We start from the raw sequence: 72,089 nt of genomic DNA on the forward strand, positions 1-72,089 counted from the left end.
AGAAATCCCGCAAGTTTACACACTGCAGGAAACTCTCGAAACAGATTACGGATATAGCAGTTCACACAGAGTTAGATTACGAGATGACAACTCGTAGTCTTCCTTCTACACCCATACAAAATGCCATCGGCAGCAACACTCCTGATAACCGCTACATAAAAACTAGACCGTAAAGGTCTCGCTGGAAAACTAGTCATAAAAACCCTAACTCCAAGACGAACTACGAAAGGCTTGATCCCTTCAACAAGGGTACGTAGGCAGCCGTCATAAGGCGCAGCCCCAATCTTATCGCGTTCTACTTTTAGAAAAGCGAGAAGGCCATTTACCACTGACCTTGTCAACCATTAATTCCGCCAAACTCACCTTACTTGCCTAACTTGCCAGCCCCACTCGCTATTTTTATTGTATAAAAAAATACTTCGAATTTGAATCTGATTTTTTGCATGCTTCATAAGAATGGTTAAAGCTATTTTCTGGTAAATTTTCATGATTTTCTATTGATTCTAACCATGTCTTTTGCATGCTACAAAGTTTAGGGTTTCGTGGTCTAAAGGGATGTCTACATCAACTTTTGATCAACACTTGACATCCTAAACTCTTTGTTGACATAATTTTGATGTTTCCTTTCAGAAAACTTTCTTCAAAAATATTAATTTTTGAATTTTTGGCTTCTCGGGTGATTTTGGCTGTCCGTGGGTGATTTTGGCCCACGTGGGCTGTCTGTTCTGTACACACATGACGTCCGTGTGTATCCGTCAGCACACACAAGACGTCTGTGGTGTCTGTGTGTGTCCGTGTGTGTCCGTCAGCACTCACAGAATGTCCGTGGCTGTCCATCAGTACACATATCAGGACGCTGGCCCTTCCCGCGGACTGTTTGGGTGATTTTGGCCCACGTGGGCTGTCTGTTCAGTACACACAGGAAGTCCGTGGGTGTCCGCCAGCACACACAGGACGTCCGTGGCCGTCTGTCAGCACACACAGGACGTCTGTGTCTGTCCGTCAGCACACACAGGACGTCTGTGGCTGTTCGTGTGTGTCCGTGTGTGTCTGTGGGTGTCCGTCAGCACACACAGAACGTCCGTGGCAGTCCGTGTGTGTCTATCAGCACACACAGGACGTCCGTGGCTGTCTATCAGTACACATATCAGCACGTTGGTCCTTGGACTCAGCACGCTGACCCTTCGTGTGGACTGTTCGGGTGATTTTGGCCCACATGGGCTGTCTGTTCAGTACACACAGGACGTCCGTGCGTGTCCGCCAGCACACATAGGATGTCCGTGTGTGTCCGTCAGCACACACAAGACGTTCGTGGCTGTCCATCAGTACACCTATCAGTACGCTGGTCCTTGGACTCAGCACGCTGGCACATCCCGTGGACTGTTCGGGTGATTTTGGCCCACGTGGGCAGTCTATTCAGTACACAAAGGACGTCTGTGGGTGTCCGTCAGCACACACAGGACGTCCTTGGGTGTCTGTGTGTGTCTGTGTGTGTATGTGGGTGTCCGTAAGCACACACAGGACGTCCGTGGCTGTCCATGTGTGTCCGTGTGTGTCCGTCAGCACACACATGACGTCTGTGGCTGTTCATCAGTACACATATCAGCACGTTGGTCCTTGGACTCAGCACGCTGACCCTTCCCGTGGACTGTTTGGGTGATTTTGGCCCACGTGGGCTGTCTATTGAGTACACACTGGACGTCCGTGCTTGTCCGCCAGCACACACAGGACGTCCGTGTGTGTCCATGTCTGTCCGTCAGCACACACAAGACGTCTGTGGGTGTCCATCAGTACACATATCAGTACACTGGTCATTGGACTCAGCACGCTGGCCAATCCCGTGGACTGTTCGGGTGATTTTAGCCCACGTGGGCTGTCTGTTCAGTACACACAGGACGTCCGTGGTTGTCCATCAGCACACACAGGACGTCTGTGGCTGTCCGTGGCTGTCTGTGTGTCCATCAGCACACACAGGACATCCGTGGCTGTCCATCTGTACACATATCAGCACGTTGGTCCATGGACCCAGCATGCTGACCCTTCCCTAGGACTGTTCGGGAGATTTGTGCCCACGTGGGCTGTCTGTTCAGTAAACACAGGACGTTCGTGGGTGTCCGCCTGCACACACAGGACGTCCGTGGCTGTCCGTGTGTGTCTGTGTGTGTCCGTGTGTGTCCGTAAGCACACACAGGAGGTCCATGGCTGTCCATCAGTACACATATCAGCACGTTGGTCCTTGGACTCAGCACGCTACTGTTCGGGTGATTTTGGTCCACGTGGGCTGTCTGTTCAGTACACAAAGGACATTCGTGGGTGTCCGCCAGCACACACAGGACGTCCGTAGCTGTCCGTGTGTGTTCTTCAGCACACACAGGACGTCCGTGGCTGTCCATCATTACACATATCAGCACATTGGTCCTTGGACTCAGCAGGCTGGCCCTTCCCGGGGACTGTTCGGGTGATTTTGGCGCACGTGGGCTGTCTGTTCAGTACACACAGGACGTCCGTGGGTGTCCGCCAGCACACATAGAACGCCCGTGGTTGTCCGAGCTGTCCGTGTGTGTTCATGTGTGTCCGTCAGCACACACAGGACGTCAGTGACTGTCCATCAGTACACATATCAGCACGTTGGTCCTTGGACTCGGCACGCTGACCCTTCCCGTGGACTGTTTGGGTGATTTTGGCCCACGTGGGCCGTCTGTTCAGTACACACAGGACGTCTGTGGGTGTCCGTCAGCACACACAAGACATATGTGGGTGTCCGTCAGCACACACATGACTTCTGTGGCTGTCCGTGTGTGTCAGTTTGTGTCCGTGGGTGTCCGTCAGCACACACAGGACGTCCGTGGGTGTCTGTCTGCACATACAGGACGTCCGTGGCTGTCCGTGTGTGTCCGTGTGTATCCGTCAGCACACACAGGACGTCCGTGGCTGACCATCAGTACACATATCAGCACGTTGGTCCTTGGACTCAGCACGCTGACCCTTCCCGTGGACTCTTCGGGTGATTTTGGCCCACGTGGGCTGTATGTTCAGTACACTCAGGACGTCCGTGGGTCTCCGCCAGCACACACAGGAAGACCGTGGCTGTCCGTGTGTGTCCGTGTGTTTCTGTGTGTGTCTGTCAGAACACACAGGACGTCTGTGGCTGTCCATCAGTACACATATCAGCACGCTGGTCCCTGGCCTCAGCACGCTGGCCCTTCCCGTGGACTGTTCGGTTGATTTTGGCCCACGTGGGCTATCTGTTCAGTACACACAGGACGTCTGTGGTTGTCTGTCAGCACACAAAGAACGTCCGTGTGTATCCGTCAGCACACACAGGACGTCCGTGGCTGTCCGTGTGTGTCTGTGTGTGTCCGTCAGCACACACAGGACTTTTGTGGCTGTCCATCAGTACACATATCAGCACGTTGGTCCTGGGACTCAGCATGCTGACCCTTCTCGTGGACTGTTCCGATGATTTTCGCCCACGTGGGCTGTCTGTTCAGTACACACAGGACGTCCGTGGTTGTCCGTCAGCACACACAGGACGTCCGTGGGTGTCCGTCAGCACACACAGGATGTCCGTGGCTGTCAGTGTGTGTTCGTGTGTGTCCGTCAGAACACACAGGACGTCCGTGGCTGTCCATCAGTATACATATCAGCACGTTGGTCCTTGGACTCAGCATGCTGACCCTTCTCGTGGACTGTTCTGATGATTTTCGCCCACGTGGGCTGTCTGTTCAGTACACACAGGACGTCTGTGGGTGTCCGTCAGCACACACAGGACGTCCGTGGGTGTCCGTCAGCACACACAGAACGTCCGGGGCTGTCCATGTGTGTCCGTGTGTGTCCGTAAGCACACACAGGACGTCCGTGGCTGTCCATCAGGACACATATCAGCACGTTGGTCCTTGGACTCAGCACGCTGACCCATCCCGTGGACTGTTCGGGTGATTTTGCCCCACGTGGGCTGTATGTTCAGTAGACACAGGACGTCCGTGGGTGTCCGCCAGCACACACAGGACGACCGTGGCTGTCCGTGTGTGTCCGTGTGTGTCTGTGTGTGTCCGTCAGAACACACAGGACGTCTGTGGCTGTCCATCAGTACACATATCAGCACGCTGGCCCTTCCCGTGGACTGTTCGGGTGATTTTGGCCCACGTGGGCTGTCTGTTCAGTACACACATGAAGTCTGTGGTTGTCTGTCAGCACACACAGGACGTCTATGGGTATCCGTCAGCACACACAGGAAGTCTGTGGCTGTCTGTGTGTGTCCGTGTGTGTCTGTCAGCACACACAGGATGTCCGTGGCTGTCTATCAGTACACATATCAGCACGTTGGTCCTTGGACTCAGCACGCTGACCCTTCCCGTGGACTGTTCGGGTGATTTTGGCCCACATGGGCTGTCTGTTCAGTACACACAGGACGTCCGTGCGTGTCCGCCAGCACACATAGGACGTCCGTATGTGTCCGTCAGCACACACAAGACGTTCGTGGCTGTCCATCATTACACCTATCAGTACGCTGGTCCTTGGACTCAGCACGCTGGTCCTTGGACTCAGCACGCTGGTCCTTGGACTCAGCACGCTGGTCCTTGGACTCAGCACGCTGGTCCTTGGACTCAGCACGCTGGTCCTTGGACTCTTCACGCTGGCACATCCCGTGGACTGTTTGGGTGATTTGGCCCACGTGGGCAGTCTATTCAGTACACAAACGACGTCTGTGGGTGTCCGTCAGCACACACAGGACGTCTGTGGGTGTCCGTGGGTGTCTGTGGGTGTCCGTAAGCACACACAGGACATCCGTGGCTGTCCGCCAGCACACACAGGACGTCCGTAGCTGTCCGTGTGTGTTCTTCAGCACACACAGGACGTCCGTGGCTGTCCATCATTACACATATCAGCACATTGGTCCTTGGACTCAGCAGGCTGGCCCTTCCCGGGGACTGTTCGGGTGATTTTGGCGCACGTGGGCTGTCTGTTCAGTACACACAGGACGTCCGTGGGTGTCCGCCAGCACACATAGAACGCCCGTGGTTGTCCGAGCTGTCCGTGTGTGTTCATGTGTGTCCGTCAGCACACACAGGACGTCAGTGACTGTCCATCAGTACACATATCAGCACGTTGGTCCTTGGACTCAGCACGCTGACCCTTCCCGTGGACTGTTTGGGTGATTTTGGCCCACGTGGGCCGTCTGTTCAGTACACACAGGACGTCTGTGGGTGTCCGTCAGCACACACAAGACATATGTGGGTGTCCGTCAGCACACACATGACTTCTGTGGCTGTCCGTGTGTGTCAGTTTGTGTCCGTGGGTGTCCGTCAGCACACACAGGACGTCCGTGGGTGTCTGTCTGCACATACAGGACGTCCGTGGCTGTCCGTGTGTGTCCGTGTGTATCCGTCAGCACACACAGGACGTCCGTGGCTGACCATCAGTACACATATCAGCACGTTGGTCCTTGGACTCAGCACGCTGACCCTTCCCGTGGACTCTTCGGGTGATTTTGGCCCACGTGGGCTGTATGTTCAGTACACTCAGGACGTCCGTGGGTCTCCGCCAGCACACACAGGAAGACCGTGGCTGTCCGTGTGTGTCCGTGTGTTTCTGTGTGTGTCTGTCAGAACACACAGGACGTCTGTGGCTGTCCATCAGTACACATATCAGCACGCTGGTCCCTGGCCTCAGCACGCTGGCCCTTCCCGTGGACTGTTCGGTTGATTTTGGCCCACGTGGGCTATCTGTTCAGTACACACAGGACGTCTGTGGTTGTCTGTCAGCACACAAAGAACGTCCGTGTGTATCCGTCAGCACACACAGGACGTCCGTGGCTGTCCGTGTGTGTCTGTGTGTGTCCGTCAGCACACACAGGACTTTTGTGGCTGTCCATCAGTACACATATCAGCACGTTGGTCCTGGGACTCAGCATGCTGACCCTTCTCGTGGACTGTTCCGATGATTTTCGCCCACGTGGGCTGTCTGTTCAGTACACACAGGACGTCCGTGGTTGTCCGTCAGCACACACAGGACGTCCGTGGGTGTCCGTCAGCACACACAGGATGTCCGTGGCTGTCAGTGTGTGTTCGTGTGTGTCCGTCAGAACACACAGGACGTCCGTGGCTGTCCATCAGTATACATATCAGCACGTTGGTCCTTGGACTCAGCATGCTGACCCTTCTCGTGGACTGTTCTGATGATTTTCGCCCACGTGGGCTGTCTGTTCAGTACACACAGGACGTCTGTGGGTGTCCGTCAGCACACACAGGACGTCCGTGGGTGTCCGTCAGCACACACAGAACGTCCGGGGCTGTCCATGTGTGTCCGTGTGTGTCCGTAAGCACACACAGGACGTCCGTGGCTGTCCATCAGGACACATATCAGCACGTTGGTCCTTGGACTCAGCACGCTGACCCATCCCGTGGACTGTTCGGGTGATTTTGCCCCACGTGGGCTGTATGTTCAGTAGACACAGGACGTCCGTGGGTGTCCGCCAGCACACACAGGACGACCGTGGCTGTCCGTGTGTGTCCGTGTGTGTCTGTGTGTGTCCGTCAGAACACACAGGACGTCTGTGGCTGTCCATCAGTACACATATCAGCACGCTGGCCCTTCCCGTGGACTGTTCGGGTGATTTTGGCCCACGTGGGCTGTCTGTTCAGTACACACATGAAGTCTGTGGTTGTCTGTCAGCACACACAGGACGTCTATGGGTATCCGTCAGCACACACAGGAAGTCTGTGGCTGTCTGTGTGTGTCCGTGTGTGTCTGTCAGCACACACAGGATGTCCGTGGCTGTCTATCAGTACACATATCAGCACGTTGGTCCTTGGACTCAGCACGCTGACCCTTCCCGTGGACTGTTCGGGTGATTTTGGCCCACATGGGCTGTCTGTTCAGTACACACAGGACGTCCGTGCGTGTCCGCCAGCACACATAGGACGTCCGTATGTGTCCGTCAGCACACACAAGACGTTCGTGGCTGTCCATCATTACACCTATCAGTACGCTGGTCCTTGGACTCAGCACGCTGGTCCTTGGACTCAGCACGCTGGTCCTTGGACTCAGCACGCTGGTCCTTGGACTCTTCACGCTGGCACATCCCGTGGACTGTTTGGGTGATTTGGCCCACGTGGGCAGTCTATTCAGTACACAAACGACGTCTGTGGGTGTCCGTCAGCACACACAGGACGTCTGTGGGTGTCCGTGGGTGTCTGTGGGTGTCCGTAAGCACACACAGGACATCCGTGGCTGTCCATGTGTGTCCGTCAGCACACACAGGATGTCCGTGGCTGTCCATCAGTACACATATCAGCACTTTGGTCCGTGGACTCAGCACGCTGACCCTTCCCGTCGACTGTTCGGGTGATTTTGGCCCAAGTGGGCTGTCTGTTCAGTACAAACATGACGTCCGTGGGTGTCCGTCAGCACACACAAGACGTCCGTGGGTGTTCGACAGCACACAAAGGCCATCCGTGTTTATCCGTCAGCACACACAGAACGTCCGTGGCTGTCCGTGTGTGTCTGTGAGTGTCCGTCAGCACACACAGGACTTCTGTGGCTGTCCATTAGTACACATATCAGCACGTTGGTCCTTGGACTCAGCGTGCTGACCCTTCTCGTGGACTGTTCCGATGAGTTTTGCACACGTGGGCTGTCTGTTCAGTACACACAGGACGTCCGTGGGTGTCCGCCAGCACACACAGGACGTCCGTGGCTGTCCATCAGTACACATGTCAGCCCGCTGGTCCTTGGACTCAGCACGCTGGCCCTTACCGTGGACTGTTTGGGTTATTTTGGCCCACGTGGGCTGTCCTGTTCATTACACAAAATACGTCCGTGGGTGTCCGTCAGCACACACAGGACGTTCGTGGGTGTCCGTCAGCACACACAGAACGTCCGTGGCTGTATGTGTGTGTCCATGTGTTTCCGTCAGCACACACAGAACGTCCGTTGCTGTCCATCAGTACACATATCAGCACGTGGGCTGTCTGTTCAGTACACACTGGACGTCCGTGGGTGTCCGCCAGCACACACAGGACGACTGTGGCTGTCCGTGTGATTCCGTGTGTGTCTGTGTGTGTCCCTCAGAACACACAGGACGTCTGTGGCTGTCCATCAGTACACATATCAGCACGCTGGTCCCTGGCCTCAGCACGCTGGCCCTTCCCGTGGACTGTTCGGGTGATTTTGGCCCACGTGGGCTGTCTGTTCAGTACACACAGGACGTCTGTGGTTGTCTGTCAGCACACACAGGACGTCTGTGGGTGTCCGTCAGCACACACAGGAAGTCTGTGGCTGTCTGTGTGTGTTCGTGTGTGTCCGTCAGCACACACAGGAAGTCCGTGGCTGTCTATCAGTACACATATCAGCACGTTGGTCCTTGGACTCAGCACGCTGACCCTTCCCGTGGACTGTTCGGGTAATTTTGGCCCACATGGGCTGTCTGTTCAGTACACACAGGACGTCCGTGCGTGTCCGCCAGCACACATAGGACGTCCGTGTGTGTCCGTCAGCACACACAAGACGTTCGTGGCTGTCCATCAGTACACCTATCAGTACGCTGGTCGTTGGACTCAGCACGCTGGCACATCCCGTGGATGGTTCGGGTGATTTTGGCCCACGTGGGCAGTCTATTCAGTACACAAAGGACGTCTGTGGGTGTCCGTCAGCACACACAGGACGTCCGTGGGTGTCCGTGTGTGTCTGTGTGTGTCTGTGTGTGTCCGTCAGCACACACAGGACTTCTGTGGCTGTCCATCAGTACACATATCAGCACCTTGGTCCTGGGACTCAGCATGCTGACCCTTCTCGTGGACTGTTCCGATGATTTTCGCCCACGTGGGCTGTCTGTTCAGTACACACAGGACGTCCGTGGTTGTCCGTCAGCACACACAGGACGTCCGTGGGTGTCCGTCAGCACACACAGGATGTCCGTGTGTGTTCGTGTGTGTCCGTCAGAACACACAGGACGTCCGTGGCTGTCCATCAGTATACATATCAGCACGTTGGTCCTTGGACTCAGCATGCTGACCTTTCTCGTGGACTGTTCTGATGATTTTCGCCCACGTGGGCTGTCTGTTCAGTACACACAGGACTACTGTGGGTGTCCGTCAGCACACACAGGACGTCCGTGGATGTCCGTCAGCACACACAGAACGTCCGGGGCTGTCCGTGTGTGTCCGTGTGTGTCCGTCAGCACACACAGGATGTCCGTGGCTGTCCATCAGTTCACATATCAGCACGCTGCTCCCTCGCCTCAGCACGCTGGCCCTTCCCGTGGACTGTTCGGGTGATTTTGGCCCACGTGGGCTGTCTGTTCAGTACACACAGGACGTCTGTGGTTGTCTGTCAGCACACACAGGACGTCTGTGGGTGTTCGTCAGCACACACAGGAAGTCTGTGGCTGTCTGTGTGTGTCCGTGTGTGTCCGTCAGCACACACAGGACGTCCGTGGCTGTCTATCAGTACACATATCAGCACGTTGGTCCTTGGACTCAGCACGCTGACCCTTCCCGTGGACTGTTCGGGTGATTTTGGCCCACATGGGCTGTCTGTTCAGTACACACAGGACGTCCGTGCGTGTCCGCCAGCACACATAGGACGTCCGTGTGTGTCCGTCAGCACACACAAGACGTTCGTGGCTGTCAATCAGTACACCTATCAGTACGCTGGTTCTTGGACTCAGCACGCTGGCACATCCCGTGGACTGTTTGGGTGATTTTGGCCCATGTGGGCAGTCTATTCAGTACACAAAGGACGTCTGTGGGTGTCCGTCAGCACACACAGGACGTCCGTGGGTGTCTGTGTGTGTCTGTGTGTGTCTGTGGGTGTCCGTAAGCACACACAGGACGTCCGTGGCTGTCCATGTGTGTCCGTCAGCACACACAGGACGTCTGTGGCTGTCCATCAGTACACATATCAGCACTTTGGTCCGTGGACTCAGAACGCTGACCCTTCCCGTCGACTGTTCGGGTGATTTTGGCCCATGTGGGCTGTCTTTTCAGTACACACAGGACGTCCGTGGGTGTCCGCCAGCACACACAGGACGTCCGGGGCTGTCTGTGTGTGTCCATGTGTGTCAGTCAGCACACATAGGACATCCTTGGCTATCCATCAGTACACATATCAGCACGCTGGCCCTTCCCGTAGACTGTTCGGGTGATTTTGGCCCAAGTGGGCTGTCTGTTCAGTACACACATGACGTCCGTGGGTGTCCGTCAGAGCACACAGGACGTCTGTGGGTGTTCGACAGCACACAAAGGACGTCCGTGTTTATCCGTCAGCACACACATGACGTCCGTGGCTGACCGTGTGTGTCTGTGAGTGTCCGTCAGCACACACAGGACTTCTGTGGCTGTCCATCAGTACACATATCAGCACGTTGGTCCTTGGACTCAGCGTGCTGACCCTTCTCGTGGACTGTTCCGATGATTTTCGCACACGTGGGCTGTCTGTTCAGTACACACAGGACGTCCGTGGGTGTCCGCCAGCACACATAGGACGGCCGTGGCTGTCCGTGTCTGTCCCTGTGTGTCTGTCAGAACACACATGACGTCCGTGGCTGTCCATCAGTACACATGTCAGCCCGCTGGTCCTTGGACTCAGCACGCTGGCCCTTACCGTGGACTGTTAGGGTTACTTTGGCCCACGTGGGCTGTCTTGTTCAGTACACACAATACGTCCGTGGGTGTCCGTCAGCACACACAGGACGTTCGTGGGTGTCCGTCAGCACACACAGGACGTCCGTGGCTGTCTGTGTGTGTCCATGTGTTTCCGTTAGCACACACAGAACGTCCGTTGCTGTCCATCAGTACACATATCAGCACGTGGGCTGTCTGTTCAGTACACACTGGACGTCTGTGGGTGTCCGCCAGCACACACAGGATGACCGTGGCTGTCCGTGTGTGTCCGTGTGTGTCTCTGTGTGTCCGTGTGTGTCCGTGTGTGTCCGTCAGCACACACAGGACGTCCGTGGCTGTCCATCAGGACACATATCAGCACGTTGGTCCTTGGACTCAGCACGCTGACCCATCCCGTGGACTGTTCGGGTGATTTTGGCCCACGTGGGCTGTATGTTCAGTACACACAGGACGTCCGTGGGTGTCCGCCAGCACACACAGGACGACCGACACCCACGGACCACCGTGGCTGTCTGTGTGTGTCCGTGTGTGTCTGTGTGTGTCCGTCAGAACACACAGGACGTCTGTGGCTGTCCATCAGTACACATATCAGCACGCTGGTCCTTCCCGTGGACTGTTCGGGTGATTTTGGCCCACATGGGCTGTCTGTTCAGTACACACAAGACGTATGTGGTTGTCTGTCAGCACACACAGGACGTCTGTGGGTGTCCGTCAGCACACACAGGAAGTCTGTGGCTGTCTGTGTGTGTCCGTGTGTGTCCGTCAGCACACACAGGACGTCCGTGGCTGTCTATCAGTAAACATATCAGCACGTTGGTCCTTGGACTCAGCACGCTGACCCTTCCCGTGGACTGTTCGGGTGATTTTGGCCCCCATGGGCTGTCTGTTCAGTACACACAGGACGTCCGTGCGTGTCCGCCAGCACACATAGGACGTTCGTGTGTGTCCGTCAGCACACACAAGACGTTCGTGGCTGTCCATCAGTACACCTATCAGTACGCTGGTCCTTGGACTCAGCACGCTGGCACATCCCGTGGACTGTTCGGGTGATTTTGGCCCACGTGGGCAGTCTATTCAGTACACCAAGGACGTCTGTGGGTTTCCGTCAGCACACACAGGACGTCCGTGGGTGTCCGTGTGTGTCTGTGTGTGTCTGTGGGTGTCCGTAAGCACACACAGGACGTCCAAGGCTGTCCATGTGTGTCCGTCAGCACACACAGGACGTCCGTGGCTGTCCATCAGTACACATATCAGCACTTCGGTCCGTGGACTCAGCACGCTGACCCTTCCCGTCGACTGTTCGGGTGATTTTGGCCCATGTGGGCTGTCTTTTCAGTACACACAGGACGTCCGTGGGTGTCCGCCAGCACACACAGGACGTCCGTGGCTGTCTGTGTGTGTCCATGTGTGTCAGTCAGCACACATAGGACATCCTTGGCTATCCATCAGTACACATATCAGCACGCTGGCCCTTCCCGTAGACTGTTCGGGTGATTTTGGCCCAAGTGGGCTGTCTGTTCAGTACACACATGACGTCCGTGGGTGTCCGTCAGCACACACAGGACGTCCGTGGGTGTTCGACAGCACACAAAGGACGTCCGTGTTTATCCGTCAGCACACACATGACGTCCGTGGCTGTCCGTGTGTGTCTGTGAGTGTCCGTCAGTACACACAGGACTTCTGTGGCTGTCCATCAGTACACATATCAGCACGTTGGTCCTTGGACTCAGCGTGCTGACCCTTCTCGTGGACTGTTCCCATGATTTTCGGACACGTGGGCTGTCTGTTCAGTACATACAGGACGTCCGTGGGTGTCCGCCAGCACACACAGGATGGCCGTGGCTGTCCGTGTCTGTCCGTGTGTGTCCGTCAGAACACACATGACGTCCGTGGCTGTCCATCAGTACACATGTCAGCCCGCTGGTCCTTGGACTCAGCACGCTGGCCCTTACCGTGGACTGTTTGGGTTATTTTGGCCCACGTGGGCTGTCCTGTTCAGTACACATAATACGTCCGTGGGTGTCCGTCAGCACACACAGGACGTTCGTGGGTGTCCGTCAGCACACACAGGACATCCGTGGCTGTCTGTGTGTGTCCATGTGTTTCCGTCAGCACACACAGAACGTCCGTTGCTGTCCATCAGTACACATATCAGCACGTGGGCTGTCTGTTGAGTACACATTGGACGTCCGTGGGTGTCTGTGGGAACCGAAATTCACACTGTCGATTTCCGTTTAAATAAGGAAACTAGGAAAACCCTAATTTCTCAGAGGACCCGGATATCTGCTAATTACCACACGTCAAGCAATCAGAACACGAGAATAACAACGACAAAGTATAATAAATCGAGAAAGAGAGCAAAGAAGATCTTATTCCGAATTTGCGTATGAGCGTTTACAACAAGGTATAAGCCTGGGCTCGAGAGCTGTCGGCGAGATTCCTAGGTCTAGTAACCCTAAGACGGCTAAACCTAATTGAGTCGCAGCTCGAAATAACAAAAACGGAAAATTGCCTAAATTGCTCTAAGTGCTAAGTTTGCTCTGAAAAAGTTCTCTTCCTATGCTTCTCGCCTAGGACTCCTTATATACTAGCTCCAAGGTCGGTTTACGCTTTTACTCTTCTGCCCTTAAGCCGTCATAGCATAGAAATGGAGATATTCCATTTTTCCCGATCTTCACAATTATCTTCAAAACTTCCGTATTTATCCGCGGAAACTTGACTTTTATCCTTCCTTGTGGGCCAAGCGTGAACCATGCTGTGGTTTACGGGCCTTTGGTTAGGAAAATCGTAGGATGGGCCTCGAGTCGTGTTTTAGGTCCCTTTGGGCCGTCTTTCGACTCGACACGTTTACTACGAGTTTTCCGCGGTTTCTAATCCGCGAAGTTTGATCGATGAACTAGAATAGCGGGAAACATGGACTGAGCTTGCTACGGTCTTCGGGGGATAGCATTCGAAGGTTTGACGAGAATGCAAGGATTGGATTGCAATCGCTACACAGCGACCGAACTCTGGCTCGAGCCCGGTCGCTTCGTAGCGACCGAGCGGGACGAGCGCTCGGTCGCTACATAGCGACCGAGCGGGACGATCGCTCGGTCTCTACGTGGCGACCGAGCTTGGCTGAGCTCGGTCGCTCTGTAGCGACCGAGCTTTGGCTCGAGCTCGGTCGCTACGTAGCGACCAAGCGGGATGATCGCTCGGTCGCTACGTCGCGACCGAGCTTTGGCTCGAGCTCGGTCGTTACGTAGCGACCGAGCGGGATGATCGCTCGGTCACTACGTAGCGACCGAGCTTGGCTGAGCTCGTCGCTACGTAGCGACCGAGCGAGACGATCGCTCGGTCGCTACGTAGCGACCGAGCTTTGGCTCGAGCTCGGTCGCTACGTAGCGACCGAGCGGGACGATCACTCGGTCGCTACGTAGCGACCGAGCTTGGTCGAGCTCGGTCGCTACCTGTTTCGAGCTTTCGTCGGACATCTCGATTCTTTCTTCCCCAAAGCTTTTTCGTAAGGAAGAATCTATTTCGAAAAGTACTCTTCGGAGAAATTCTTATTTTCTTCCTCGGACGTTTTGAATGTTAAATTTGTCGTAACCGTTTTTTACCCCAACAGTTAGCCCCCCAGCCCGTTAGAGTTGTGACTCTAGCGGGCGGATAGATGACTTTGACAAGGTTAAGTGTATTGGACGAAATTTACATTTAAAATTCCGCGGAAAAAAGTTGTCGAGACGACATTCCGAACTCATACTTCTATAAGTAGTGAGCTCTTGTCATTCATTTTCTTCACACCTTCCTTTCTTCATTCCTTCAAAAACCTCTCTAGTTTCATAACTTTCCTTTCAACATGTTTTCCTCCCAAGGTGATAAGAAGGATTCCACGTCGAGATGGGTGAGGCTACTTCTCCGGCTCCGGTTCCAACTTCTCCGGCGGAAGCGCCGGCTTGTGTTGCCGGTCATCTTTCTTTCCGAGAGAAACTAGTTCATCGCCAAGCCGAGAAAGAACTAGCTCAAGCTGGCTCCGAGTTTCCGTCTTCTTCCACGCAGGTCATTACCCCGTGTCATGGGACCGAAGTCATGGCTCCTCTCCCGCTAGCCCTACCTGCGGGATCTTCCACGACTCCGATCCTCGTCGAGGACAAGGAGAAGGCCGCTGACTCTATGCTTCCTCTTCCAGCCAGAAAAGAAATCGTTCTGGCATTGCGTGCTCCTAGCACTGTCCTGGCTACTCAGCCTAAGAGTCGGAAGAGGAAACTTGCCAAGAGTGGTGAAGGGGAGACTTCGCAGCGAGGTGGATCGAGCCTAGCATCGGGACTTCGCGGAAAGGTTTGTCTTTTGAATTCTCGATCGTCTTTTGTGCATTCTTTCTCGGACTTAGTCTTAAGAATTTTCACCGTTCGCAGTTCATATCGTTGATCGATGGGATGATCAGTGAATGTGGTTCTGAGACCAGTCGCCTTTCCGGGGAGTTGGTGGAGCTTCAGGGAAGATGGTCTGAAACCGAGGCCATGTTGACGGCTGTCAAGGACTCTCACTCTGCGAAAGTGTCGAAGCTCGAGGTTGCGATAGGAGAGCTTGAGAGGGACCTTGGGAAGACGGCGAGTTCCTTGCTTAAGGAAAAGAAGGCCAGGAAGGCCAAATCCTCGGAGGTGCGTCGACTCCAGCGTCAGATCGAGAGTGACGCGGGACTAGCGCGCCGCGGGATCCAAGAGGCTACGGATGCCCTTCGCGCAGAGTTTCAAGCTCGCTTGGCGAAGATTTCTGCTTCCCTAGGTTCCCTCGAGTGTATCCGGAGCAGGGATCTAGCTTTGGCGACGATTGAGGGCGGGATGGCCGTGGTTCGGTCGCTCCAAAGTGAGACTCCCCCGACCTTGGAGGCCGAAGAGGCCCGACTGTCCGGCTGCAAAGGAGATATGGCGGCCGAGGATGGAGATTTCGGTCTCATCCTGGCCGACCTGAAATCCGCGTGCTTCCTTCCGACGTGTTCAGAAGACCCAGAGGGGAAAGACCCGATGGTCGGAGAAAACGGAGGTGGCGCGGCTCCAGGCTCGGACGAGGCAGCGGGTGAAGAGGGGGCGTAAGTTCTGAGGATGACTTGGGTTAGATCTCTTGCGAGAGATTTTTTTTTGTTTTTATGTTTCGGCCTTGAATGGCCTTGTTTGTATTTCGGGACTGGCCGTGTGTGGCTTTGAATCCCTGCCGCTCCGTGGCTTTCTTTTTATGGTACGATAATCGGATAACTCTTTTTATGAATTTGTGAATAGTGGGGAGGAAGGTGATGAGTTGTCGTCTCATATCCTTCTTCGATTGTGAAATGTTTAATTCGAGATCTGTTTCGAGAGTTCTTCCGCGAGATGAGAACTCTGCGGGGGTGCTGAAGGTGTCGAACATAAACATAGAGGCATGGTTTAAGAATCTTCTATCTTTCGATATCATGCCTTTCAGATGTTAGAGACCAGTGCGCTGGGTTTAGGGCAAGACCTAGGTTTACTTTCGGTTTAAGGATTGTGCGGTGACTAACCGGCTATCGTTTTTCCTGTCGCGATTTCTTCCTGATTCGTATCGATGTAAAGTCCGCGAAAAGTTCTCGGCTTATACGACTTGTTTGATACGAATCGAGCATCTCTCCGGAGACCGGAAGTGCTAGACCAAAATTTCGGATTTCTTTTATAGCGCTATTATCCTTATGTCGGATGTAAGAGAGTCATCTCCGTGAGATGACTATGTCTGTTTAGGACGTTTGTGAGTTCGATGTGATCAGCATCGGACTTGGTGGCGCGTGCCGTTGTTTTGATTATTTTGCGCAAAATAAGTGTTAGTGTGTGCATATATGTCTTTTTTTTGTGACGGAGGTTTCGTTTGCTCGGAAGAAATAAACTTTGAGGCATCATTTGCGACGTCTCGCGATGCTAAAGGTTGTTTCTCCTAAGCGGCCGACTAATTTTCGAAGACCTCGTTCTGATTTTACGGGTGAGGATGTTTTGATAAGTCGAAAACATCAAGAGCGTGGTAAGAAGTTTTTCCGATTTTTTGGGAGTATACGAGTATACGTACCCACTCCCCCCTCTTTTTAATGAGGGGGGACAGCTGAATTTGCCTTTCGACAAAATGCCTACGTACTCCTTCCGGAGATCAAGCCGTCTCGTAGTTCAGTGATTGCGAGTTGGTTTGTTTAGTGATAGTATTTTTTGAGATGCATCGCGTTCCAGGTTCTAGGAATTTTTATGCCTTGCATGTTGGCTATTTCGTAAGAACCTGGTCGGACGACTTTTTCGATTTTATAGGGGCCTTCCCAGTTTGCTAGTTTTCCCGCGTTTCGTTCAGCGGTGTTTTGGAAGACTTTGCGAAGGACCAGATCTCCCTGATTGAATCTACGATTCCGTATGTTGGAATTATAGTATTTTGCAGCGGCGTGCTGGTGGTTTTGAATTCGGATGAGCGCTCGATCTTGGCGCTCGTTAATGAGGTCGAGATCGTCCAAGAGCATAGCATTGTTAAGTTCCTCTCGTTCGGGTAATAACCTTTTTCGAACACCGGGAAATTCTATTTCCGCGGGAATCATGCATTCCGTGCCATATACCATAGCGAAGGGAATTTCTCCCGCTGCTCGCCTTGGGGTGGTACGGTGAGACCAGAGGACTCCCTCGAGTTCGTCGGCCCATCTGCCTTTTTTGGCCTCTAAACGTTTCTTCAGTCCGTCGAGAATGGTCTTGTTGATCGTTGCAGCCTGTCCGTTGCACTGCGGATATCTGGGAGTTGACTTGTTGAGTCGTATCTTCCATTTTTTGCAGAATGCCTCGAATCGGGTGGAGATGAACTGAGACCCGTTATCGGTTACGATCTCGTAAGGAACTCCATGCCTACAGATGATGTTTTTCCATACGAAATTCTCGACTTGGACGTCCTTTATACTTGCGTACGAGTCCGCCTCTACCCATTTTGAGAAAAAATCGGTAAGAACCAGAAGGAAACGCTTTTGCTTTGAATTATGCAGAGGTCCGACAATATCCATGGCCCAGCGCATAAAGGGGTAGGGCGATGTGATGGAGGAAAGAACTTCGGCCGGTTGTCAGATGGTTGGTGCATGGCTTTGGCATTTTTCGCATTTTCGTGCGAATTTCTCGCAATCTCCGATCATTGTTGGCCAATAGTATCCATGGCGTTTGATTTTCACGGCTAGTGATCTTCCGCCGGAATGGTTTCCGCAGGAGCCGGAATGTATTTCCTCCATTACTTTTCTCGCCTTTTCTCCTTCCAGGCACGTCATGAGTGGTCCGGAGAATCTCCATTTGTAGATTTCGCCGTCCATTGTTACGTAGCGTGCGGCCTGTGTTTGGACCTTGCGAGCTGCCCATTTTTCGGCGGGCAGTTGCCCGTCGACAATGTAGTCTCGAATCGTCTGAAGCCATGGGGTATCGCAGCCGTAATCAGATTGCTCCGATGGTGGCGGTATCGCGTTTTCTTCTTCCTCGTCATCTTGACCCTCTATGAGATTGATGACGATTGGTGGTCCGATGCTCGGATGTTCGATGAACTCGACCGGAATTACCCTTTTGAGTCCTGGATCGGAACTTGATGCTAGGGCCGCGAGGGCGTCTGCCTGGACATTCTCGGAACGGGGGATCCGCGTAAGGGCGAAACAGTCGAAGTCTTGAGCTAGACCTTGGACCAGTTTGAGGTACGCGTCCATCCTTTCGTCTCTGGCTTCATACTCTCCACTGAATTGACTGGCCACTAACTGGGAGTCGCAGTAAGCGTGGAGATTTCGTATTTTTAAGCCGTGAGCCAAACGTAGCCCTGCGATTAATGCTTCGTATTTGGCCTCGTTGTTTGAGGCATGGAATTCCAGCCTGAACGATTGTTCCAAGATCTCGCTCGTTGGAGATGTGAGACGGATTCCGATACCTGATCCTTGCTTGGATGAGGATCCGTCGACGTGGAGGAGCCAGGTGGAATTTGGTTCCTCATTGGTTATTGTTCCCGTTGGAAGTTCGACCAAGAAGTCTGCGAGCACTTGTGATTTTGCGCTCGTCCTCGGTCGGTATTCGATGTCGTACTCGCTCAACTCGACCGCCCACTTAGCCAGTCGGCCTGATTGACTTGGGCTATGCAAAATTGTCCGTAAGGGAAAAGTCGTGAGGATGACGATTGTGTGGGATTGGAAATATGGTCTTAGTTTTCGGGCCGATGTTACGACCGCGCATGCCAGTTTTTCCATCAATGGATACCTAGATTCGGCATCCAGCAAGGTTTTGCTTATGTAGAAAATAGGTTTCTGCTCCCCGCGTTCTTCCCTGATCAGGACTCCGCTTACGGTCGTTGCCGACACAGCGATGTACAAGAATAAAGGCTCCCCTTCCACGGGTTTTGCGAGGACTGGAGGAGTAGCTAAATAACTCTTCAGCTGTTGGAAGGCGTTTTCGCACTCTTCCGACCATTCGAATTTTTTATTTCCTCGCAGGACGTCGTAGAAGGGCAGGCACTTATCTGTTGATCGTGAAATAAATCGGTTAAGCGCTGCGTTTCTGCCGGTCAGTCTTTGGACTTCCCGCTTATTCTTTGGTGAAGCCATCTCGATTAGTGCGTTGATCTGTTTTGGATTTGCTTCGATGCCGCGGTATGTGACCAAGTAGCCGAGGAATTCCCCTGATGCCACGGCGAATCTACATTTCGTCGGGTTGAGCTTCATGTTATGGGAATTTAGTTGTGCAAAGCATTCTTCGAGATGTGACACGTGATCTCTTGCTTTGAGGGATTTGACGAGCATGTCGTCGATATAAACTTCCATCGTTTTTCCGAGTTGTTTGGAGAACATTCGGTTCACGAGTCGTTGGTAAGTTGCTCCAGCGTTTTTGAGGCCGAAGGGCATTACCTTATAGCAATAAGTTCCGCGATCGGTAATGAACGCAGTCTTCTCACGATCGTCGGGATTCATCCTAATTTGATTATAACCTGAGAAGGCATCCATGAAGGATAAGAGTTCGTTGCCCGCTGTTGCTTCTACCAATCGATCGATATGTGGTAGAGGGAAGCTATCCTTTGGACATGCCTTGTTTAGGTCGGTAAAATCTACGCAAACTCGCCACTTCCCGTTTTTCTTTTTGACTACTACGGGGTTGGCGAGCCAGTCCGGGTATCTTACTTCCGTTATCGACCCAACTTTAAGCAATTTTTCGACCTCATCGTTTACTGCGGCGGCACGTTCGGGTCCTAGCTTCCGTCTTTTCTGTTTGACGGGTTTGAATGTTGGGTCGATATTCAGTTCGTGACATGTTATGTTAATGTCGATTCCCGGCATATCTTCTGCAGCCCATGCGAAAGTATTAAGGTTCATTTTAAGACAGGTTATGAGTTCTGTCCTTAAAGGCTCGTGGAGATTAGCTCCAATCTCGATGCAGCGTTCTGGGAAGGCTTCGTCGAGATAGATCGCTACCACGGGTTCGCATGTTGGCTCGCGTTTTTCATCTAGAGCTGCGATGCTGCGAGACTGCCAGAAGAATTCCGCTGAATCCTGACTTCGCGTATCTTTGCTGGAGGTCTTTTTCTCCGCTTTCTTAGGAGTGATTTCGAGGATCGGTCTCTTCCGTTTTAGTTCCGCGGCGAAACAAACCTGTGAAACTCTCAGATTTCCCCAAATTACCTCGACTCCGTTAGGGGTCGGGAACTTGAGGCAAAGATGGTAGGTTGATGGGATTGCGCGCATGGTGTTCAGCCATGGCGTTCCCATGATAACGTTGTAAGATGCGGGGCGGTTAACGACTAGAAACTCTGTGACGTTTGTCACGGTTCTGGCTTTGACAGCGAGTCTAATCGATCCATAGGCCATGGTCGTTTTCCCCGAAAGTCCTAGCAGTGGGCTTGGGCATTTCGTGACTTCGGATTGATTGATCCCCATCTTTTCAAGAGTGTCTTTGAAGATGATATCGGCCGAGCTTCCGGTATCGATTAGCACTCTAGCGACGTCGATATCTCGAATCGTCAACTCGATAACAAGGAGATCGTTTCGAGGTTTGGCTCGATCGATCGTTTCTCCCCCCTTGAATGAGATGACGTTCGCACACATCGAGTCTTGCATGCCGTTCCTGATCGTTGAGTGGCTTTTGCGGGTTAGATTGATCCGTAAGTCCCCCTCCTTCTAGCGCCAAACTGTGGGAACCGAAATTCACACTGTCGATTTCCGTTTAAATAAGGAAACTAGGAAAACCCTAATTTCCCAGAGGACCCGGATATCTGCTAATTACCACACGTCAAGCAATCAGAACACGAGAATAACAACGACAAAGTATAATAAATCGAGAAAGAGAGCAAAGAAGATCTTATTCCGAATTTGCGTATGAGCGTTTACAACAAGGTATAAGCCTGGGCTCGAGAGCTGTCGGCGAGATTCCTAGTTCTAGTAACCCTAAGACGGCTAAACCTAATTGAGTCGCAGCTCGAAATAACAAAAACGGAAAATTGCCTAAATTGTTCTAAGTGCTAAGTTTGCTCTGAAAAAGTTCTCCTCCTATGCTTCTCGCCTAGGACTCCTTATATACTAGCTCCAAGGTCGGTTTACGCTTTTACTCTTCTGCCCTTAAGCCGTCATAGCATAGAAATGGAGATATTCCATTTTCCCGATCTTCACAATTATCTTCAAAACTTCCGTATTTATCCGCGGAAACTTGACATTTATCCTTCCTTGTGGGCCAAGCGTGAACCATGCTGTGGTTTACGGGCTTTTGGTTAGGAAAATCGTAGGATGGGCCTCGAGTCGTGTTTTAGGTCCCTTTGGGCCGTCTTCCGACTCGACACGTTTACTACGAGTTTTCCGCGGTTTCTAATCCGCGAAGTTTGATCGATGAATTAGAATAGCGGGAAACATGGACTGAGCTTGCTACGGTCTTCGGGAGATAGCATTCGAAGGTTTAACGAGAATGCAAGGATTGGTATCGTATCGATGTTCCGAAAGGTTCAATCGCTACACAGCGACCGAACTCTGGCTCGAGCCCGGTCGCTTCGTAGCGACCGAGCGGGACGATCGCTCAGTCGCTATGTAGCGACCAAGCTTGGCTGAGCTTCGTCGCTACGTAGCGACCGAGCTTTGGCTCGAGCTCGGTCGCTACGTAGCGACCGAGCTTGGCTGAGCTCGGTCGCTACATAGCGACCGAGCGAGACGATCACTCGGTCCGCCAGCACACACAGGACGACCGTGGCTGTCCGTGTGTGTCGGTGTGTGTTTGTGTGTGTCCGTCAGAACACACAGGACGTCTGTGGCTGTCCATCAGTACACATATCAGCACGCTGGTCCCTGGCCTCAGCACGCTGGCCCTTCCCGTGGACTGTTCGAGTGATTTTGGCCCACGTGGGCTGTCTGTTCAGTACACACAGGACGTCTATGGTTGTCTGTCAGCACACACAAGACGTCTGTGGGTGTCCGTCAGCACACACAGGAAGTCTGTGGCTGTCTGTGTGTGTCCGTGTGTGTCCGTGTGTGTCCGTCAGCACACATAGGACATCTGTGGCTGTCCATCAGAACACATATCAGCACGTTGGTCCGTGGACTCAGCACGCTGACTCTTCCCGTCGACTGTTCGGGTGATTTTGGCCCACGTGGGCTGTCTTTTCAGTACACACAGGACGTCCGTGGGTGTCCGCCAGCACACACAGGACGTCCGTGGCTATATGTGTTTGTCCGTCTGTGTCCGTGTGTGCCCGTCAGCACACACAGGACATCCTTGGCTTTCCATCAGTACACATATCAGCACGCTGGACCTTGGACTCAGCACGCTGGCACTTCCTGTAGACTGTTCGGGTGATTTTCGCCCAAGTGGGCTGTCTGTTCAGTACACACATGACGTCCGTGGGTGTCCGTCAGCACACACAGGACGTCTGTGGGTGTTCGACAGCACACAAAGTCCTGTGTGTGCTGACGGACAAACACGGACTCACACGGATAGCCACGGACGTCCTGTGTGTGCTGACGAACATACACAGACGTCCTGTGTGTGCTGATGGACAGCCACAGACTTCGTGGGTGTTCTGACGGACACACATGGACACAAACAGACAGCCATGGACGTAGTGTGTGTGCTGACGGACACACACGGGCGTCCTGTCGGTGCTGACGGACACCCATGGACGTCCTGTGTGTACTGAACAGACAGCCCACATGGGCCAAAATCACCCGAACAGTCCATGGGAAGGGCTAGCATGCTGAGTCCAAGGACCAGCGTGCTGATATGTGTACTAATGGACAACCACAGACGTCTTGTGTGTGTGCAAACGGACGAACACAGACACACACGGACAGCCACTGACGTCATGTGTGCTGACGGCCAGCCACGGACTGCCACGGACGTCTTGTGTGTGCTGGCGGACACCCACGGACGTCCTGTGTGTAATGAACAGACAGCCCACATGGGCCAAAATCACCCAAACAGTCCACGGGAAGCGCCAGCGTGATGAGTCCAAGGACCAAAGTGCTGATATGTGTACTGATGGACAGCCACGGACGTCCTGTGTTTGCTAACGGACACACACGGACAGCCACAGACGTCCTGTGTGTGCTGACGGACACACACAGATGTCCTGTATGTGCTGAAGAACACCCACGGACGTCCTGTGTGTGCTGATGGACACACATGAACACACACGGACAGCCATGGACGTCCTGTGTGTGCTGACGGACAGCCACAGACAGCCACAGACAGCCAAGGACTTCATGTGTGTGCTGGCGGACACCCACGGACGTCCTGTGTGTACTGAACAGACAGCCCACGTGGGCCAAAATCACCCAAACAGTCCACGGGAAGAGCCAGCATGCTGAGTCCAAGGACCAACGTGCTGATATGTGTACTGATGGACAGCCACGGACGTCCTGTGTGTGCTGACGGACACACACGGACAGCCACGGATGTCCTGTTTGTGCTGACGGACACCCACAGACGTCATGTGTGTACTGAACAGACATTCCACGTGGGCCAAAATCACCCGAACAGTCCACGGGAAGGGCCAGCATGCTGATATGTTTACTGATGGACAGCCACGGACGTCCTGTGTGTGGTGACGGACACACACGGACAGCCACAGACGTCCTGTGTGTGCTGACGGACAGCCACAGACAGCCACGAACATCCTGTGTGTGCTGGCGGTGTAAAACCCGATCCTGGATTCCTCAATCCAACCAGACCGCGGCCTCACCAAACAATGCAACCAATTCCATCTTTCATATTCAAGTTCAAGTGTTAAATAATTCTAAGTCTTTTTCAGAGTTTTGAGGTTCCAACATTCACACTTAAACAATCAAGCATCAACTAATGAAAATAGATACTTCATAGATATTAACCAAGGTTCATACATCATTCATCATCCTAAATAATAGAATACATACTAGAATCGCATAAGTTCACAAGTTGCACAATAGGCTACAATAATCACACAATTTTCAGAATCAACCCAATCACCACACATCTTCCCATGGCCGCGGTCCTCATGGTGCTTTTCCCTTACCACGGTCCATTTCTGGTCCTGAATCCAACACAAACAACCACACAATCACAAGGTTAGATTACAAAACAAGAATCAAATCACATTGCATGGTCGGATCCAATCTAGTCAAGAACAATCATCAAAAATGTCAAATCTGACCCCTTTAAAAACAGATCCAAATACCAAATAAAATTCATGATAATTCATGATAATTCAGAAGAAAAATATTCCCATAAACAGATTCAAAAGAATCGGCTCAGATCATAGTGATCTCGGCCATGAACAGCCCACACAAGAACAAGGGACTTTCATGGAAATTTGATCAGGCCAAGGCCTTAGGATCAATGAATCCTTTCCTGTAACAACATAAAACATTCCATAGCACAACATATAAGAAGAAACAGAGTAGAAGAAGTCAGAGTAAGGAGTAGCCAATCGATCCAAACCGGCCAGGCTCACACGGCCATCATCCGCGGCCTTGTCCGGTTACTCTTGGCCACACCTCTCACCTTAGGAGTTCGGTCTCCAGGGGCGACTTCCTTCTCTTTCTCCTTTGCCTTCTCCTTGTCTTTCTGTCTCAAATCCATCCTCTTGATCACACGCCCAAACACACCAGGAACACTCAAGAACAATCTCTTGGATCAAATCGGCCGATCCAAAGTTTCTGTCTCTCTTTCTCTCTTGAATTTTCTCTGTGTTTCTCTCTGTGTGGAATGAGTAAAAACCGACCAGAATGATCAGAAATGAGAGAGAGAAGACGATTTAAACTGTCCCCAACCGCCTGGGCGAACAGTTACCAAAATCCCTTCCTTTCTTCCCAAAACCGTCCCATAACCGTCCCATAACCGCCCCTTGGCGGTTTCTCCCCTTTTCTTCCTTTGGCAAATCGATCACTGAGCCTCAGCTCACACTCTGGGAGCTTGCCCGCTCCCTATCCCAAGCCTAAGACCCATTTGGTCGAACCGTCCTGCACCGGACCATCGGCTCGCCCAGTAACCGTCCCGGACTCGCCCACACTGATCCGAACCAGAACGCACCGTTCACTGGATTGAGCTGACCCCCAGCTGTTCCCAGCTGATTGAGCTAGCCCACCAGCTCCTGTGAGCTGAACAGATCATGGTGAACTGATTACCGGCTGAACCGAGCTGATTGAACTCAAACCAACACTCGTCCAGCTGCCTAAACACTCACCCAGCCCCTTTACCCTTATTTCCATCGTATCCTGGTTAAGTCTCAGCTGACTGATGCCCTTAACCTTCATTCAGGGCCATGATACGCTTGTCTCAAGGTCTAATGACCTGACTGGTGCGTCTCCCCGCACCATGGCCCGTCCGGCCGATCCTATCTAGGATCGGGGACATGACAAGTCTCCCCCACTAACTTGGGATTCGTCCTCGAATCCATGTTAAGTGTTTCATCAGGAAGAAATTGTCTGTACCACTCCGGATACATTGTTTTCATCTTTGCTTCTGTTTCCCAAGTGATGAGGTCTTTACCATTGTAATCCCACACCACTTTGATCATGGGAACTGTCTTCTTTCTCATAGCTTTCTCTGACCGATCCACAATCCGAACCGGCAAGGTTTCCAAAGTCAGGTCCTTACCAAGGTCAGCAGGAACCTCAGGCAAGACAATGTCTTGTTCAGACAAGCATTTCCGGAGTTGGGATACATGGAACACATTGTGGTATGCATCCATTGCCGATGGCAAGTCCAACTTGTATGCCACTGCACCCACTCTCTCTATGATCCTGAATGGACCCAAGTACCTAGGGTCCAGTTTCTTTCGTCCAGAAATCCTGGTCCTACCCTTAAAGGTAATCATCTTGAGATACACCAGGTCATTGACCTCAAACTCAAGATGTTTCCTACGCTTGTCTGCATAGCTCTTTTGGCGGTCCTGCGCCTCTTTCATCTTCTCTTTGACCATCCTGATCTTCTCAGTGGTCTGTTCTACAATCTCAGGTCCCAACATGCTACGCTCCCCCACTTGGGTCCAGCATAGGGGTGTCCTGCACGGCCTACCATACAAAGCCTCATATGGCGACATACCAATGCTTGTATGGAAGCTGTTATTATAAGCAAACTCCACTAAAGGTAAGTGTTTTTCCCAAGACTCTCCCCAGTCTAACACACATGCCCTTAGCATATCCTCTAAGGTTTGGATTGTCCTTTCAGACTGCCCATCCGTTTGAGGATGATAAGATGTGCTCATATTCACTCTGGTTCCCAAGGCCTTTTGGAAAGCCTGCCAGAAATAAGATGTAAATCTTGGATCCCTGTCCGAGACAATGCTTGCTGGAACACCATGCAACCTCACTATCTCGTCTAGGTACACTTGCACTATCCTGTCGACCCCATCCCCTTTCTTGATGGGTAGGAAATGAGCCGACTTGGTCAGCCGATCAACCACAACCCATACCGCATCTTTCTTATTCCTGGTCGTGGGAAATCCAGTCACAAAATCCATTGTGATGTGATCCCATTTCCATTCTGGTATGGGTAGGTTCTGAAGTAGACCACTGGGAACCTGATGTTCTGCCTTCACCAGTTGACAAGTGGGACACTTAGCCACCCACTCTGCAACATCAGATTTCATCCTCACCCAATGGTAGTACCTTTTCAGATCCCTATACATTTTGTTCAGTCCAGGATGAACTGAAAACTTGGACTTATGAGCCTGTCTCATAATCTCTTCTTTGAGTTCCTTATCATTAGGAACACTGACCCTACCATTGACCAAGATGGTACCATTGTCAGTTGTCTGGTACTCAGTCTTGTCATTGGCGGCTACCTTCTTTAGATTTTCATCCAGGCCCTGAGCTTGCCTGATCCTGGTCAGGAGATCGGCCTGGTTCACCGCCTCCAATCCCAGTGGCTCATCTGAACCAACCAAGGTATTGAGGTTCAAGGACCTGATCATCCCTTCCAGTTCATCCGCCTCCCTCTCAGATGACACTTCAGCCCTTCTGCGGCTCAAGGCATCAGCCACTAGGTTAGCTTTCCCAGGATGATAAGCTATGTCCAGATCATAATCTGCAACAAATTCCATCCATCTCCTCTGCCTTAAGTTTAACTCAGGCTGAGTGAATATGTACTTCAAACTCTTATGGTCTGTGAGTATTTGCACCCTGGCACCATAAAGATATGATCTCCATATCTTTAATGCAAATACTACTGCAGCCATCTCCAAATCATGGGTTGGATAGTTACCCTCATGCTTCCTTAACTGCCGGGAAGCATAGGCTATCACCTTCCCATGTTGTGTCAAAACACAACCAAGACCAGTTATGGATGCATCCGTATACACCACATAAGGCTGATCAGCCTCAGGCAACACCAGGACAGGTGCATTAGTCAACATGTTCTTGAGTGCTGCAAAACTTTTCGCACACTCCTCAGACCATGTGAACCTCACGTCCTTGCCTGTCAGCTTAGTCATAGGTTGAGCTATGCTCGAGAACCCCTTGACATATTTCCGGTAATAACCAGCCAACCCTAAGAAGCTCCTCACTTCCGTAGCATTCTTTGGCTGTGGCCATTCCTGGATACATTTGATCTTATCTTGATCCACTGAGACTCCTTTATCAGACACCACATGCCCAAGGAATCCAATGCTCTTCTGCCAGAAGCTACACTTGCTTAGCTTAGCAAAGAGCTTCTGTTCTCTCAGGCGGCCCAACACCGCCCTAAGGTGTCTTTCATGGTCCTCCTTTGTCTTGGAATACACGAGTATATCATCAATGAAGATGATCACAAACTCGTCCAAGTATTCCCTGAAGATGCCGTTCATCATCTTCATGAATGCAGCAGGTGCATTGGTCAGTCCGAACGGCATGACCACAAACTCATAGTGACCATACCTAGTTCGGAATGCTGTCTTCCTCACATCACCTGGTGCAATGGGGATCTGATGATACCCAGAGGCCAAGTCAATCTTGGAGAACCACTTGGCTCCACGGAGTTGGTCCAACAACTCATCAATCCTGGGTAAAGGGTACTTGTTCTTCACAGTCACCCTGTTCAAACCCCTATAATCAATGCACAACCTAAAGCTACCATCCTTTTTCTTAACGAATAGGACTGGTGCTCCCCAAGGTGATACACTAGGGCGTATGAACCCCTTCTCAAGCAACTCCTCAAGTTGCTTCTTCAGCTCTGCCATCTCAGCTGGTGCCATTCTATATGGACTTTTTGATAACGGGGCCGTTCCAGGTTCCAATTCAATGATGAATGGGTCAGCCCTATCAGGGGGAATGCCCTGTAGTGCCCCAAACACATCCTGAAATTCTCGAACCAACGGTATACCCTCTGGGTCACAGGCCCCTACAACCTCATCAGTGTAAATGGTAGCCAAAAAGGCCTCACAACCATTTCCAAGCATCCGTTCTACTTGGACTGCTGAAACCACCAAACTACAAGAGGTTGGCTTGATTCCTTGGTACTTGATCGGGGGTCCAAACTCATTCTCAAGTTGCACCCTTCCCCGGTGACAATCTAGAGTTGCCCGATACTTTCCCAACCAGTCCATGCCCAAGATCACTTCATGATGCTTGAGGGGGACAACAATCAGATCTATAGGCATCGGCCTATCCAAGATCACCACAGGGATGTCCTTAACCAGACCGAGTGAGTTCATAACTTGCCCTCCGGCCGCACTCACTCGTTCAGGACCATCCCATGTTCCATACTGGAACAAACCTTTTCCTATCATACTTGGACTCACAAAACTATGTGTAGCTCCAGTATCAAATAGTGTGTGTGTTTCCACACCACCAATACTTAAGGTCCCTACACAAGACCCATCAAAGTATATCTATCCATCCTAGATTCCATACCATGCAATTCTACTGGAATTGTAAAAGTAGTAGTCTAGAGTGTTACCATTGATCGCTTGGAAAGGCCGAGCCCCATCCACATCCTTGGATAGCTCATACACACGAGGTGTGGAGGTCTGGCCTCGTCCCTGAACTGGCCTGCTAGCCTCCCCACGTCCCTTACTTTGGTTGCCTTGCAACTTAGGGCAGTCCCTGCGGTAGTGGCCCTTCTGGCCGCAGTGGTGACAGGTCCTGGACTCACCCAACGGACTTGGACAATCCTTGGCTGAGTGATCCATCTTACCACATCGAGTGCAGGCACCCATGGCCTTCCAGCACTCTCCACCGTGGTATCGTCCACACTTAGGGCACTCTGACCTACCACTTGAGGTTTTACCCTCCTCGGTCGAGTCCCTCTTCCTCTTCTTGTCACCACTCTGACCCGAGGATACCACCACACTCTTCAGCTTCTGCTTACCCTCCTCGGTGAGGTTGGTCTCCAGCAAGGCCATCCTCTCAACCAACTCAGAAACCGTGTGGAACTTACAAACAGAACAGTAGGTTCGAAGTTCCACCCTTAGGCCTCGGATGAACCTTCGGACTTGAACCTTCTCATCCTCCAGTTCTCTTCCCACATACCTTCTGAGTCGGTTGAACTCTTCTTCATACTCACGAACAGTCCTCCGTCCCTGAGTCAAGTCCAGGAACTTGGACTCCAAACGATCCCACGCCTCAGCAGGAAAGTACTTATGGTTGAACTCAACCTCAAAGTCAGCAAAATGCTCAATGGTGCCATTGGTACGCTTGTCCAAAGCTAACCACCAGTTATGTGCATCTCCCTCCAGGAAGTGTACTGCTATGTCCTTCTGGTAGTCCTCAGGACAACGCGTGGACTTGAAGTTCCGAACCAACCGGGTTCTCCACTCGTCCGCCTCCATAGGATCAACACTTCCAGCAAAGTGTTTGGTTCCCAACTTGGAGATATGCTCCAGCACCTTCAGGTAGTCCATACCATGCACTGGCCTGACCGGTGGGTCTATCTCAATCACCTCGGCCACACGGCCAGCACCAACATCAGTCACTCCAGCAGCAACCCGAACCGGGGGATTAGCCTGTCCTACGGACGAGTTCACCAATGGTGTGAACGCCTGTGTCAAGGAGGCTATCTGAGCTCCCATGACCTGCATAGCTTCCACCAAGCCCCTTATGGTCGGCTCAATGACCTCCTCAGCACCAGTGACCCGAACATTGTTTGCATCAACATTCTGGCCACTCCCAGCACCAACGTTGGATGACCCAGTATCTTCTCCATGGACTTGCTCTTGTTGCTCGTCCACATTAGTTTCATTAACCTCAGTAGGAAGAGTTGGACCCACTGGGAGTCCGGTGGCATTATCCACCTGCTCCACCAGAGCCGGTAGCACTGTGGTTGGAATGGTTCCAGCTGGTAACACTCCGGTCTGTTCAGCACCATCCTGCCCCACTGCTCCAGACGCCCCAGTCGCCTCCTTTCCTTTCCGAGATTTATACCTTCTTGTTCCCTTAGGAGTTACAAACACAAACAAAAGGTTAGTCCACAACTGAACACACAAACCTCAATCACTCCTAAGTTAATCAGTAGAAAAGATTACTTAGAACCCAACTATCTCACCATGAGTCCAAACGGCCAAGTGTGTGGTGAACCAATAACCCAACAAATCCTAGAATCAAGAATGCTCTGATACCAACTTGTAAGACCCGATCCTGGATTCCTCAATCCAACCAGACCGCGGCCTCACCAAACAATGCAACCAATTCCATCTTTCATATTCAAGTTCAAGTGTTAAATAATTCTAAGTCTTTTTCAGAGTTTTGAGGTTCCAACATTCACACTTAAACAATCAAGCATCAACTAATGAAAATAGATACTTCATAGATATTAACCAAGGTTCATACATCATTCATCATCCTAAATAATAGAATACATACTAGAATCGCATAAGTTCACAAGTTGCACAATAGGCTACAATAATCACACAATTTTCAGAATCAACCCAATCACCACACATCTTCCCATGGCCGCGGTCCTCATGGTGCTTTTCCCTTACCACGGTCCATTTCTGGTCCTGGATCCAACACAAACAACCACACAATCACAAGGTTAGATTACAAAACAAGAATCAAATCACATTGCATGGTCGGATCCAATCTAGTCAAGAACAATCATCAAAAATGTCAAATCTGACCCCTTTAAAAAGAGATCCAAATACCAAATAAAATTCATGATAATTCATGATAATTCAGAAGAAAAATATTCCCATAAACAGATTCAAAAGAATCGGCTCAGATCATAGTGATCTCGGCCATGAACAGCCCACACAAGAACAAGGGACTTTCATGGGAATTTGATCAGGCCAAGGCCTTAGGATCAATGAATCCTTTCCTGTAACAACATAAAACATTCCATAGCACAACATATAAGAAGAAACAGAGTAAGGAGTAGCCAATCGATCCAAACCGGCCAGGCTCACATGGCCATCATCCGCGGCCTTGTCCGGTTACTCTTGGCCACACCTCTCACCTTAGGAGTTCGGTCTCCAGGGGCGACTTCCTTCTCTTTCTCCTTTGCCTTCTCCTTGTCTTTCTGTCTCAAATCCATCCTCTTGATCACACGCCCAAACACACCAGGAACACTCAAGAACAATCTCTTGGATCAAATCGGCCGATCCAAAGTTTCTGTCTCTCTTTCTCTCTTGAATTTTCTCTGTGTTTCTCTCTGTGTGGAATGAGTAAAAACCGACCAGAATGATCAGAAATGAGAGAGAGAAGACGATTTAAACTGTCCCCAACCGCCTGGGCGAACAGTTACCAAAATCCCTTCCTTTCTTCCCAAAAAGGGTCCCATAACCGTCCCATAACCGCCCCTTGGCGGTTTCTCCCCTTTTCTTCCTTTGGAAAATCGATCACTGAGCCTCAGCTCACACTCTGGGAGCTTGCCCGCTCCCTATCCCAAGCCTAAGACCCATTTGGTCGAACCGTCCTGCACCCGGACCATCGGCTCGCCCAGTAACCGTCCCGGACTCGCCCACACTGATCCGAACCAGAACGCACCGTTCACTGGATTGAGCTGACCCCCAGCTGTTCCCAGCTGATTTAGCTAGCCCACCAGCTCCTGTGAGCTGAACAGATCATGGTGAACTGATTACCAGCTGAACCGAGCTGATTGAACTCAAACCAACACTCGTCCAGCTGCCTAAACACTCACCCAGCCCCTTTACCCTTATTTCCATCGTATCCTGGTTAAGTCTCAGCTGACTGATGCCCTTAACCTTCATTCAGGGCCATGATACGCTTGTCTCAAGGTCTAATGACCTGACTGGTGCGTCTCCCTGCACCATGGCCCGTCCGGCCGATCCTATCTAGGATCAGGGACATGACAGGCGGAAACCCACAGACGTCCTGTGGGTACTGAACAGATAGCCCACGTGGGCCAAAATCACCTAAACAGTCCATGGGAAGGACCAACGTGCTGATATGTGTACTGATGGACAGCCACGGACATCTTGTGTGTGCTGACGAACACAGACGGACACACACAGACACACACAGACAGCCACGGATGTCTTGTGTGTGCTGGCGGACACACACAGACGTCTTGTGTGTACTGAACAGACAGCCCACGTGGGCCAAAATCACCCGAACAGTCCACGGGAAGGGTCAGCGTGCAGAGTCCAAAGACCAACGTGCTGATATGTGTACTGATGAACAGCCACGGACGTCCTGTGTGTGCTGACGGACAGCCACAGACAGCCACAGACAGCCAAGGACTTCATGTGTGTGCTGGCGGACACCCACGGACGTCCTGTGTGTACTGAACAGACAGCCCACATGGGCCAAAATCACCCAAACAGTCCACGGGAAGAGCCAGCATGCTGAGTCCAAGGACCAACGTGCTGATATGTGTACTGATGGACAGCCACGGACGTCCTGTGTGTGGTGACAGACACACACGGACAGCCACGGACGTCCTGTGTGTGCTGCCGGACAGCCACAGACAGCCACGACCATCCTGTGTGTGCAGGCGGACACCCACGGACGTCCTGTGGGTACTGAACAGATAGCCCACGTGGGCCAAAATCACCTAAACAGTCCATGGGAAGGACCAACGTGCTGATATGTGTACTGATGGACAGCCACGGACATCCTGTGTGTGCTGACGAACACAGACAGACACACATAGACACACACAGACAGCCACGGATGTCTTGTGTGTGCTGGCGGACACCCACAGATGTATTGTGTGTACTGAACAGACAGCCCACGTGGGCCAAAATCACCCGAACAGTCCACGGGAAGGGTCAGCGTGCTGAATCCAAGGACCAACGTGCTGATATGTGTACTGATGAACAGCCACGGACGTCCTATGTGTGCTGGCGGACACCCACGGATGTCCTGTATGTGCTGACGAACACCCACGGACGTCCTGTGTGTGCTGACGGACACACACGAACACACACGGACAGCCACGGACGTCCTGTATGTGCTGACGCACAGCCACAGACAGCCAAGGACTTTATGTGTGTGCTGGCGGACACCCACGGACGTCCTGTGTGTACTGAACAGACAGCCCACGTGGGCCAAAATCACCCAAACACTCCACGGGAAGAGCCAGCATGCTGAGTCCAAGGACCAACGTGCTGATATGTTTACTGATGGACAGCCATGGACGTCCTGTGTGTGCTGACGGACACACACGGACAGCCAAGGATGTCCTGTTTGTGCTGACGGACACCCACAGACGTCATGTTTGTACTGAACAGACATTCCACGTGGGCCAAAATCACCCGAACAGTCCACGAGAAGGGCCAGCATGCTGATATGTTTACTGATGGACAGCCACGGACGTCCTGTGTGTGGTAACGGACACACACGGACAGCCACAGACGTCCTGTGTGTGCTGACGGACAGCCACAGACAGCCAAGAACATCCTGTGTGTACTGGCGGACACCCACGGACGTCCTGTGGGTACTGAACAGATAGCCCACGTGGGCCAAAATCACCTAAACAGTCCATGGGAAGGACCAACGTGCTGATATGTGTACTGATGGACAGCCACGGACATCCTGTGTGTGCTGACGAACACAGACGGACACACACAGACACACACAGACAGCCACGGATGTCTTGTGTGTGCTGGCGGACACCCACAGACGTCTTGTGTGTACTGAACAGACAGCCCACGTGGGCCAAAATCACCCGAACAGTCCACGGGAAGGGTCAGCGTGCTGAGTCCAAAGACCAACGTGCTGATATGTGTACTGATGAACAGCCACAGACATCCTGTGTTTGCTGAAGGACACACACGGACACACACAGACAGCCACGGACGTCCTATGTGTGCTGGCGGACACCCACTGACGTCCTGTGTGTACTGAACAGACAGCCCACGTGGGCCAAAATCACTCGAACAGTCCACGGGAAGGGTCAGCATGCTGAGTCCAAGGACCAACATGCTGATATGTGTACTGATGGACAGCCACGGACGTCCTGTGTGTGCTGACAGACAAACACGAACACACACGGATAGCCATGGACGTCCTGTTTGTGCTGACGGACACCCACAGACGTCTTATGTGTACTGAACAGACAGCCCATGTGGGTCAAAATCACCTGAACAGTCCTGGGTAAGGGCCAGCGTGCTGAGTCCAAGGACCAGCGTGTTGATATGTGTACTGATGGACAGCCACAGACATCCTGTTTGTGCTGACGGACACACACGGACACACACAGACACAAACGGACAGCCACGAACGTCCTGTGTGTGCTGATGGACACCCACGGACGTCTTTGCTAGTCTGTTTCATTCTAAGTCTTTTATTCACTGTCATATTTGAATATGAGGTTCATAAACAAAGGAACAGATTGCACAGCGGAATAATAATGTGTTAACTTTGTATTACTTACAAACATGAGATCGAATACACAACTTCTTAACAGTTTCATAGACAATCACTAGTTCGTCCCTAGCATCATCTACCCACACGTTAGACAGCCTCTCACTGACCGAGCGTTCACGGCTCCTTCGCTTGACCAGAACCATCCTTAGTTCCTGACACCATAACCAGATAAGCATTAATCATAACCGAGAATAGAACGGATTGATTCTACAATGCTTGGCTTGGTCCCTTGAACTTAGATAAACCTCAGTCAATATAATCATAAAAAGTATGAACCTATCTACCCTATCCTAAGTCATTCAACCAACCACCCCTTGACTTAGAATCAGATAGATAGTCCATAATAGATAAACAAAACACACGAACAGATCTGGATCGTCCCCAAACACGAATCCGTCAAACCAGATAGAATCTAGGTGCGACCGGCCAATGAAGTCCGGCTCGATGGCCCAACGGACTCCCTTACCTGATCCGGCCTTAGGCCTGGATCCAATCGGCCGAGTAAGCCTCAAGCCTTATCCAGAAGGCTTAGCAACCGGTCAGACCATGAGACTCTACCTTGGCTTAGACAAACCGTGACCTTGTCTTACTTAAACAAGCCATAGGCTGATCCATAAGGATCGGTCATAACCTGTCCCGAAAGAAACCGTTTGGAACATGCACCCTCTGGCCATTCGTACCTCTCGGTCCTCGTACCTTTTGATGTTCGTAACCTTTCGTATCTCGTACCTTTTGGTCAATAACACCCTTTGGCAACTCACAACCGTTGGTAACTCATGACTCTTGAAAACTCGTGCCCTTTGGATCATTCCCAACCATTCGTCCTAACCGCCCAGTCTTGGAGCGATCGGACCGTCCGTCTAACCGACCAGTTTCTAGGCTAGCGGTTTGATTATGTTCGGCCAAAGCCTAGGGACGTGTCCCTTGGACTCAACCAACACAACCTTTCGTGTTTAACCAGAGAGAAGAGAAGAGAAACAAATTGAAACAGATAAGGAGAGCCGGATGGGACTCAGGAATCGAGCAGAGCCGCGGTGCGGTCGCATGGACCGTCCGTTCAGTCTGATGGAGCCACGGCCCATCACATACCTTGTGAACAACGTATGGGTTCTCCATGCTCTTCTGCTTGTCTTGATCTCCCATTCTTGACCGGAGTTAGTTCCCAAACGATCAGAGTCGCCGGAACACAACTCCACCACACTCGGCCTTTCTCTTGGTCGGAACTCTCTCTCTCTTTCTCTTTCTCTCTCTCTATGTTTTTATCTGAGTATTTTACTCCGTAATTGGATAATGAAACCAACAGGAGAGACCCCATATTTATAGAAAACGAGGGGGTAAGTCTTGCCCCACGAACAGCCACGACTTGCTAGCAAATGGGCACCATCGGCCAAGGGTTGTGCCCTCTCGGCCACTTGTATCCCTTCGCCCTTTCTGATTGGGTTTGGGGTCGGTCATAAGCCCAACCCACGCCCCAAGCCTCCTGGACTTAGCCCACGGCCATGTCCAAGGACCCAACAGCCCATGGCCTCATGGCCGGACCTCACAGCCCGCCACTGACCCGGACCCGGACCATCGGCCTAAAACCCGAACAGTCCGTCTAGCTGAGATGAGCTGACTCTCAGCTGCCTCAGCTGAGTGAGCTAGTAGTCCAGCTAGTGGAGCTGACTTAGTAGGGACTGAGCTGGAGTGAACTAAACCTAGCTTTGTTGAGCTGGCCGAGCTTCTCGTCTACTTCGTCCAGTTACCGTCTTACTCGTCCTAGCTGTCTCTTAGCTTATATAAGGTTAAGTCTAAGTTTCCTTATGTTCTTAACCTTCTTTCTCGACCATGGAACGCTTGCCTTGATGTCCTAAGACTGGCTGGTATGTTTCCTCGAACCATGGCCGTCCCAACAATCCTATTCAGGATTGGGGGCGTGACAAGTCTCCCCCCCCCCTTGGGATGGATTCGTCCTCGAATCTGAATCAAATGTTTCCTCGGCAACAAACTGATCCAACCACCCTGGGTACTCTGCTTTCATTCTAGATTCGGTTTCCCATGTGATTATATCCTGACCATTACAGTCCCAGACGACCTTGACCATCTGGACCGTCTTCTTCCTTGTTGCTTTTTCCATCCTATCTATGATTCGTACTGGCCTCGTTTCCAAGGTTAGGTTCTTACCAACATCGTCTGGAATGGCAGGAAGAGCGATGTCTTGGTCCGTCAGACATTTCCGGAGTTGGGAGACGTGGAACACATTATGAAATGCGTCCATCTTGGCCGGCAAGTCCAACTTGTAGGCCACCATACCAACTCTTTCAATGACCTTCAACGACCCCAAGTATCTCGGATCTAATTTCCGTCTCCCGGAAATTCGGACTCGTCCTTTGAAGGTAATCATTTTGAGATACACCAAGTCACCTACTTGAAACTCGAGATCTTTCCTTTGTCGATCTGCATAGTTCTTTTGGCGGTCTTGTTCCTGTCTCATTTTATCCCTCAAGAACTTGATCTTTTCGGTTGTCTCTTCGACAATCTCCGGACCAATCATGCTGTGTTCCCCAACTTGGGTCCAGCACAAGGGTGTCCAGCATGGACGCCCATACAGAGCTTCGTATGGCGACATGCCAATACTACTATGGAAACTATTGTTGTAAGCAAATTCCACCAGAGGTAGATGTTTTTCCGAGGAATCACCCCAGTCTAAAACACATGCTCGCAACTTATCTTCCAATTTCTGGATCGTACGTTCAGACTGTCCATCAGTCTGTGGGTGATAGGCAGTACTCATGTTCACTCTTGTTCCTAAAGCTTTTTGGAAAGCTTTCCAGAAGTAAGATGTAAACCTTGAATCCCTATCTGACACTATACTTGCCGGCACACCATGTAGTCGGACGATCTCATCAATGTACATACGTACAATCTGATCAACCCCATCCGACTTCTTGATAGCCAGAAAGTGTGCTGATTTGGTTAGGCGGTCGACCACAACCCTCGTGGTAGGGAACCCGGTAACCAAAGAGTCTGAACCACTCGGATTAGAGGCGGTCAATCAGGCCGACCTGCTTACCCGAATTCAGTTGGCTCAAGGTCAGGACGAGAACCTGAACAAGGTTTCTCAGAATGATAGGACGGAGTACCAGACTGCAAAGGATGGTACCATCCTAGTAAATGGTCGGATCAGTGTTCCTAATGATAGAAGTCTAAAGGAAGAGATTATGAGGGAAGCTCATAAGTCCAGATTCTCGGTTCATCCTGGTGCGACCATGATGTACCAGAACCTTAAGAAGTTCTATCATTGAATCCGTATGAAGGCAGATGTCGCCGAGTGGGTGGCTAAGTGTTCCACTTGCCAACTCATCAAAGCAGAACATCAAGTGCCTAGTGGGTTATTGCAAAGCTTGCCTATTCCGGAATGGAAATGGGATCACATCACAATGGACTTTGTGACTCCCTACCACGAGGAGTAAGAAAATCAGCACACTTTCTAGCTATCAAGAAGTCGGATGGGGTCGATCAGATTGTACGTATGTACATTGATGAGATCGTCCGACTACATGGTGTGCCGGCAAGTATAGTGTAAGATAAGGATTCAAGGTTTACATCTTACTTTTGGAAAGCTTTCCAAAAACCTTTAGGAACAAGAGTGAACATGAGTACTGCCTATCACCCACAGACTGATGGACAGTCTGAACGTACGATCCATACATTGGAAGATATGTTACGAGCATGTCTTTTAGACTGGGGTGATTCCTGGGAAAAACTTCTTATTCTCTTCTCTACCCCCTTTATGACATAATCTTTTTCTTGTCTTTTCAGGTGCATGTCCAGCGGTAACAGAAGCAACAAGGAGAAAGACTTGCTGTTCTCAGACGATCCTGCTCACGTGGAACGCACCATCCGTAGAGGTCAACGTTCCACATCGCTCGACGCAACAACTTCATCGCCGATCGATACTTACAACCAACCATCGACCGACACCAGACCTTCATCGTCGATCGATCCTAATCGTTCGACAACGATCGATATTACACCGTGTACGTCGATCGATACCGTGTCGTCAAAAATGGTAAACGTTATTATTCTAACACAGGACGAGAACGGAAACCTGTATGACCAGGACGGTCATCTGCGTAATGCAACAGGTGAGAAAATAGACGCTCAGGGGACTGTAATCCCTGATGCTGATGCTACAGGAGCTGCTCAACCTGTAGACGAGGACGCTCGATCAAAACCACTGGCCGACTACAATCGCCCAAATGAGTACTATTCCAACAGATCAGCTATTCGACTTTCGGAGATCCAGAAGCAGAATTTTGAGCTGAAGCCTCAATACTACACTCTCGTGTCGCAGATATCCTACTCCGGGTTACCACACGAGCATCCTATGGACCATCTAGAACGGTTCGAGGATTTAATCGCTGCTATTCGGATGGAAGGAGTCCCCGAAGATTACCTGCTGTGCAAGCTCTTCAGATACACGCTGAATGGAGAAGCAATGCACTGGCTTAGGCAGCTACCCACAGGATCGTTAACATCGTGGGCCGACATCAAGAATGCTTTCTTACGAAACTTCTTCGATGAGGCGCGCGCTGAAGAACTCCGAAACAAAATTTCCACATTCTCGCAGGTGGCTGGAAAGTCCTTCAAAGATGCGTGGATTAGATTTAGGTTCTTCCAGTGAGACTGTCCACACCACGGATTTTAACGAAGTCAGCTGCTAAGCACTTTCTTCCGAGGTCTCGCCTTACAGTATCAAATGGCTCTTGATGCGGCGAGTGAAGGAAACTTCACTTCTCGGAATCCGTTAGAAGCTGTGAGACTTATCGAAAACCTTGCTAACAGCAGCAGCACCAAAAACACTGACTCTGAATGGAAGAAGTCTGTAGCCTCTATCGGAAAGGAACATATGGACGAAGTAAGAGCTAAGTTAAATGTGGTGCACGAGCTTCTTAGGAAGCAAGCCTGTTTAGCTGAAGGAGAAGTAGCATATACAGAAGGAGAAGAAAATGTGAACTACATTGGAGGTACCGGATTCCAGAAATTTGGAAACCAGGGCAGAAACAGAAACTTCTTTGGAAATGGTCAAAGAAGTAACCAGAGTTCACAATTTCAAAAACCCTTCAACAACAGCAAAAGCTACTCGAACTCCTACTACCAGAATCCACCACCCCAGACTCAGGAAAGCAAGATCAAAGAAATGCTTGATTGAGTATTGTTGGGACAACAACAAATCACCGTGGATTTCAACGGTAAAATAGACTCCGGCTACAACAATCTGAACACCAAAATCGAGACCTTAGGGACTCAGGTGAGAAAACTTGAAATGCAAGTGATTCAGACTGGCGAAACTATAAAGAGGCAAGAAGCTTATGCTAGAGAGGCAGAAGCTGACAAAGGAAAACACCACGTAAATGCCATCATAGATGATGATTTCTGGCAAGTGGTGAGACATGAAAAGTTTGAGGAAGGAGACTTCGAAATCGAAAGCTCCATGAGTCTCGGCGGATCCCAATGGTGTCGACCGATGTCGATGAACTCGCATCAATCGACACACCATGACGAAGATTGATGGACAGATTACTCCAGTCATCGATCGACGACGTTTGCTAAATCGACTGAATGCAATGCAGTTCGAATTCTAACTCATGAGGAATTCGCAGCTAAGCATCCTCACCCACCCTCCCCTTTCTATGATAAAATCGATCGATCGGTTGACCCAACCATCGATCGACAGAGTGAGTTCGACGTCGATCGTCACAACACACCTCCCATCGATCGACAGGCACCTCTGACATACCGAGTGCGGTTACCCTCAATTGATAATGACTATATCAACGCACTCAAACCACCACTTAAACCATTAGATAGCCCACCCGAACAAAAACCCAACCCTTTAAATAGTTCACCAGAACCAGCTCAAGAAGATCAGGAAACTGAAGGGAGTAGGTTAAGGAAAAGAAAGAAGAAAATTCTTAAGAATCTTAAGAGGGAAGCTAACAATAAGGAGATGGATGGTTTCACTAAAAGAATCCTCAGAATCCCAATCGAAAAACCTTTTGATGAAGCTTACTTCACACACAGGTTGTGAATGTTCTTCAGAGAAACAAAGGTAACTGAGGAGGAAATTAGGAGAATGTTTCATCAAGTCAGAGAGAAGATGAGACACATGATCACATTGTCGAAGAAGAGTGATCCTGGGAAGTTTGCAATACCATGCGTAGTCAAGGTTGTTGAAATTCCCCATTCAATGTGTGACACAGGAGCATCAGTTAGTATCCTCCCTAGGATCATGGTAGACCATCTTGGTTTGACCATCGAACCCTCAACGGAATCCTTCACCTTCATGGATCTTTCAGAGAAACGATCAGGAGGTATCATAAACGATTGACACCCACACCTTTCCATCGATCGATTCCAATGAGTCAATGGTGACCGATCGACGTTGATCAGCCGGTTGACCATTTAGCTATACCTAATCATTGTTACCCACACTTTGCCTTCCAACCTCCAAGCAAGAGAGGACGTGATGATTATTCCATAGGCAGTTGGGCAGACAGTGGTTTCCATGAAAGTTTTGCAGTTGACACTGTAATTACTTCACCTAACGAGGAACATACAGAGGAATACGATGAGGATTGTTGGAAGGAACGTGCAATAGAAATGTCTTTGCAGGATGAAAGATTTGAAACACATAAGTTCACCAACACGTTTACAACATCGTTCGACGAAGTGCACTCCACATCGGTCGATACCCACCCTCGTCCAGCAAAACAACCGCTCACATCGATCGACACCCATACAGGAACATCGATCGATATTCGCACCGCAGCGAAATCCAGGAGCAAGAGAATATTCCCTCTCCAACTAGGTTTATAGATACCTATTTAAAACGTTTTGCACCCCTGAAACCACCTCCACACACCAGATCAGACACACAAGCAGAAAAGATGAACACTCTTCCGTCTACATCAACAGGAAAATCCATGAAGAGCAATCATCTCAAGAACACAAGTTCTGCAGAAATTATTCTGCCCTCGATCGATGCATCTGTATCAACATCGATCGATACTACTCTTAAACCTAATCTTTCTATTTCTAAATTGAATTATAATGCAAACACTGATTACGGTTTTCTAACACCTGATGAATTTGGTATTTTCAGGAACCCAGATGGCAAGGCACGTGCAATAGATGGAAGGATCTTACAAGTGTCCAGAGAGGACATAGCAGATATCCTTCAAGTGGCCAATGGACCTGACAACCTATTCTCACAACAACGTGGCACTCCATACGTCATTCAAACCGATCCAAACAAACACGTGGGAGTCACCACAACAGAAATCAATCCAGATCTATCATGCCAACCAAAAGTCCAAGCATCGATCGACAGAACAACTCAGACATCGATCGACAGGATAACACCAACGTCGACCGATAAGGATGACCCGACGTCGATCGACAGACGTTATGAATTTTGATACCGCGCTTTTGACATGTACGGAGCCAGAAAGTTCACTTGGAAACGAAGGGACGAGTATGGAGTCTACATAGATGAGTGTGGACACGCACGAGGCGTAGCTGGTGAGATGATACCTGTCACAATGGACGACATCAGGAAATTACTGGAAAGAGCATCTCTTTTTGAAGGGATCCACATATGTCTTCCAGAACAAGCCACTTCCTTCACACTCACAAGACTGGCACCAGAACTCTACACCAAAGATGAAATCAATGAGATGGTGACTGGTATTTGTGGAGCTCAGGAAAAACTGGGAGAAGAGCTCAAATCATTGGTAGAAGATACACATCAACCTTTGGATAGAGGCTACAGTTAGCTTTTCAGAACTATGGTAGAAATGAGGACAGAAATTGAGAGTTTACGACAGCAACTTGAGAAGGAAGCCACGACCTCAGCATCGATCGACGCACTATATGCACCATCGATCACCGTCAGTCTTCTGACAGCCCAGATCCCTGCAGAACCTCAATGTTCAGCAGAACAAAAGGATGAATGGAAAGTCTCATACATCAACACGAGGATAAACGACATGTACTACCCTCTCAACAACAACGTGGACTGGCTGAGCACTAAAATCGAGCTACTACAACAAGATCTGGACACCATTCGCAAGAAGGACCAACAACCATCCACATTGATCGACGTGTGTACCATCACATCGCTCGACGCTAAGATCTCAGCCATGGATGATAGGCTGCAGACTTACGAGGACATGCATGACCGCTTCGTATCACCAGTCATGCTATATTTAAACAAATTGTCTAGTCAAATACTTCATGCCCAAAGGGATATTGATAAAATTACTAATCAAATTTTTTTGCAGGCAAACTCATTTTCGATTGACAGGCTACGAGGGCCATGGATCGATGGCAAGAATCTTGTGGAGTTACTTCCCTACACAGCAGCAGAGGTTGACAAGATCACATCCAAGATCTACACTGCTATAGACACCATGGAGGAACGACTTGACAAACGCTATGAAGACATCTACTTTCCATTTGACAACATAATCGGTGGACTAGATTGCCATGCATAATGGCTACAGAAGGAAGTTAAAGCCATTCAGAGGCAACTCACAGCTCAACACCAGATATCAGCATCGATCGACAGGAAGCGAGCGAAATCGCTCGAAGGTAAGTCGCCGAGATCAATGCCCTGACGAGGTTTTAACCTAGTAGATTATATACTGCCTAAGTGTTTTGACAGCAGGGAGACCTTTTTGTTACAGTTTTACTTTGAGAGAGAGAGAGAGAGAGAGTTTTGGAGAGAAGATCACTTGTGATTGGAACTCCTTGTTTTCATTTCTTTTCATCTATACTATGAATTCCCATTTCTTCATTGTCATGAATTGCTTTGCTATGTCTGAGTAGTTCATTTATTAGATCCAGGGTTCAGATAGGTTTGTGGGATTAGCCCCAAGCTATAGATCTGCCTTGTTGTGATATTCATGATAGATTTGTATTCATTGCTTGTTTTAGCCTTGCTAACTAGAACATGATCATAGGATTGCATACTCAAGCACCCTTGTTATCCCATCCTGACATCTATCTATCATATTAGGACTGCTAGAGAGGGCTAACCGCCAATTTAGTATCTTAATAGGGCATATCATACTCGCGCATAGGCCTGGCTAGAACCCGTCGATCGATGTCCTCAACTGACTATCGGTCGACGTAGGTAAAGGTGTATCGGTCGACGTCCCTATAGGACCATCGATCGAAACTCTTTCGTTGTCAACATACTAACCGTAGAGACACGAGATATAGTTTGTTAACCAGTGAAACATGCGACAGCTGATCACTGAGTTAAGCGGTTGAGCTCTAACATATCATGCATGCAACAAATAGGCATCTACAAAAATTATAATCTCCAACACATAAATAGTAGCCCTGCATCTAATATCATTTCCAACACTAGATTTAATTGTTCCCTAGCTCCTTGTGGATTCCATCCCTAAGTACTACATCTGAACCTCTTTTGATGAGAGTAACACTCCTTAGTATAATTTGAGTGGTATCAGCCTACAAGTTGGACTTGCCGGCCAAGATGGACGCATTTCATAATGTGTTCCACGTCTCCCAACTCCGGAAATGTCTGACGGACCAAGACATCGCTCTTCCTGCCAATCCAGACGATCTTGGTAAGAACCTAACCTTGGAAACAAGGCCAGTTCGAATCATAGATAGGATGGAAAAAGCAACAAGGAAGAAGACGGTCCAGATGGTCAAGGTCGTCTGGGACTGTAATGGTCAGGATATAATCACATGGGAAACCGAAGCTAGAATGAAAGCAGAGTACCCAGAGTGGTTGGATCAGTATGTTTCCGAGGAAACATTTGATTCGGATTCGAGGACGAATCCATCCCAAGGGGGGGGAGACTTGTCACTCCCCCAATCCTGAATAGGATTGTCGGGACGGCCATGGTTCGAGGAAACGTACCAGCCATGGTCGAGAAAGAAGGTTAAGAACATGAGGAAACTTAGACTTAACCTTATATAAGCTAAGAGACAGCTAGGACGAGTAAGACGGTAACTGGATGAAGTAGAGGAGTAGCTCGGCCAGCTCAACAAAGCTAGCTTTAGGTCACTCCAGCTCTGTCCCTACTAAGTCAGTTCCGCTAGCTGGACTACTAGCTCACTCAGCTGAGGCAGCTAAGAGTCAGCTCATCTCAGCTAGACGGGCTGTTCGGGTTTTAGGTCGATGGTCCGGGTCCGGGTCAGTGGCAGGCTGTGAGGTCCGGCCATGAGGCCATGGGCTGTTGGGTCCTTGGACAAGGCCGTAGGCTAAGTCCAGGAGGCTTGGGGCGTGGGTTGGGCTTATGACTGACCCCAAACCCAATTAGAAAGGGCGAAGGCATGCAAGTGCCCGAGAGGGCACAACCCTTGGCCGATGGTCCCCATTCGCTAGCAAGTCGTGCCTGTTCGTGGGGCAAGACTTACCCCCTCGTTTTCTATAAATATGGGGTCTCTCCTGTTGGTTTCATTATCCAATTCCAGAGTAAAATACTCAGAGAAAAACGTAGAGAGAGAGAAAGAGAAAGAGAGAGAGAGAGTTCCGGCCAAGAGAAAGGCCGAGGGTGGTGGTGTTGTGTTCCGGCGACTCTGATCGTTTGGGAACTAACTCCGCTCAAGAATGGGAGATCAAAACAAGGAGAAGAGCATGGAGAACCCAGACGTGGTTCACAAGGTATGTGATGGGCCGTGGCTCCATCAGACCGAACGGACGGTCCATGCGACCGCACTGCGGCTCTGCTCGGTTCCTGAGTCCCATCCGGCTCTCCTTATCTGCTTCAATTCGTTTCTCTTCTCTTCTCTCTGGTTAAACACAAAAGGTTGTGTTGGTTGAGTCCAAGGGACATGTCCCTAGGCTTTGGCCGAACATAATCAAACTGCTAGCCTAGACACTGGTCGGTTAGACGGACGGTCCGATCGCTCCAAGACTGGGCGGTTAGGACGAACGGTTGGGAATGACCCAAAGGGCACGAGTTGTCAAGAGTCATGAGTTACCAAAGGTTGTGAGTTGCCAAAGGGTGTTAGTGACCAAAAGGTACGAGATACCAAAGGTTACGAACATCAAAAGGTACGAGGACCGAGAGTTAGGAATGGCCGGATGGTGCATGTTCCAAACGGTGTCTTTCGGGACAGGTTATGACCGATCCTTGTGGATCAGCCTATGGCTTGTTTAAGTAAGACAAGGTCACGGTTTGTCTAAGCCAAGGTAGAGTCGCAAGGTCTGACCGGTTGCTAAGCCTTCCGGATTAGGCTTGAGGCTTACTCGGCCGATTGGATCCAGGCCTAAGGCTGGATCAGGTAAGGGAGTCCGTTGGGCCATCGAGCCGGACTTCATTGGCCGGTCGCACCCAGATTCTATCCGGTAGACGGATTGGTCTTTGGGGACGATCCGGATCTGTTCGTGTGTTCTGTTTATCTATTATGGACTATCTATCTGATTCTAAGTCAAGGGGTGGTTGGTTGAATGACTTAGGATACGGTAGATAGGTTCATACTTTTTATGATTATATTGACCGAGGTTTATCTAAGTTCGAGGGACCAAACCAAGCATTGTAGAATCAATCCGTTCTATTCTCGGTTATGATTAATGCTTATCTGGTTATGGTTTCAGGGACTAAGGATGGTTCTGGTCAAGCCAAGGAGCCGTGAAGGCTCGGTCAGTGAGAGGCTGTGTAACGTGTGGGTAGATAATGCTAGGGGCGAACTAGTGATTGTCTATGAACCTGTTAAGAAGTTGTGTATTGGATCTCATGTTTCTAAGTAATACAAAGTTAACACATTATTATTCTGCTGTGCAATCTGTTCCTTTGTTTATGAACCTCATATTCGAATATAACTTAGTGAATAAAAGACTTAGAATGAATCAGACAAGCGAAGAAATTAATAAGTAAGCATTCGTATCCAGTTGGGCCGAGAGACCAGGAACGGGTCTTACACCCACACTCCTCAGACTATGTGAACTTAACGTCCTTCCCGGTCAACCGTTTCATAGGCTGAGCCATGCTTGCGAATCCTTTCACAAACTTTCTATAATAACCTGCCAGCCCTAGGAAACTTCTGACTTCCGTGGCACTGCATGGTCGGGGCCAATCCTTGATTGCCCTGATCTTCTCTGGATCCACCGAGACGCCCTGGCCGGACACAATGTGGCCGAGAAACTCAATGCTCTTCTGCCAAAAACTGCATTTACTGAGTTTTGCGTAGAGCTTGTGTTCCCGTAATCGTTCCAGCACGGCTCTCAAGTGTTTCCGATGAGATTCCTCATCCTTGGAGTAAATTAGGATATCATCAATGAAGATGATCACTGATTCATCCAGGAAGTCTCAGAACACGCTGTTCATCATTTTCATGAATGCAGCAGGCGCATTGGTCAGACCGAATGGCATAACCACAAAATCGTAGTGGCCATACCTTGTCCTAAATGTTGTCTTCCTAATATCATTTGGTTCTATAGGGATCTGATGATACCCCGAGGCCAAATCAATCTTAGAAAACCACTTGGCTCCTTTGAGTTGATCCAACAACTCGTCTATTCTGGGCAACGGGTACTTGTTCTTCACAGTAACCATGTTCAACCCTCGATCGTCAATACACAGACGCATGCTACCATCCTTCTATTTCACAAAGAGGACTGGTGCACCCCAAGGGGAGCTACTTGGTCGTATGAACCCCTTGTCCAGCAATTGTTCCAATTGCTTCTTTAGCTCGGCCATCTCGGCCAGAGCCAATTGATACGGACTCTTCAACAGCGGAGCTGTCCCTAGTTCTAGTTCAATCGTAAATGGATCCGACCTATCAGGGGGGACACCCTGTAGTGAACGGAACACATCTGGGAACTCAGACACCAACGGGTCCTCAGATAGATCTTTTTGATCATCAGACTTGTCGTGCTCCATAGTGGTAATTGTGGTCAAATATGCTTCACAACCCCGTCTAAGCATCCGTTGTGCTAGGATTGCTGACACCACTACTCTATCCAAAGCCGAACTCATATTCAGACTTTGGTACTGGATCGGGTGAGGTCCAGTCTCCAACCGTACACATCCTCGGTGGCAGTCGAGAGTGTCCCGATACTTTCCCAACCAATCCATGCCTAGGATCACATCGTGATTCTGTAGGCACAACACAATCAGATCTACAAGCAGATTTCTCTCCTGGATCATTACCGGGATATTAGTCATGAGCCCAAGTGAGTGCATGATTTGACCGCCGGCCGCCCTCACTAGTCTCGAATTATCCCCAGAACAGAGGCAGAACATACCCTTTCTGACCAGTTCCGGGCTCACAAAACTATGTGTAGCCCCTGTGTCCAAAAGCACGTGGGTTTCAACCCCACCAATCATGAGGGTCCCTATAAGAGACCCACATCAGAATCCCCTACCCACTCTAGGTTCCAGACCAAGCATTCTATTGAATGTAAACAGATAAATTCAGAAATTACCAGAGATCGAATCAAACGATCCAGAAACGCCGTCGTCTCGGGACAGCTCATACACCCTTGGTCTTGTGGTCCGCCTGCTCTGGGTCGACTTTTCCGTGTCTCCACGACCCTTCCCTTGTCCTCCTTGCCGCTTGGGACATTCACTTTGGAAGTGTCCACTTTGGCCGCAATGGAAACAAGTCCGAGAGCCGCTGCCACTGGATTGGCCCTGAGTCCGGCTTTGTCGAGTGCAATCTCGGATGGAATGATCCAAACTGCCACATCTCACACAAGCTCCCATGGCTTTCCAGAATTCACCTGGATGGTTCTTACCACACTTGGGACATTCAGGTCGTCCACTAGAGGCCTTGCCTCCGTCAACCTGGTCCCACTTCCTCTTTCGGTCGTTAGTATTACCCGTCAGGACAGACTGCGACTTCGTCTTAAGCTTGGCTTCTTCGGCCAAGTTAGACTCCAAAAGAGCTACACGTTCAACAAGCTCTCTGACGGTGCTGAAGGTGCGGATCGAGCAGTGGGTTCTCAGCTCCGGCCTTAAGCCTCGAATGAACCGACGAACCTGGACTGTCTCATCCTCGAGTTCCTGGTCTCTCGACCCAACTGGATACAAATGCTTACTTATTAATATCTTTGCTTGTCTGATTCATTCTAAGTCTTTTATTCACTAAGTCATATTCGAATATGAGGTTCATAAACAAAGGAACAGATTGCACAGCGGAATAATAATGTGTTAACTTTGTATTACTTAGAAACATGAGATCCAATACACAATTTCTTAACAGTTTCATAGACAATCACTAGTTCGTCCCTAGCATCATCTACCCACACGTTACACAGCCTCTCACTGACCGAGCCTTCACGGCTCCTTGGCTTGACCAGAACCATCCTTAGTTCCTGAAACCATAACCAGATAAGCATTAATCATAACCGAGAATAGAACGGATTGATTCTACAATGCTTGGCTTGGTCCCTAGAACTTAGATAAACCTCAGTCAATATAATCATAAAAAGTATGAACCTATCTACCGTATCCTAAGTCATTCAACCAACCACCCCTTGACTTAGAATCAGATAGATAGTCCAGAATAGATAAACAAAACACACGAACATATCCGGATCGTCCCCAAAGACCAATCCGCCTAACCGGATAGAATCTAGGTGCGACCGGCCAATGAAGTCCAGCACGATGGCCCAACGGACTCCCTTACCTGATCCGGCCTTAGGCCTGGATCCAATCGGCCGAGTAAGCCTCAAGCCTAATCCGGAAGGCTTAGCAACCGGTCAGACCTTGCGACTCTACCTTGGCTTAGACAAACTGTGACCTTGTCTTACTTAAACAAGCCATAGGCTGATCCATAAGGATCGGTCATAACCTGTCCCGAAAGACACCGTTTGGAACATGCACCCTCTGGCCATTCGTACCTCTCGGTCCTCGTACCTTTTGATGTTCGTAACCTTTGGTATCTCGTACCTTTTGGTCACTAACACCCTTTGGCAACTCACAACCTTTGGTAACTCATGACTCTTGGCAACTCATGCCGTTTGGGTCATTCCCAACCGTTCGTCCTAACCGCCTAGTCTTGGAGCGATCGGACCGTCCGTCTAACCGACCAGTGTCTAGGCTAGCGGTTTGATTATGTTCGGCCAAAGCCTAGGGACGTGTCCCTTGGACTCAACCAACACAACCTTTCGTGTTTAACCAGAGAGAAGAGAAGAGAAACAAATTGAAACAGATAAGGAGAGCCGGATGGGACTCAGGAACCGAGCAGAGCTGCGGCGCGGTCGCATGGACCGTCTGTTCGGTCTGATGGAGCCACGGCCCATCACATACCTTGTGAACCACGTCTGGGTTCTCCATGCTCTTTTGCTTTTCTTGATCTCCCATTCTTTACCGGAGTTAGTTCCCAAACGATCAGAGTCGCCGGAACACAACACCACCACACTCGGCCTTTCTCTTGGCCAGAACTCTCTCTCTCTTTCTCTTTCTCTTGCTCTCTCTCTACATTTTTCTTTGAGTATTTTACTCTGGAATTGGATAATGAAACCAACAGGAGAGACCCCATATTTATAGAAAACAAGGGGGTAAGTCTTGCCCCACGAACAGGCACGACTTGCTAGCGAATGGGAACCATCGACCAAGGGTTGTGCCCTCTCGGCCACTTGCATCCCTTCGCCCTTTCTGATTGGGTTTGGGGTCGGTCATAAGCCCAACCCACGCCCCAAGCCTCCTGGACTTAGCCCACGGCTTTGTCCAAGTTTCCAACAGCCCATGGCCTCATGGCCGGACCTCACAGCCCGCCACTGACCCGGACCCGGACCATCGGCCTAAAACCCAAACAGTCCGTCTAGCTGAGATGAGCTGACTTTCAGCTGCCTCAGCTGAGTGAGCTAGTAGTCCAGCTAGGGGAGCTGACTTAGTAGGGACTGAGCTGGAGTGAACTAAACCTAGCTTCGTTGAGCTGGCCGAGCTACTTGATATACCTTGGATTTGACCCATTTTTATCCATGGTATATTAGTATTTTACTATATATATATCTATGTTTTCTACTCTTCTAGGTATGTTTTTAGGTTCAGGAGCATTTCGGAGTAAAGCTGTGACTTTGGAGCATTTTGGAGCTTAAAGGACATTTCACCCGAGCTGACCACTTAGAGGTCGACAAGAGGAAAAATAATCGATCGATGCGCATCAGTGCTGACAATCGATATCAGGAAATGCCTCGACAGATGAAGATTAATATCTATCGATGTACACAAGTACCATCGATAAATGTCGAGACACCAGATGCGACATTTTGGACTCAGCAGACTTAAAAACCAAGGCCAAGCCAAATTACCAAAATGCCCTGACGAGTTTTTAACCTAGTAGAATATATACTTCAAGTGTTTTGACGGCAGAGAGAGCTTTCTTTCTAGACCTAGTTTTGTTACAAGTTTCATTTTGGAGAGAAGATCACTTGTGATTGGAACTCCTTGTTTCTATTTCTTTTCATCTATTCTATGAATTCTTATTTCTCTATTGATATGAATTGCTTTGCTATGTCTGAGTAGTTCAACTGTTAGATCCATGGTTCAGAAAGGTTTGTGGGATTAACCCCAAACTATAGATCTGCCTTGTTGTGATATTCATGATAGATTTGTATTCATTGCTTGTTTTAGCTTTGCTAACTAGAACTTGATCATAGGATTGCATATTCAAGCACCGTTGTTATCCCATCCTGACATCTATCTATCATATTAGGATTGCTAGAGAGGGCTAACCGCCAATTTAGAATCTTAGTAGGGCATTTCATACTCGCGCATAGGCCTGGCTAGAACCCGTCGATCGATGTCCTCAACTGACAATCGATCGATGTTGGCAAAGGTATATCGGTTGACTTCTTAATAGACTATCGATCGACACTCTCTTGTGTCTGCATCTAACCGGTGAGACACAAGATCTAGTCTGTTAACCAGTGGTACATGCGACAGCTGATCACTGAGTTAAGCGAACGAGCTCTAACATATCATGCATGCAACAGTTAGGCATCTGTAAGAATTATAATCTCCAACACCTGAATAGTGGCCCTGCATCTAATATCATTTCCAACCTAAGTTACATTTATTATTTACTCGCTTGTTACTATTGCTATTTCATTAAAACATTTACAACCTTTAAAATTAATAAACACTAGATTTAATTGTTCCATAGCTCCTTGTGGATTCGATCCCTAAGTACTACATCTGAACCTCTTTTGATGAGAGTAACACTCCTTAGGGTAATTTGAGTGGTATCAAATTCGGCGCCTTTGCCGGGGAGCTTTGATCGCCATTAGATTTAGTTTTATTAATTCTTATTCTTTTCTTTACCCCCTTTCTAATAATCTTTTTCTTGTCTTTTCAGGTGCATGCCCAGCGGTACCAGAAGTAACAAGGAGAAAGACTTGCTGTTCTCAGACGATCCTGCTCATTTGGAACGCACCATCCGAAGAGGTCAACGTTCCACATCGCTCGACGCAACCACTTCGTCGTCGATCGATACGCACACCCAACCGTCGACCGACACCAGACCGTCATCGTCAATTGATCTCAATCGTTCGACAACGATCGATACTACACCGCGTACGTCGATCGACATTGTATCGTAAAAAATGGTAAACATTATTATTCTAACTCAGGATGAGAACTGAAACCTGTATGACCAGGCCGGCCATCTGCGTAATGCAACAGGTCAGAAAATAGATGCTCAGGGAACTGTAATCCCTGATGCTGATGCTACAGGAGCTGCTCAACCTGTAGATGAGTACGCTCGATCGAAACCACTGGCCGACTACAATCGCCCAGATGAGTACTATTCCAACAGATCAGCTATTCGACTTCCAGAGATCCAGAAGTAGAATTTCGAGCTGAAGCCTCAATACTACACTCTCGTGTCGCAGATACCCTACTATGGGTTACCGCACGAGCATCCTATGGACCATTTGGAACGGTTCGAGGATCTAATCGCTGCCATTCGGATGGAAGGAGTCCCCAAAGATTACCTGCTGTGCAAGCTTTTCAGATACACGCTGAATGGAGAAGCGATGCACTGGCTTAGGCAGCAACCCACAGGATCTTTAACATCCTGGAGCGACATCAAGAATGCTTTCTTACGAAACTTCTTCTATGAGGCACGCGCTGAAGAACTTCGGAACAAAATTTCCACATTCTCGCAGAAGGCTGGAGAGTCCTTCAAAGATGCGTGGATTAGATTTAGGTTCTTCCAGCGAGACTGTCCACACCACAGATTTAACGAAGTGCAGCTGCTAAGCACTTTCTTCCGAGGTCTCGCCTTACAGTATCAAATGTCCCTTGATACGGCGAGTGAAGGAAACTTCACTACTCGGAATCCGTTGGAAGCTATGAGACTTATCGAAAACCTTGCTAACAGCAGCAGCACCAAAAACACTGACTCTGAACGGAAGAAGTCTGTAGCCTCTATCGGGAAGGAACAGATGGACGAAATAAGAGCTAAGTTAGATGTGGTGCACGAGCTTCTTAGGAAGCAAGTCTGTTCAGCGGAAGGAGAAGTAGGAGATACGGAAGGAGAAGAAAATGTGAATTACATCGGAGGTACTAGATTCCAGAAATTTGGAAACCAGGGCGGAAACAACAGCAAGAGCTACTCAAACTCTTACTACCAAAATCCACCACCCCAGACTCAGGAAAACAAGATCGAAGAAATGCTTGATCGAGTACTGTTGGGACAACAACAAATCACCGTAATCTGAACACCAAAATCGAGACCTTACGGACTCAGGTGAGAAAACTTGAAACCCAAGTAATTCAGACGGGCGAGACTATAAAGAGGCAAGAAGCTTTTGCTAGAGAGGCAAGAGCCGACAAAGGAAAACACCACGTAAATGCCATCATAGATGATGATTTCTGGCAAGTGGTGAGAAATGAAAACCTTGAGGAAGGAGATTTCAAAATCGAAAGCTCCATGAGTCTCGGCGGATCCCAATGGTGTCGACCGATGTCGATGAACTCGCATCGATCGACAGACCATGATGAAGATCGATGGACGGATTACTCCAGTCATCGATCAACGTCATCTGCCAAATCGACTGAATGCAATGCGGTTCGAATTCTAACTCATGAAGAATTCACAGCTAAGCATCCTCACCCACCCTCCCCTTTCTATGAAAAAATCGATCGATCGGTTGAGCCAACCATCGATCGACAGAGTGAGTCCGACGTCGATCGTCACAACACATCTCCCATCGATCGAAGGCACCTTTGACATACCGAGTGCGGTTACCTCAATAGATAATGAACAAGAATCTGAAGGGAGAAGGTTACGGAAAAGAAAGGAGAAGATTCCTAAAAACCTTAAGAGGGAAGCTAACGATAAGGAGATGGATGGTTTCACTAAACGAGTCCTCAGAATCCCAATCGAAAAACCTTTTGATGAAGCTTACTTCACACACCGGTTGTGGATGTTCTTCAGAGAAACAAAGGTAACCGAGGAGGACATTAGGAGAATGTTTCATCAAGTCAGAGAGAAGATGAAACACAGGATCACATTGACGAAGAAGAGTGATCCTGGGAAGTTTGCAATACCATGCGTAGTCAAGGGTGTTGAATTTCCCCATTCAATGTGTGACAAAGGAGCATCAGTTAGTATCCTCCCTAGGATCATGGCAGACCAGCTTGGTTTGACCATCAAACCCTCAACGGAATCCTTCATCTTCCTGGATCTTTCAGAGAACCGATCAGGAGGTATCATAAGAGATCTGGAGGTACAGATTGGTAATGCCCTTGTCCCTGTAGATTTTCATGTCTTAGACATCAAGCTTACCTGGAACTCTTCACTTCTGCTTGGAAGATCTTTCCTAGCTACAGTAGGAGCTGTATGTGACATGAACAAAAACAAATTGTGTCTAACGCTCATAGACCCAAACATCCACTACGACCCCATCCGACCTAAGAGAAAGATCATTAATTCTGTGGATTATGGGAAAGAACTTGGCTTCATTGGCGCATGCCATTGCGGCGCAGAGTATGAATCGGAGTACGAAACAGAGTACTCGGAATCGATCGACACCCCAACCTTTCCATCGATCGATTCCAATGAGTCAACGGTGACCGATAACCGCAACAACACGTCACTCGACGTAATGCACCCAGTTGACCATTTCGCTTCACCTAATCATTGTTACCAACACTTTGCCTTCCAACCTCCAAGAAAGAGAGGGCATGATGATTATTCCATAGGCAGTTGGGCAGACAGTGGTTTCCATGAAAATTTTGCAGTTGACACTGTAATTACTTCACCTAATGAGGAACATACCGAGAAATACGATGAGGATTACTGGAAAGAACGTGCAATAGAAATGTCTTTGCAGGATGAAAGACTTGAAACACATAAGTTCACCAACACGTTTCCAACATCGTTCGACGCTGTGCACTCCACATCGGTCGATACCCACCCTCGTCTAGCAAAACAACCGCTCACATCGATCGACACCTAGAAAGGAACATCGATCGATATTCGCGCCGCAGCGCAGGAGAATATTTCCTCCCTAACTAGGTTTACAGATACCTATATAAATAGTTTTGCACCTCCGAAACCACCTACACACATCAGAAAAAACACACAATCAAAAAAGATGAACACTCTTCCTTCTACATCTACAGAAAAATCCATGAAGAGCAATCATCTCAAGAACACAAGTTCTGCAGAAATTACTCTGCCATCGATCGATGTAACTGTATCTACATCGATCGATACTACTCTAAACCCTAATCTTTCTATTTCTAAAATGTATGATTATGCAAACATTGATTACGGTTTTCTAACACCTGATGAATTTGGTATTTTCAGGGACCCAGATGGCAACGCACGTGCAATGGATGGAAGGATTTTACAAGTGTCCAGAGAGGACATAGCAGACATTCTTCAAGTAGCCAATGGACCTGAGAACCTGTTCTCACAGTAACGTGGCACTCCAGACGTCATTCAAACATATCCTAACAACCACGCAGGAGTCACCACAACAGAGATCAACCCAGATCTATCACGCCTACCAAAAGGGCAAGCATCGATCGACGGTACAACGGAGAAATCGATCGACAGGGTAACACCAACGTCGATCGATATGGGTGATCCGACGTCGATCGATAGATGGTATGAATGTGTGAACTGCGCTTTCGACATGTATGGAGCCAGAAAGTACACTTGGGAACAAAGGGACGAGTATGGAGTCTACAGAGATGAGCGTGGACACGCACGAGGCGTAGCTGGTGAAATGATACCTGTCACAAAGGACAAAATCAAGAAAATACTGGAAAGAGCATCTCTTTTTGAAGAGAGCCACATCTGTCTTCCAGAACATGCCACTTCCTTCACACTCACAAGACTGGCACAGAACTCTACACCAAAGATGAAATCGATGAGAAGGTGTTTGGTATTTGTGGAGCTCAGGAGAAACTGGGAGAGGAGCTCAAAACATTGGTAGAAGACACACATCAGCCTTTGGATAAAGGCTACAATGAGCTTTTCAGATGTATGGCAGAAATGAGGACAGAAATTGAGAGTTTACGTCAGCAACTTGAGAAGGAAGCTACGACCTCAGTATCGATCGACGCACCACTTGCAACATCGATCGACGTTAGTCTTCCTACAGCTCAGATCCCTGCAGAACCGCAATGTTTGTTGGGGTTAAAATTGGTCACGATGGAATCAATGCCTGAAAGTCCGTAAAAATCAGCATGAACGTTTTTACGAAAAAGTAATCTTCGTAAAGATATCGTTACAAAAAGCCTTGCGGTAAAATCTTGTTCAAATCTCAATCGAACCACTAAATACCGATTTGTCCGAAGGAAACAGACATGTATCCAATTCGGCCGTGGACAAGCTCGAGTACCGCAATCGAACCACGGACAAGCCAAGCTCGATCGATATGCGGCGACCAAGCATGCACACAGCTCGGTCGCTACGTAGCGACCGAGCTCAGCCAAGCTCGGTCGCTACGTAGCGACCGAGCGTCCGTCCCGCTTGGTCGCTATGTAGCGACCGAACTCAAGCCAAGCTCGGTCGCTACGTAGCAACCGAGCGTCCGTCCCACTCGGTCGCTACGTAGCGACCGAGCTCGAGCCAAGCTCGGTCGCTACGTAGCGACCGAGCGTCCATCCTGCTCGGTCGCTACGTAGCGACCGAGCTCAGCCAAGCTCGGTCGCTATGGACGCTCGGTCTCTATGTAGCGACCGAGCTCAAGCCAAGCTCGGTCGCTACGTAGCGACCGAGCGTCCGTTCCACTCGGTCGCTACATAGCGACCGAGCTCTTCCGAAACGTCGATACGACATCAGTCCATGCATTCTCGTCTATCCTTCGATGCTATCTCCCGAAGACCGTAGCAAACTCAGTTCATGTTATCCGCCATTCTAAATCATCAATCAAACTTTGCGGATAAAACCGCGGAAAGTTTGTTCTTTATCGAAAGAAGTCGCAGTAAACGCTTCGAGTCGGAGGACGGCCCAAAAGGGGCCTAAAACACGACTCGAGGCCCATTCTACGATTTCTTAACCAAAAGCCCGTAAACCACAGCACAGTTTACGCTTGGTCAACAAGGAAGGATAAATGTCAAGTTTCCGCGGATAAATACGGAAGTTTTGAAGATAATTGTGAAGATCGGGAAAAATGGAATATCTCCATTTTTATGCTATGACGGCTTAAGGGCAGAAGAGTAAAAGCGTAAACCGACCTTTGAGCTAGTATATAAGGAGTCCTAGGCGAGAGGCATGGAGGAGGACTTTTTAGACTCAGAATTCTCTGCACTTAAAAACTTTAGGCTTATTCTCGACAAGTTCGGTTTCTATGACTGGCACTCAATTACTAGACGAAATCGCCCAGGCAGTTCGATCTCTTGTCCAGCTCTATCAATTGAACTACGTTCGGCTTGATCCTCGAAAGGGGTACGTAGGCAGCCTTTATCAAGCGTCAGTCCGAAATCAATCAGAAACCTTTTCTTTATCTATTTTGTCTTTCGTTATCGAGCTGCGACTCAACTAGGTTTGAGCTATTAGGCCTCTAGAACTAAGTAACTCGCTGAGAGCCTTTGCGGCCAAAGATTTCATGATCTCTTGTAATGATCGCAACGCTCTTACGCGGACTCGAAATAAGATCAACTGTTTTCTTTAAACTCGTTTGTTATCTTTTCATAATTTCTGCATATATTTGGTCACTTGTCGTTGGCTATCGCAGAGATCCGGGACCTCTGGGAAATTAGCGTTTTCCTAGTTTCCTTATTTAAACGGAAATCGACAGTGCGAATTTCGGTTCCCACAGTTTGGCTCTAGAAGGAGGGGGGGAGGGGGTTACGGATTACTCTTACTCATGGCCACAAAACGCTTGATCAAAACAATGGCTGGAGATACGAAAGACAAAATCGCAGTTCGCAACAACGCTGGTTGGACAACCCCAGCCGCCACTGCGCCTATGGCCAACGCTTACGCAAACGCCATAGTGCCTAAAAAAAAATCGAAAAAACCTAGCCGCGATTTTTCGCCAACAGGAAGCGCAATGAAACGAGCTCGCGATTTCTCTTTCTGAACATAAAGGGAAACGATAAATCTTATCAAAACTCGTAATTTTGGCTTATTACCGAACAACAGAAATCTCAATGCGTAAGGGTTTTACCAAAACAGGTTATTCGAAAACATTTAGGAAAAGTAAAACTTGTTCTCCCAAAAAACCGCTGAAAAACCCCTAGGTTAATCGCGGAAAAAGGAAACGCAACAAATCGATTACACAGCTCGGTCGCTACGTAGCGACCGAGCACGCACACCGCTTGGTCGCTACGTAGCGACCGAGCACGCACTGCTTGGTCGCTACGTAGCGACCGAGCACGCACACCGCTCGGTCGCTACATAGCACCCGAGCACGCACACCGCTCGGTCGCTACGTAGCGACCGAGCACGCACTGCTCGGTCACTACGTAGCGACCGAGCACGCAAAACGCTCGGTCGCTACGTAGCGCCGAGCATGCACTGCTTGGTCGCTACAAAGCGACCGAGCATGCACACGGCTCGGTCGCTACATAGCGACCGAGCACGAACTGCTCGGTCACTACTTAGCGACCGAGCTCAAGCCAACTCTCCACTCGCTACGTAGCGACCGGTAAGGCCTCAGAAAGGTCCTCCTTTGGGTTCTGTTTTGAATCCTCGTCGAAACGCTTTTTGTTTCGTCTCAATCGGAGTTTCCGTTGAGATTTTACGACGAAAACAAGTAGGACTCTTCTTGGCTCGCTTCCACTCGCTACGTAGCGACCTGTCTGACCTTCACTCGCTATGTTGCGACCGGTAAGGCCTCAGAAAGGTCCTCCTTTGGGTTCTGTTTTGAATCCTCGTCGAAATGCTTTTCGTTTCGTCTCAATCGGTTTATTCTCGACAAGTTCGGTTTCTATGACTGGCACTCAATTACTAGACGAACTCGCCCAGGCAGTTCGTTCTCTTGTCCAGCTCTATCAATTGAACTACGTTCGGCTTGATCCTCGAAAGGGGTACGTAGGCAGCCTTTAACAAGGTTCAGTCTGAAATCAATCAGAAACCTTTTCTTTATCTATTTCGTCTTTCGTTATCGAGCTGCGACTCAACTAGGTTTGAGCTATTAGGCCGCTAGAACTAAGTAACTCGCTGACAGCCTTTGCGGCAAAGCTTTCATGATTTCTTGTAATGATCGCAACGCTCTTACGCAGACTCGAAATAAGATCAACTGTTTTCTCTAAACTCGTTTGTTATCTTTTCATAATTTCCGCATATATTTGGTCACTTGTCGTTGGCTCTCGCAGAGATCCGGGACCTCTGGGAAATTAAGGTTTTCCTAGTTTCCTTATTTAAACGGAAATCGACAGTACGAATTTCGGTTCCCACAGTTTGGCGCTAGAAGGAGGGGGGGGAGGTTACGGATTACTCTTACTCATGGCCACAAAATGCTTGATCAAAACAATGTATGGAGATACGAAAGACAAAATCGCAGTTCGCAACAACGCTGGTAGGACAACCCCAGCCGCCACTGCGCCTATGGCCAACTCTTACGCAAACGCCATAGTGCCTAAAAGAAAATCAAAAAAACCTAGCCGCGATTTTTCGCCAACAGGAAGCGTTTTTGGATGTTAAATTTGTCGTAACCGTTTTTGACCCCAACAGTTAGTCCCCCAGCCCGTTAGAGTCGTGACTCTAGCGGGCGGATAGGTGATTTTGACAAGGTTAAGTGTATTAGACGAAATTTACATTTAAAATTCCGCGGAAAAAGTTGTCGAGATGACATTCCGAACCCATACTTCTATAAGTAGTGAGCTCTTGTCACTCATTTTCTTCACACCTTCCCTTCTTCATTCCTTCAAAAAACTCTCTAGTTTCATAACTTTCCTCTCAACATGTCTTCCTCCCAAGGTGGTAAGAAAGATTCCGACGTCGAGATGGGTGAGGCCACTTCTCCGGCTCCGATTCCAACTTCTCCGGCGGAAGTGCCGGCTTGTGTTGCCGGTCATCTTTCTTTCCGAGAGAAACTAGTTCGTCGTCAAGCCGAGAAAGAACTAGCTCAAACTGGCTCCGAGTTTCCGTCTTCTTCCGTGCAGGTCGTTGCCCCGTGTCATGGGACCGACGTCGCGGCTCCTCTCCCGAAAGTCCTACCTGCGGGATCTTCCACGACTCCGATCCTCGTCGAGGACAAAGAGAAAGCCGCTGACTCTATGCCTCCGCCTCCAGCCAGAAAAGAAATCGTTCTGGCATTGCGTGCTCCTAGCGCTGTCCTGGCTACTCAGCCTAAGAGTCAGAAGAGGAAACTTGCCAAGAGCGGTGACGGGGAGACTTCGCAGCGAGGTGGGTCGAGCCTAGCGTCGGGACTTCGCGGAAAGGTTTGTTTCTTGTTTGAATTCTCGATCGTCTTTCGTGCATTCTTTTCACGGACTTAGTCTAACCAATTTTTACCGTTCGCAGTTCATATCGTTGATCGATGGGATGATCAGCGAATGTGGTTCTGAGACCAGTCGCCTTTCCGGGGAGTTGGTGGAGCTTCAGGGCAGATGGTCCGAAACCGAGGCTATGTTGACGGCTGTCGAGGACTCTCACTCTGCGAAGGTGTCGAAGCTCGAGGTTGCGATAGGCGAGCTTGAGAGGGACCTTGGGAAGACGGCGAGTTCCTTGCTTAAGGAAAAGAAGGCCAGGAAGGCCAAATCCTCGGAGGTGCGTCGACTCCAGCGTCAGATCGAGAGTGACGCTGGACTAGCGCGCCGCGGGATCCAAGAGGCTACGGATGCCCTTCGCGCGGAGTTTCAGGCTCGCTTGGCGAAGATTTCTGCTTCCCTGGGTTCCCTCGAGTGTATCCGGAGCAGGGATTTCGCTTTGGCGACGATTGAGGGCGGGATGGCCGTGGTTCGGTCGTTCCAAAGTGAGACTCCCCCGACCTTGGAGGCCGAAGAGGCCCGACTGTCCGGCTGCAAGGGAGATATGGCGGCCGAGGATGGAGATTTCGGTCTCATCCTGGCCGACCTAAAATCCGCTTGCTTCCTTCCGACGTGTTCAGAAGACCCAGAGGGGAAAGATCCGATGGTCGGAGAGAACGGAAGCGACGCGGCTCCAGGCTCGGACGAGGCGCGGGTGAAGAGGGGCGTAAGCTCAGAGGGTGACTTGGGTTAGATCTCTTGCGAGAGATTTTTTTTTTTATGTTTTTATGTTTCGGCCTTGAATGGCCTTGTTTGTATTTCGGGACTGGCCGTGTGTGGCTTTGAATCCCTGCCGCTCCGCGGCTTTATAATATGATAATCGGATAACGCTTTTTATGAATTTGTGAATAGTGGGGAGGAAGGTGATGAGTTGTCGTCTCATGTCCTTCTTCGATTGTGAAATGTTTTATTCGAGACCTGTTTCGAGAGTTCTTCCGCGAGATGTGAACTCTGCGGGGGTGCTGAAGGTATCGAACGTAAACATAGAGGCGTGGTTTAAGAATCTCCTATCTTTCGATATCATGCCTTTGAGATGTTAGAGACCAGTGCGCTGGGTTTAGGGCAAGACCTAGGTTTACTTTCGGTTTAAGGATTGTGCGGTGACTAACCGGCTATCGTTTTTCCTGTCGCGATTTCTTCCTGATTCGTATCGATGTAAAGTCCGCGAAAAGTTCTCGGCTTATACGACTTGTTTGATACGAATCGAGCATCTCTCCGGAGACCAGAAGTGCTAGACCAAATTTTCGGATTTCTTTTATAGCGCTATTATCCTTGTGTCGGATGTAAGAGAGTCATCTCCGTGAGATGTCTATGTCTGTTTAGGACGTTTGTGAGTTCGATGTGATCAGCATCGGACTTGGTGGCGTGTGCCGTTGTTTTGATTATTTTGCGCAAAATAAATGTTAATGTGTGCATGTATGTGTCTTTTTGCGGAGATTTCGTTTGCTCGAAAGAAACCAACTTTGAGACATCTTTTGCGACGTCTCGCGATGCTAAAGGTTGATCGTGTTAGCACCGAGAGACGGTGTTGATAGTGTTAGCACCGAGAGACGGTGTTGATCGAGTCTTGATTGTTAGATTAGGGATCCGTTGAGTAGATGGTCGTTTGGCCATGTCTATTATTAGTATTATTAGATTAAGGTCGAGCATACCTTAATCGGTGCGGTTTTGGGGATTAGCCTTAAAGCTTTATTTTCTGCGCTTAGGCTAGATTGATTGTTATTTTTGGGTTGTCTGAGCTAGCAACTAGGTTTAGGTATTTAGGTAGCCAGCTCACTGAGTGACCTTTTGTTACTCACCCAACTCTCGTTGTCCTTTTTGCAGGAGTTTAGGTAGTAGGAGATTGGACGCGTAGGCCACCGGAGTAGATTTGCAGTGCATTTGGCTACGGTTTGATTTTTATACGATTTATGTTTCCATTGCGTTTTATCGGATTTGGGATCCCTAAAGTATTGCAAATATTCTTAAAAGTCTTGGATTTAAATCTTAAAAAAATTAACGGGTCCAATATGATATTGGTTTAGTCCGAACCAACACAACGTTAGGTCTTGGTACGGGTTGAAAAGCCTTAGGCCTTGATCTAACGTAACCGTTAACTCATGGTACAGGTTGCAAAGCCTTAAGCCTTGATTTAGCGGGACGTGTTAGTGGATGAACTAGTCTAGGTCTGTCGGTCATGTTCTTGTTTGATTGTTGGCCGGTGGGTCGACCTATGCCTAGGACGGTTCGGGGGTGTTACAGAGGTGGTATCAGAGCATGGTTTCGTCCATGCTTTCGGAACTCATGATTTAATCGGTTTTAAATATTTATCGCGTCAAAAGAGTCACAAAAGGCATTAGGGAAACCGGTCACGTCCAGCGATAGGATTTGTGGTTTTAGGAATTAGGATTGAGATAGGTTAGTATTTGCTGGGTTAGTAGATTATGTGATTAATTGTCTACTAACTTGCATGTGAGGTGTTCTTTTGAGTTGCAGCGAGTAAGTGCGTTTGTTGATCGGTACTTTTAAGGGATGAAAACCTTAAAGTGGAGGGAGTTCGAGGCCAAACCCAAACCCGAAGCGAAAGAGGAGAGACAGATTCAGAGAACTGGGCTGTGGTATGGACTGGACAGATGGGAAGAAACAAGACTTCGTTGGGAAAGGACTTCATCAGTATCTGGGGAAATGAGAGATCGAGGAAATGGTTGGAGTAATCAGAGGCGCAGATTGGCAAGATCGTATCATGGGAAATTAGTTGGGCAGCAAAGTAAAAACTAAGAAGAAGACGCAGTGATCATTCAAGTGAAGATTTATGAAGATGATTGTGGTGACATTGGGAAGGACACTCAAGGGACAGTGAAAGGTAGAGTGAAGAGATATGAAGACGATTATGGCGACTTTAGACAGTATACACAAAGGGACATGGGCAAGCAAAGTAAAGAGTTATGAAGGCGAGTTGAGATTAAGTGAAGCATGAGAAATCAAGAAGTGAAGAAATGAAAGGATTCAAGACCGAGGAAATGCATGGAGATGTATTAAGATGGAGCGAGTTCAGAATCAGAAAATCTAGAAGAAGACTGAAGAAATCAAGGGGAGATATCCAAGGCCAACCGATAAAGAAGCACATCTAGTGATCAACACAAAGTTATGTAACGAGGAGTTATGGAGGAGTTGTTATCAAGGTGGAGCAAGTTCAAAATCCAAAGTGTTTATGGAGATCCAAAGAAACCGAAAAAGGCGAGCCAGCAAAGAACCATATCTTATGACCAAGACCGCAAGACGAAGTTATTTAAAAGCTGAACATCATCACTACACATCAAGGAGGAACATTTCGTGAAGCTAAGGAATTGTGCAACTAAGAATTCGAGGACGAATTCTATTAAGGGGGGGAGAATGTGATTAACCCGCCCTTTGGGATAAAATGGTCGAGAGAGCAAAAGTCAGAATCCAGAGCCGAGCTTTTGGGAATCAAAGCAATTGAAGGAATGTTAAGTTTTGATCACTTAAGACTTAACATGGATCAAAGAAAACAGAAGATTGGTCGAGAATCAACTTTGTGGTTGAGTCGCGGGCAATACAGATCGATCGGGAAATTTGAAGTACGAGAAGGTCGAAGAATGGATCGTGAGTGAAGAATCAGATGAGATAAGCTGCTCTACCATTGTTAGAAATGTCTTAGATTGATTAGACGGCAGTTTTGGAAGAATCACATTTTTGAAGCACGACGGTTTAGAAGCTCGACTTTTTTGAAGATTGACGTTTCTTCATCGCGAAGTTTTCTCGGAATATCTTCGTATCAGTAAAATATTATTCTGAAGATATTATAAGTTGGAAGCAGGACGGGAATTAAGCAGGACGGGAAGCAAGCACGACGGGATTGAAGCACGACGGGAAAACCCGAAGTTGGGCAAAAACCCTAATTTCGGTATTACGAAATTCTTTGAGGAAGCCGGAGGCTCGGGAAATATTTTTAAAGGATATCAGACATCATCTGTAGTTTATTAAAAATATTCAGAGAATCAGAATGGGAGCGGAAAAATATTCGGGATTGATCGCGGGTCAGAAATTCACAAGAAGAGTCGAAATCGCGCAAAGGAACCGAGAAGCTCGAGGTGGCTTGATCAGAAGGGATAAGAACGTGGTGGCAACTGTCTAACCAGCTGAGTGTCAAGAGAAGCTCGAGGTGTCGCCATGCATGAAGCAGGAACATGCAGCCAGCCATGTGGAGCACGAGGTGGATCGGCCAAGCACGAGATATCGCGACGCATGCAATCGAAGCATGCTGATCGACATGTGTGAGGATGTGTGGCGCCTTGCATGAGCTCCAGTCATGCATCCTGACATCTGGGAGGAGTGGTGGCGTCCTGCATGTGTCCTGGACATGCAGCCAGCCATGTGGAGCACGAGGTGCTGCCGTGCATGCGTCCGGAGCCATACGGAGCGACACACGGGCTGCCACCAACCTGAAGCTGATTGGCTGGTGTCTCCTATAAATACCCCACGATCCCAGCTCATTTCTTCACATCCAGACCTGTCCAAAGCCATTGCAAAACGTGAGAGAAAAGTAGAAAAAGAAAGCAAGTGATTCCGAGCTATTTCGAGAGTTTTAGAGAGTTTTCGAGATCAGTTCTCTATTGATTTCGAGTCATCGCCTTGGGAAGGTTCTGTCCAACTGAAGGCCAATCAAATGAAGATCAGCTCAGAAGGGAATCAAGTCAACGTGGCCAGAGAGAAAGAGAGAGAGAAAGAAAGTGTTCGATCTAGAGTTTGATCGATTCTGAAAACCGAGAAGGCCTGTTCCGTCCAATCGTCGATTCTTTACGATTGTGACGCGGAAGCTCTGTCCAATTCAATCCGTCCAAGCCAGTCATATTCTCCTACAATTAAGTGAGGTACTGTCCAAGATTAGTTCAGTTCCATGGGTTCAGATCAGTTGAAGTTCTACTCGATACTGCACCGGGAAGTCGAAGAACTGTCCAGAAACTAATGGAGGTTCTGTCCGAGTCCAGATCAGCCTATCGACGCCTTTCAGTTTCTTCATGGTGAAGCCGAGGTTGTGTCCAAGACAAGATCAGTCCAGTCCAGTCCAGTCAAGGCGTCCCTTGGGTTTTGGCCAAGTCCTCTCCGATCAACCAGCGGCTTCTCGCCTAGAACACTGTGAGTTGGTTTGTTTGAATTCCACTTGGAATTTAGGGTAGATCGAGTCGCATATAGAGTAGAATGATCACGTTATTGAATGGTAGAGTCCTTAGGGTTATTTTATTTATGGAACTGGACTCACTTTAGCAAGGGCTAAGCTGAGATGAAAGGAATTAAGACTGAGTTGATAACCAGATTAGGACTAAGAATAGGATGCATCATGTTTTCTATTCTTGCGTGTTGATATGGTTGAGTGCAGGTTCCCGTTATCTTTAAAGATAGTTTCTCAGCGGGAGGCTGGACTATCTGGGTAACGGTTTGATTGAGTTGTTTAGTATTGATATTGTTGTTTAATTGTTTAGTAGTTAGGCCATATAGGCTGGACTACTGGTACTATTGGTTAGTCTTGTTGAGTCGAGTGTCTAGTTAGGATCTGGAACTTTATCATTATGTTTGGTTCTAGATTGAGTTTGTGTTGTGTGAGTGTGCCGACAGTATGTGCGTAACCCGCCCATATTAGGCTTGTTTGGGGTTGATTAGTGTTTCCTCGCCCTCGTATTCAGCGGGTTCAAGGAAACCCCTTATTCGCTGGATCGGGAAGACTCAGAGAGACGGGATCATGGCATATGGCTGAGTGATTACACGACGCTGTAATGTGGCAGTGACCCGAAGGACTGTGGGCTGTCGCGCGGTGACCCGAAGGACTGTGGGCCGCGGTCGGTTGAAAGTTCCTTCTTCTGGCCTTTGTGGTAGGAAGATAGGATATTGCCGATAGAGAGGATGAACACTAAGTCACCATTTCCCGGGGTAGTGTGTTGTGTTGTGTTTAGAGTGTCGTAGAGGGTTATGGAACCCTCGAGTTAGTGTAGCACCGATATACGGTGTTACAAGTTAGATCGAGTCGTAGTTACTCATAGTCTTATTATTGTGATTGTGTTTGTGGTTGACTGATTTGCTTGCAGGTTCTGACATTAAGTCTTAAGTATGGTTTAGGTACCGGATTAGGCTTGGTGTGTATTTGGTTAGTGTAGGCCTGATGTTGGCCAGTATATGTTTGAGGGATTGCTTGTGAAGGGTGGTGGATATTAAAGCTATGCGGTATCATTGGTTGGCCGATCATGTTCTTGTTTGATTGTTGGTTGATCAATTAATGATACTTGTATAGTCTAAGTGTCTAACACTACATGAGTATTGAACTCAGGCGTATATATGGTTAACTAGGGATTGTTTGTTGACTTGTTTTAATGCAGGTTCCCGTTACTTGAAGCTAGATCATGGCAGGAGGCCAAGTCTAACTTAGTAACGGTTTGCTTAGCCTTAGCTTTTATTGCATGCTAGGGCTAGATTGATTGTTATTTTGGGTTGTCTGGGTAGAGTCTAGGTTGCGGGTAGAGGCCGCCAGCTCACTGAGTAATACTAGATTACTCATCCAACTCCGTTGTCCTTTTTGCAGGTCGCTTTAGGTAAGGATGATCGGATAGCTTCGTGCTGGACGTTAGGACCGCCGGTGTAGATTTTCATGCCTTTTGTAAACGGTATTGTGAATTGTGTTATGTTGACTCGATTTGGCATTAGGCCGGGCCCAGTTTTGAATTATTCAATGTATGAATATTTCTTGAATCAATAAAAGTAATTGTTTTATATGCGCTTCATGAGTACTCTGATATTTGACTAGTCCGGTCTAACACAACGTTAAGTCGAGGTACGGGTTGAAAAGCCTTAGGCCTTGATCTAACGGAAAACGCTAACTCTAGGTACGAGTTGCAAAGCCTTATGCCTTGACGCAGCGGGACGAGTTAGTGGATGAACTGGTCTAGGTCGTGGAGTAAAGTTTGTGACTCTGACCGGATTGTCCCTAGCCCGTCACGTAGCGCTTCCGGACCATGGTGTTGGGTTGGACGGTCAGTCATGTTCTTGTTTGATTGTTGGCTGGCCGGTTGGCCTTTCATCTCCAACCCTTGGTGTGGGTCGTCCGTCGGTCATGTTCTTGTTTGATTGTTGGCCGGTGGGTCGACCAATGCTTAGGACGGTTCGGGGGTGTTACAGAGGTTGGGTGAGTAACAGAAGGCCACTCAGTGAGCTGGCTACCTAAATACCTAAACCTAGTAGCTAGCTCAGACAACCCAAAAATAACAATCAATCTAGCCTAAGCGCAGAAAATAAAGCTTTAAGGCTAATCCCCAAAACCGCACCGATTAAGGTATGCTCGACCTTAATCTAATAATACTAATAATAGACATGGCCAAACGACCATCTACTCAACGGATCCCTAATCTATCAATCAAGACTCGATCAACACCGTATCTCGGTGCTAACACTATCTCGAGGGTTCCTCACCCTCAAGATGACACAATAAAACTAACTCGACACACTATTCTAACTCTAGACTCAATACTCTAACATGGGCCCTGGTGATCTCGTGTTCCTCCTCAACATCGGCAATATCCTATCTCCCTACCACAAAGGCCAGAAGATGGAACTTTCAACCGACCGCGGCCCACAGTCCTTCGGGTCACCGCGCGACAGCCCACAGTCCTTCGGGTCACTGCCACATTACACCGTCGTGTAATAACTCAGCCCTAGGCCATGATCCCGTCTCTCTGAGTCTTCCCGATCCAACGAATACGGTGTTTCCTTGAACCCGCTGAATACGAGGGCGAGGAAACACTAATCAACCCCAAACAAGCCTAGTATGGGCGGGTTACGCACATACTGTCGGCACCACTCACACAACACAAACTCAATCTAGAACCTAACGTAACGCTAAAGTTTCAGATCCTAACAAGACACTCGACTCAACAAGACTTAACCAATAGTACCAGTAGTCCGGCCTATATGGCATAACTACTAAACAACTAAACAATAATATCAATACTAAACAACACAATCAAACTGTTACCCAGATAGTCCAGCCTCCCGCTGAGAAACTATCTTTAAAGATAACGGGAACCTGCACTCAACCATATCAACACGCAAGAATAGAAAACATGATGCATCCTAGCCCTAGTCCTAGTCAGGTTATTAACTCAGTCTTAATTCCATTCATCTCAGCTTAGCCCTTGCTAAACTGAGTCCGGTTCCATAAATAAAATAACCCTAAGGACTCTACCATTCAATAACGTGATCATTCTACTCTATATGCGACTCGATCTACCCTAAATTCCAAGTGGAATTCAAACAAACCAACTCACAGTGTTCTTGCAGCTGGTTGATCGGAGAGAGCCTAGCCAAAACCCAATGCCTCTGTCTTCAATGGACTGGTATGGACGAATCAGGACTTGCATTGGCGAATCCCCTGCTGGGGGAGCTGGGTTTATATAGATATGGCCAACCATTGAAATGGTGCCACTCCATCGCCTGTGTATCATCCCGCATGCTTCCTGTCGCTTGCGCGGCGACACACGGGCGTCCAAATGTCACCATGCATGACTCCTCTGCATGCCAGAAGCCAGCACCACGTCCAGATGTCATTCAGCATGGCTGGAGCTCATGCATCGCGACACACGGGCCTCTGGGTGTCAAGACGATGCCATGTCGTGCTTTGGCTGTCATGCTGCATGTGAGGCTTCATCCTGCGGAGACATGTCGTGCTACGGAGACACTAAGATGCTTGGAAAAGGACAGCACGTCCTGATCCCTCAGATAGGGCCACCTCGAGCTTCCCGGTTGATTTGTGCGATTTCGGTCTTTCTGGTGAATTTTCGTCCCGCGATCAATCCCGAATATTTTTCCGCTCCCGTTCTGATTCTCTTAATATTTTTAATAAACTCCAGATGAATACTGAGATCCTCTAAAAATATTTCCCGAGCATCCGGCTTCTTCCAATAATTTCGAAAAACCAAAATTAGGGTTTTCGACCAACTTCGGGTTTTCCCGTCGTGCTTGCTTCCCGTCCTGCTTACTCCCGTCATGCTTCCAAATTATAATATCTCTGAAATAATATTCTGATGATAGATGTGAAGTTTCGCGGAAAACTTAGTGGCTAAGAAACGTCGGGTTTCTGAAACGTCGAGCTTCTAAACCGTCGTGCTTCCAAAAATGTGATTCTTCCAAAATCTTCGTCTGATCAATCTAAGACTCTTCTAAGAAAGGTAGAGCAGCTTAATATGTCTCATGGTTCACTCACGATCCATTCTTCGACCTCATCCTACTTCGAACTTCTCGGTTGGCCCGTACCGCCCGCGGTTCGATCATCAAGTTGATGCTCGACCAATCTTCTGTCTTCTCCGAACCATGTTAAATTTTGTGTGATCAAAACTCAACATTACTCCAAATATGTAATCTCCCAAAAGCTTGGCTCCAGATTCTGACTTTCCCTTGCTCGACCATTTTATCCCGAAGGGCGGGTTATCACATTCTTCCCCCTTAATAGAATTCGTCCTCGAATTCTTAGTTGTCCAATGGCTCAGCTTCACGACATGTTCATCCCCTTGATGAAAATTTCTCCTTGGATCACTTGTCTCGCGGTCTTGATCACTTGATGTGCTTCTTTATCGGTTTGCCCTTGGTTTCCTCCTTTCGGTTTCTCTGGTCTCCACCCAAACTTCTGGTTCTGAACTCACTCCGTCTTGATACATCTCAAAGCATTCCTTTAGTCTTGAATCCATCCATAACTTCTTGATTTCCCATGCTTCACTCATTCTTAACTCATCTCCATATCGCTTCACTCTCATGCTGAATTCATCTTCATATTGCTTCACCGTATCTACTGCTCTCCCATGAGTCTCCTTCTCAAAGTTGCCACAAAACTCTTCACTTGATGAATACTGAATCGTCTTCTTGCATTTACTCTGCCATAACGCGCACCATCTTTGCTTCTGATCACTGAAACCTTTCTTTTCCCAAAACTGATGAAGTCCTTTCTCAACGAAGTCTTTCTCATACTTGTCCAGTCCATACCACTGTCCAGTCCCTCTGAATCTCTCTCTCTTCACTTTGGGTTTTTAGCCTTGAACTCTTTTCACTTTAAGGTTTCCATTCCTTAAAGTTCCGATCAACGAACACACAAGCTGAAACTCAAAAGAACACTTCACATGCAAGTTAGTTAACAACTAACCTAACAATCTAATCCAAAACTAACCAGCAACCTAGCAAATCTATCCAGCAACCTAACGATTCTAACCGGGTAATCTAACCGCAATTCTAACCAACAACCTAGCAATTCTAGGTTCCACTAACCAGCCCTAAAAAAATGCGGCCTAAAAACTAAGACTCTACTGTACCAACGATTTGTGTGATATTTAAACAGTTGTAAATGTTTTGTAAAACCATATGTCCAAGCGATCACTATTTTTCATCTTGTAAACCACATAATTCAAATATGCAAGAACATGCATACTTGAATGATATGGTTACGTAATTACTAAATAGAAAAACGCAAATGATAACCACTTTCACTATAAAACATATCCTCCCATCAAATATATACATATACTTGACAGAAAAACATCCTTTATCGTTACTGATGATATATCATACAACAAAAGACATCAGCTGTCACAAAACACTACAAAAGTCTATACACCGCTATATCACCACAAAAAGTCAGTACCCTACTTACCCGGTCCTACACGTCTAAGAACGCCATATATAAAGCAACATGTCGCAGTTGGGGCAGTAGCCCCACTCGGACGAATCCCCTGCTGGTTGCGCACTGTGTAGGTAGGGTATCGCTGCTGGCTCGTCGTAGCTCGTGCACACGCCAGTCGAATGTCCTATGCCTCCACAAGTAAAACACCTCGGGTACAGATCCGATCCACCAAGATAAGTATGATATGGGAATCCGTGTGGATCCACATATCCTGCTCCGACACCAAAAACATCGCTACCCTGTCCATAGTGATAGGACTGAGGTGCGTAAGGATCACCAGAAGAAGCAGATCCTCCAAGATCAAAAGATGCATCCATCGCTGGAAGGCTAGATGGCCCTCCGGTCTGATAAGTGGTCTGGTAAAATGGTAACTCAGTCATGGGTACCTCCATCGTCGGAAAGCTGGAAGGCTCTCCGTAGTCATAGAATGGCTGAGATAATGGTGAGTAGGTCGTGGATGGCTCCATGGGTGGAAAGCTGGAAGGCTCTCCACTCGCAGGTATGGTATGAGAAAAAGATAAGTCCGCCGGCTGAGGAAGTGGCTGGTCCATCACCATCACGTCTGGATCATAAAGGAATGGGTCGTCATCAGGGTGTCCAACGCTCTCCATGGACTGATAGTTTGCTGG

At 49.0% G+C, this 72,089-nt stretch overlaps 2 non-coding genes across 2 annotated transcripts; both read right to left on the bottom strand.

Moving 5' to 3' along the window:
* Positions 1-39,415: 39,415 nt before the first annotated feature.
* LOC125601427 lies at positions 39,416-39,522 on the bottom strand. Its single transcript, XR_007334242.1, has one exon. It is a non-coding gene; the product is annotated as a small nucleolar RNA R71 (small nucleolar RNA).
* Positions 39,523-52,948: 13,426 nt separating this feature from the next.
* LOC125601434 lies at positions 52,949-53,055 on the bottom strand. Its single transcript, XR_007334249.1, has one exon. It is a non-coding gene; the product is annotated as a small nucleolar RNA R71 (small nucleolar RNA).
* Positions 53,056-72,089: the final 19,034 nt, after the last annotated feature.

Source organism: Brassica napus, unplaced genomic scaffold (assembly GCF_020379485.1).
Source record: "Brassica napus cultivar Da-Ae unplaced genomic scaffold, Da-Ae ScsIHWf_255;HRSCAF=426, whole genome shotgun sequence".
In the NCBI taxonomy this organism is placed as follows: domain Eukaryota; kingdom Viridiplantae; phylum Streptophyta; class Magnoliopsida; order Brassicales; family Brassicaceae; genus Brassica; species Brassica napus.